The sequence below is a fragment of the Haplochromis burtoni genome, unplaced genomic scaffold (assembly GCF_018398535.1).
Source record: "Haplochromis burtoni strain Fernald_Lab_line unplaced genomic scaffold, NCSU_Asbu1 Contig_21, whole genome shotgun sequence".
Lineage (NCBI taxonomy): Eukaryota > Metazoa > Chordata > Actinopteri > Cichliformes > Cichlidae > Haplochromis > Haplochromis burtoni.
Genome location: NW_024582382.1, coordinates 261,410 through 331,769, shown reverse-complemented (window position 1 = coordinate 331,769; position 70,360 = coordinate 261,410). Strand labels below are relative to the sequence as shown.

The window sequence follows — 70,360 nt, the reverse complement described above, 5'->3', positions numbered from 1 at the left end:
AACAACATAAATTTAGTTTTTGCTGTGACCAACGAAGTGATACCAATTTACGATGTAAGGAAAATGGACTGCTTGTGTCACGTGATAAATTTACTATTGTAAAAAACTTTCACTATCTTACCACCATGTCTCTATTGCCAGGAATACAGTAAGCTTATTCCAGGCACAACCGTGGGAACTCTGTCTGGTGATTCTGGGAATGTTATTCAGCTTATTGAGCAGGCATATGCGGTAAGGAGTTTTTGAGGTTGGAAAGACAAGTAGAATTTGCAAAATAATGTTGTCTATTTGATCTGTAAAGGTACACTAGAACCAATATGTGATTTATACCTTTAATCTGAGCAGAAAATTCGGTCTAAAGTGGAGCTGGAGCTGTTGAATGTCCCAGAGGAGTTAAATCTTTCTTTCAACGCCACTTGTCTAAATGGAGAGGTCATCCCCGGAATTAAGTCCTGTACTGGCCTCAAGATTGGAGACACAGTAAGTAACGGTTCAGGAATCTTCAGTATGCATCCAGTATTTCTACACAGACTATCAAAGAGGCATTTCTTCCTCTTCAGGTGTCATTCAGTGTTGAGGCTCAGTTGCGGAGCTGTCCTAAGGAGAAGAGTCGCACCTTTACCATCAAACCTCTTGGCTTCAAAGATGCCCTTGAGGTTACGGTGGATTTTGCCTGTGGTTGTGAGTGTGAGGCAAAGGCACAAGCCAACAGCCCCCTCTGTAGCAACGGCAACGGGACCTTCAGGTGTGGTGTTTGTCAGTGTCACCCAGGTCGGCTGGGCCCGCATTGTGAGTGCTCACTTGAAGACTACAGTCCATCTGATAATGCCAACTGCATCCGGGAACCAGAGGGCCCAATCTGCAGTGGAAGAGGCGACTGTCTGTGTGGACAGTGCTCGTGTCATACAAGAGAGTTTGGTCAGGTGTGGGGAAAGTACTGTCAATGCGATGACTTCAATTGTCTGCGCTTTAAAGGAGCTCTGTGTTCTGGTGAGTAAATTGTTGTTGTTGGGGTTTTTTTATCGTCAAATCTTAAACCATCAGTTTAACATTTTGCAATAGCACAAAACCTGATGCACAAACTGTATATCAGTCTTCACTGACAGAACAAATTTCCTCCTGAGCAAAATCAAGACACATTGCTTCATCAAGGTGCAAAAAGCTTTTAGCTTCACATAAGAACCAAGAGGAACACACACGTGCCACACCCAATATATTTAGGTCAGACAACCACATTAAGTACAAAAAACAATTTTTTCTCATACACATGGCCTTTCACGGCCACATCCAGGTCATCGTGACACTCAATCCGTAGTCGATCAAAGTAAACCTGCAGTGGTATGTGCAAGTATATTATTCTAAAATCATGACATTTAAAAAGTCTGTAGTAAGGATCTAGAGAAATTCTAGAGACTTTGCAAAAATGTCCAGGTTATTAAAACATCAAGCATATTTTCTTAGTTCTTAGTTTTGCGGTTATGTTTCCATGCTGATTTGGGGATTTACACAAAATCCCCCTTCACTCAATCAGCTTTTGAAAATATCAAATCATGGGCATTGAACTACCTGCAGGGCACTAAAGATACACAAGATAATATTATATCATATTAAAAGCTGTTTTCTTCACTAAGAGCAGGAAAAATGAAGTTTCTCTTCCCTTTTCCTTCCTTGCTCTGAGGCTTTGTTGTATGCTTTCTTCCTTTCTCTCTTTGTATATAAACATATCTCAGTTGGTTTACATAGTTTTCCTATTACATAGGTAGATAAGCCAAAAAACTAGGCTACTTAAAGTGCCTGTGCCATCATTAAGACAGTCTTTTCTTGCTTATAACAGACATGCAAATCAGTACAAAATTATTAAACATAAGCAATCATACTTATCAAATGACCAACGCTTTGTCAGACCTGCAAATATTATGTCTGTGCTCTGTAGAAGGCCAGTCAGAGAACACACCCATTTACTGCTATGTTTTTGTGATATGCAATTGCTATCTCTATCATTCCCAAATGCAAGTTGGTGCAACTCACTACAGAGTTACTCAATTACAATAATAAAACTTTAGTAAGCTTTGTCCTTGAGTAATTTATTGTTGCAGCATTTTGGCTCTATGATTGGTAAGAAGGAGTATGACTAATAGTAGAACAGGAAACTGCTCTTTAAAAGAAATAAGGAAACTTTTCCTATTAGGGTTAGTACTCATTCTGTGTTTACTCAAACTTTGGAGTAAACATGTCAAGTACACGGACTTGTGTTACTGAGGTACCTCTTCTTTCTACGGTAATGAGGACACGAATACCATGAATCGCGTACTTACAAGCAAAGTTCATGGAGCTATAAGAAAGGGCATTCAGACACAATAAGTTAGCCTGAAAGATCCTGTCAGCTTTCATTACAGGACGTGTAAGAAATATCCATTTTAGAGATGCTAGTCAGTCACCCACATTTTTTAAAGTATATTATTGAAATTGGAGACAGTCCACTGTAATTTTCAGTAAAGTGCAGAAATATGACACGAAAGCCCCAAATTAGGCATGCATCCTCTGGAATCAAGTTTTACCTGAAATAAACATACATTGCCAAGCTGATATCCAAATGTGACATACTTGTGTCAACAAGGCAAATGCTCACACAGGTTCTTTCTTAAGGGAGATTAACTTTTGCAGACACAAAGCCAGTACTGGTGTAAGTCAGTCTATAGAGCATTAGTGCTAAACCGCAGTGTGTAGAAGTGGTATTTAAAGCATGAGTGTCTCTTGGCTGCATCTTAGTTGAAGCTACCACGACATAGGGCATAAAAAAAGTTAAATCTCTGTGACGTTCCCTGTGGGTGTGCAGATCTCCTACTGATATGAAGCTGTTTCAGGGCTCAAGAACAGGAGCCAGCAAGCACAGCCCCGGGGAGCACAAATAGGAGGGAGGAGACTACAGCAAAGTTTGCATTCCTCTGCTGATTTTTGTTTTTTTACCTTTCCTCATCAGTACACTTCACTTGATTCTGTTTCCGCTTCTTCTCCAACAATGTAAGGTTATGTTTTACTCTGTCTTTGTCCCTGTCCTTGTCCTGTTATCGTGGCCCCACTATTAACCTGTGCTGTGGGATTTGTTTAATTAACTGAATTACTGTGCTTGCTCACAAAGAAATGAGCATGATGTAAAACTAAAAACCCCTTTTCATGTTTGTGAATCATCTTTCAGTTAATGAAAGCAGCACAAATACTGACTCTTATTAAGTGTTGTGTAGAGAAAAACAAAAACTAACTTGTGACTCAAAGCATTTTTCTTGTTTCCAAAGCCTTTATACATATCTCAGCTCTTATGTTGTTGACAGAGTTACTGAGAAAGATTACACAACAACTCCACCGCCGGGCTTTATATGTGAAATTGTTAACCATTAACACGGACGGCCCTGCTTAAAACACATTTTAAAAAGAAAAGCCTCCGCTGATAGGGTGAGCACGGTGGAATTGTTTGTCGAAGCTTTGTTGATTTGTTTTGAGCTCTGGAATTAGTTACCCTTACACCTTCTGTGATCTTTCAGCACTAGTCACTCCCCCCTGTCTGATCCAGATGGACTGTGACTCACTCGCTTGGCTCATAATCATCCAATGCCAGTTTAGTTTCCTACCCTGTTGTCGCTGGAGCTCTGCAATAATATCCAAGGTGGTGTAATGTGCTGATGTGGGGTGTTGCACAGTAATGCAGGAAGAAAAGCTCACCAACTAATCTTCTCAGGAAATGGATGACAGCTTCCTAAAATGACTGGGTATTTCCATGCTTTCTGTGCTTCACAACATCTGAGGATGTTTGTGTCACTCTGTGTGTGCCTGCTTGCCCGATGGGATCAGGAATCATTAAACTGTACTTTCACAATAGAACATTTTCTGCCCTTCTCACAGTGGGGATGATTAAGGGAAATGCATGACGCCCATTGCTGAGTAATTCAGATGCAAAAACAGCTACTAAGTTATTGATTAACATAGCAGCATTTTCAAGGGAAGATTAGAATGATGTGGGAAGAATTCTGAAACAGATGATTGTTTTCAAACGCTGACTAGTCTTTTTTATTATTTAAACAAAACAGTTCAAGCAAAGGTCATGACAAAGGAGGCAAAGTTATCATTTTTTACAATGAATGACAATGAAGACCTAAATATAGACCTAAAACAATTAAGCAATAAAACCACATCACTTAAATCATAGTACATACACTCTTTACTTCTGGCGGCCCCTATGTGCGGCAGCCTGTTACAGCAGCTCTGCTCATTTCTGAGCTTCTTTCTTATTTCATCTTTATTTTCTCGTAATTTTTAACTGAAGTTTTAGCAGTTGGATTCTGCACGTACTACTGTTTCATGCTAGTTCTGGTCATTTTTCTAACAAATTTCCCACGAGTGGGTCTAATAAAGGTTTATCTCTCTCTCAAACACTCACTCTCTAATTCCACTTCCTTCAAAGAACATTACAGTGACCTTGCATTCATTTCACGAAGAATAACACTCATCCTATCTAAGCACACTAATTAGGTAAGTATGCACACAGACAAATGTGCACACAGATTCATTTATATTTATGCAAGTAGTATTTTGTAGGTTTGTGTCCCTCTTGTAGTTGTGCACTTAAACTGTATATTTTTGATTTCAAGTATTACAGAATAAATTTGAGCACTTTTATAGTCTTACCAAAAACTCACTTTATACCACAAATGACACTGTCTTTTTACAGAAACGTGCACACCTTACAGTCACACCTTGACCTAAATGAACCTACCCAGGTCTAGCCAGTCAGGCTGAAACCTATATTTAATCCCAGGATCTTTTTGCTGTGCCTCTACCACCATGTTAGACACTGCATTACCATGCTGCCACAAAGAATTAGCTTTTCATTCTTTTTCATTCTTTCAGGTCACGGGAAATGTGATTGTGGGGTGTGCAAGTGTGATGCAGGATGGAAAGGAGAAAACTGCAACTGCACCACACGCACAGACACCTGCATGTCCAGCAGTGGTTTCCTGTGCAGCAGCCGGGGTATCTGTGATTGTGGAGTTTGCCTTTGCACTCAGCCTGGTGCCTACGGAGCCACCTGTGAGAAATGCCCCACCTGCCCTGATGCCTGCACGCTAAAAAAGTGAGTTAATCAGAGATGAAAAAACAACAGAAAAATCATATGAGAACTTGTAATTTTCAACCAAATGTAGACACATTTTCCTTGGACAAATTGATTTACCCTAAAAACAATTTCACTGGATTAGTGAGATATCTTGTTTAATTTTAGGGTAAGTGATTGATCAACTTATTGAACAATTATCAAATCATCCCTATGTGTAGACAGCATACTTGGCTTCTACCTGTTGTTGGCAAAATGTTCTGCAAATAACTCAGTTTGCTTACGTTTTCCACATTCCATAACACAAACTACTCCTACACATTTTTTTAGTGCAGACGCTATCGTGTATAAGAGATGTAATGTGTGATGTCCGCTGAATGCATACGAAGTGAACCACTTACTGTTTTTGCAGGGAGTGTGTCGATTGTCTGCACTTCAAGAGAGGACAGTACATCAAAGACAACAGTTGTAATAGAATGTGCAGCGATGAAATTGAAGTAGTGGATAACCTGGGTGAGAACTCCACCATTTCTAGTCTCTTTATTGCTGCTATCCTGGCCTGTTGTGGTAATGTTGTATTTCTGCTTCAGATCATATGAGCATAATAAAATTAAAAGTATTTGGAGGTCTCATGAAAACATTGTGGTCAAAGAGTATTGTGGACTGCTCGATACTTTAGTCTCATAAACATACCTTAAAACAATGTATTACCTTGTTCTTCATCTTCACACGATCTCGTCCCACACAAGCGGAAAAACGCAATGGAGTAAACTGCTCGTACAAAGATGAGAACGACTGCGTGCAGCACTTCCAGTATTATGTAGATGTTGCCGGCAAATCCATTCTGAACGTCGTGAAAGAACCAGGTACTGTGAAAGTTTGTGTGCATTTATGGGATTCTTAAACTGCCAGAGAACTGAGCGTTATAATTTAGGCACATTATTAGGGGAGAATAGTGTGTGCTTGAGTTCCATTTCAGTCTGTTTTTCTGGACAGCCATAGCAACAGGGGAACAGTGTGTGCATCTTGTAATGTGTTATTATCTAAAGAACACATGATCAGCCAGTTACCCACATCCACACTCTCCCACACCACAGAAACTCAGACACATTGCATTGATGCTTCAAATAATTGTGAAATGTCTCTCACCAGATTGCATTGATTGCTTAACTTCTGATTGCACTACATTTCTTAGCAAACATGGTGCCAAAAACTGTGAATTAGCTCAGTTTCTCCCTCTCTCATGTCTGTCAGAGTGCCAGCCTGGTGCTGACATCTTGGTGGTGCTGCTGTCAGTGGCTGGAGCCATTCTGCTACTGGGCCTTGTTGGCCTGCTCATATGGAAGCTGCTGGTCACAATCAAAGATCGCAGAGAGTTTGCCAAGTTTGAGGAGGAGAGAGCCAAAGCCAAATGGGATACGGTGAGAAATAACTCCACTGAAACACCAGAGTACAACAAAAGCAATATCGTTTGGCTTTCTATAACCTCTAGTGCTTTTAACAAATCTTTTTTCAATTTTAAGACCCAAACATGAATATGTATAGGGTTTTTTTTCTTTTTCTTTATTCTTTTGAATTTTAAATTGTTTCCATGATATTCATTTTTTACTTGCTTTTATTATTGTTCAGCACTTACTTTGTTTGTAACTTTGTTTTGAAAAGTGATTTTCTAAATACAAGTAAAGTAATGCCAATACACTGTAATAACAGAATATATCTGCCCTCTAGTCTAGCCTGCATATGGCAATGTTACATATCACTATGGAGCTGAAGTAAACACCACTGTTTTATTTTCATAGGCTAACAATCCTTTGTACAAAGGAGCCACCTCCACCTTTACCAATGTAACATATCGGGGAAACTAACGACTAATGGCCAAGAGGAAAATCTCAGGGGTCAACGACAAAGAGGGAATGTAGCAGCACAGAAATGGATTGCAAATGAACATACTGTACACTGTCATGTGACCAGCTACTGTAGCTGAAAAAGCAGTTAATGTGGTCAAGAACTTGATGTAATGATTGTACATAATATAAAAGGAAAAAACAAAACAAAATGTTTTGTTATAAAGAACAGATGGCTGTGTTCTTAGTCATTCTGTTTCTATACTGTTTCACTTCTGGTGTATTCTAAAATACTAAATGTGCATTTAAGAAAAGGAGATTGGTTGTTACTGTGGTTTCTCATTTTTGTGGTATTGTGTTCACCACTGCAATATTTTTTAAGATGAATATTTCTGTACACCCATTACCACTTCTCCTTTTTCCTAATAGTCAGGTATAACAGTAGCAGCAACGAAACTGCAAGAATGCAGCTACTGCAGATCTAGTTTATAGTGACGTCTGGGATGTACGCTGTGTTTAAACTTCCTAGGACCTGGCGTCCACATATGTGGACATCACATTTTGGGTTTTCTAGACCAAAATACTAAATTTTGCTCTACAAGGTCCTGATATCCACTTACGAGGACATTATAGTTCCACTGTTCTATCAAAATTTAAAGTGAATGTCCTCATATGTGGATCTCATTTTTCCCAGAAACAAAAATCAGGTAAAAAATAAAATCACATAATTCTTTGTTTTTACATTCATCAGGTCCCAATCAGCCCAAATAGCAAAGAGCAATTAAAAATGCATGCTATGAAAAAGTTTGGGTCTTAGAAGGTTAAATGCAAAAAAGAAATTGCCACTTCAATAATCTTATAACATAATTCTATAAAGATTTTCTTCTATTTTGGTGCTTTTGGGGATTTTTTATATATATATTTTTCTTTTGTAAAATATATAACTTATTCTGTGCTCTGTTGTACCTTTGCTTTTGTAAATGTAAGTCTGATTTGATTCAGTTCTCTACTGACCACCACTGTGCCACACCTTTTTAGCCTCTCTGAAATGTGACGTACATTTTGGTTTTACATTCGTGGTTCTCTCAGGATGTTTGCATTTTTTCACATCTTCTAAAGTTGTTAGCGGTTAAGTTGAAGACACAAATATTCAAGCAACTTTTGTGTGTCACTTGTGTGTTCCTTTGAAAAATGTATATATATTTTTTGCTTATTAAGATCTGACTTAAAACAGAAAATTGAAATTGCAATAAACATTCACTCATACACTCTTCAGCAAGGAGCTAATTGTTTTTGTTTGTTTTCTCCCAACTCTATTCATACGAAGAAAAATAATAAAATGATTTTGTTATGGAGGCATTGCAAGAAAATCAAATCCCTGCACAAAGAAATAGAAAATAAGCCTATAGTCACTTGATTTTATGCAATACTTTAATAATGAATTAGCTATGATCATGCACACAGTTTCACTGTGATGTGTGTTTTGGAAACTATATTCTGCAACAACTTATCTGCTATCAAGTTAGTCAACACTTCCTGTTTTGAAGCACACAGGATATTCTTTCACATATCTACAGTATGCAGTTCATGCAATATGATATACTTCTCTTCTATCTACATATTGCTGTCATCACTACAAGTATCCAAATTGTTACCCAGTACTGCTTTCAACTGCTTTGCATTCAGTATTTCAATATCCTGGCTTTGTTATGTCCCCAGGCTAGTCCAGGGGTTAGGGACTAACATAAAGTTAAAACAATGAAGGAGGAGTCAAAATGGTATTATTTAAAAAAAAAAACAAAAAAAACTCAAAGGTTTATGGTCTGCCAGTGTTAAAGTTCTGGTTCAGACTTAGGGTACAAGGGCAACATGACAAACAAAACATCCCTGATATGAAAATAAAAGAAACTTACCTAACTCCAAAGGAAACAAAATATACAACCTATAACCATAACACAATCACAAAACAAAAGGCAGCTCTCCCCTACAAGCAGTCTGAACATGGAAACACAAAATGCACACACACGTCAAAAGGTAAGCCTGACAAATATGTCAACCACTACATTACAAAATTACAACCCTTACATAAACAATATATTGTTTGAATTTACTGTGTTTTCATATATTAGGAAAACGGGTTAGATACTTTATCCCACTTGTAATTTAATTGTTCACAGCCACATGCAGGTGCAGGTTTATATCTTAACTTCTGGCTTATTTCAAAATTGGTAAACTTTACAAATGGCCTAACATTATATGCAGTTTTAGCTGTTACAAAATGTTGAATGTTTATTATTTGCTTCTATTGTATTATATTTACCTGAATGTAGGATTAGTGAAGCTGTGATGTCACACAGGCGGTAGGATTAATAGTGAGTTAAAAATGATTCAGTGTTTGCCACAGTAATTACATGCTAATCAAAAGTAACAAGGAATGATTGCATTTGAATTTCAGTACTTGTGTTACATGTTGTTTTCAGAAATAGTGGAATTATGGTACTGTACAAAACTCTTGAGCCACCCCTCATTTCTTTAGATTTTGCTTCCAAGGATCCAGGTTAATTTTTTAAAGCAGTCTTGAGCAATAGTGCTACAAGCCTTCTAAAAGTGTTTCAAAAACTTTCTCAGTTTCTTCTTCAGTCCAATCCTTGTACCTGACCATTTCCATTTCTTTTATGAATCATTAAGCATAGAAATGTACCTAACTCACTCAGGGGATTCAAGATTAGGTTTATTTTGTCACACACAATTATGCAAGTGCAATGAGAAAACCAAATCCCTACACAAAGGGATATTAAAGTCTGACTGTGCATAAATAAGAGGAAAACACAAATAGAGACTGGAAAACAGTAAATGTTTTGGTTTGGGTTTTTTTTTTATAACTAGTAGGGCAACTATAGTCGAGTGTAGATGAATAGATGTGTAGAGGGTAGGTAGGTAGTGGTCGAGGTGGGCTAAAGTCACCGTCTCATTTAGCAGCCTAATGGCCAGAGGGTAAAAGCTCATTCTCATTCTTAGCCAGCACATGGTACTGTATCACTAATGGAAGCATATGAAATAGTCTTTTGCTGGGGTGGCGGGAATCTCTGGTTCTTTGTGAAATTTCACATTTATTATTTGCTTAGGTTGTATGGATTACCATCCTAAGGGCAAAATGGTGCTATCGGGTGCAGCTCCCCATCCGGGTGGTCATGCCCGCATTCAAACTGATCTCCATGCTGCAAGTGTTTCTGAGCACTCAGGAGTCTGTAATTGTCTGAGGTAATAGAGGGATTGATGGGCTATCTTTACCAGGGTGTTAATGTGCTAGGACCATGACAGGGCCTGAAAAATGTAAACACCGAGTTTCTGAAGTTATCCACCCTTTCTACATGGGCACATTTTATGCTTAGAGGGTGAAAGCTTTTCTGCTGTTTTCTAGTGTTGTCCACTACTGGCTCCTTGGTCTTACAGACATTCAGCTCAAGGTTATTCCCTTTATACCAGCTCACTAGGTGGTTGAGCTCATACTGGTAGACAGACTCATCATTATTTGAGATCAAACCTACTATCGCTGTGTTGTCAGTATGTTTGACTATGATGTTGGAACCTGAGGTGATCACACAGTCACAGTTGTACGGGTAGTAATTGAGCACCCACCTACATGAACATTGTTTTAACTTGATCAAGCAAGAGTGTTTAATTAGTGTCCCTTGCTTTTGAAGGATAGGTAAGTATTGTAGTTTAACACATAAGGGTCACTGTAGTGTCTAGCCTTGTTTCTACTATCAGATATATGAGTGTGTTATCAAAAATGTTTCTTTATTATTCTGTTTCCTTGCACCATTAGTGTATTGAATTGTTTGAATGGACCTTTTATTCTGGGATGAAAACGTAGCTCAGTTTCTGATAATATGACACCCCCTGTTGGTTAATTGTTAGATTTGTGATAAATTGTGTGCAGCAACATGAGTGACATTTCTTTTAGCTCTGGAAATCTGCCTATAATCTATACTAAGACCAAGTCCTTTGCACTACCTCCAAGCACTTTGTTCTCTAGTGATCCTTTTCTATTGTGTGCCTTTCTCTTGTTTTGTATACATTTCTCTTGGTTGTATATATGTCTCCTATTTTTTATTTTATTTATTCCTGCTGTCTTACTATTTATATTTTCCACAGTTGGCATGAAGCACCCATAATTTAACATATATAATTACAATAAAGGGCTGTTGTATTCTGTTCTTTTCAATTCTATTCGATTCTAAATGGATGTAAGAAAGTGTTCACACTTAAGGCACAAAGTAGTAGGCTGATTCTGAGATGAGATAGGTAAAGGCTAAACTGGCTAGCAAGGTAACTTCAGTACAAATCTCAACAACAAAGATGAAGATGTCTTTGACATATAGTGAAAAATGCCATGTTTTCCCATTGCCTTGATAATATTAGTCTTATAGAACCAGTTTAGTTGAAAATCAAACTTCATAAAGGGTGATGCTAAGGTAAGACTTTTATGTGAAGGCTGTCTGGTGCTTTTTTTAAGAGATGCAAACAAATGGAACCTTCCTTCTTTTCAGTGAGCCACAAAGGCCCGTCCTAAAGCATAATGTGCTTTATTCCTCTTTTTGAATCTAACTGGAATTATGATTTACAAAAAGAACATCATGTTATTACGTTATCATCATTTTTGCAACCAAAGGTGTTGTCTCCTGCTTAGATAACAGGTTTAAGGCACTTCTGTAATGCCTTACATCCACTTTTCAGACTCGGATGTAACATCCTTTTCATTATAACAGTCTATAAGTAGTTCTATTCAGAGCAGTTGAAAGTCAGACTGAACAGATGAGTGGGCATGATGCAGCTGAGCTTCAAGAAGTATTCTGCTGTATATAACTACTCAGCAGTTTAAAACTTCAGCTTTTGGCTCACACCTCAACTTTGGGCATGTGTAACTTTTGAACATTTGAACATTATATATATAAAAGAAAAAAAAAACATTTTAAACGAATATTCATATATGGGCCCAAACAATGCCATATAAAAGAATGACATACTACTGGTTTATTGGAAATTTTGATTTACATAGGAGTTGTTTAATGTAGATTATCTCAGGGAAAAAGGTGTCATACCTCACAGAACGCCCACAGTATGTGAGGACACAGGGCTGTGTCTCTGATACGCTGGTCTGCAGTACAGGGGCCCCACAGGGAACATTGCTGGCACCGTTCCTCTTCACCCTCTACACTGCAGACTTCTCCATCAACTCCCCACGCTGCCACCTACAGAAGTTCTCTGACAACTCTGCCATAGTCGGCCTCATCACAGGTGAGGACGACTCAGAGTACAGACAGTGGACTCTGGACTTTGTGGACTGGTGCCAGTAGAACCACCTGCTGATCAACACTGGGAGAACCAAGGAGTTGGTGGTGGACTTCCGGAGATGCAGACCCACCACATTGACACCGGTGAACATCCAGGGAGTGGACATTGAGATAGTGGACTCGTATAGGTACCTGGGTGTTCACCTGAATAATAAACTGGACTGGAGCCACAACACTGATGCTCTGTACAGGAAGGGTCAGAGCAGACTCTACCTGCTGAGGCGGCTGAGGTCATTTGGAGTCCAGGGAGCGCTTCTAAAGACCTTCTATGACTCTGTGGTGGCATCCGTTATTTTTTACAGTGTGGTATGTTGGAGCAACAGTTTATTGACAGCTGAGAGGAAGAGGCTGGATAAACTCATTAGGAAGGCCAGCTCTGTTCTGGGATGCACCCTGGACTCAGTGCAGGTGGTGGGAGACAGAAGGACTCTGGCCAAAATAACATCTCTGATGGACAGAGTCTCCCACCCCATGCATGTAAATGTTGCTGAACTGCAGAGCTCCTTCAGTGACAGACTGCTGCATCCTCGATGCATGAAGGAGCGTTTCCGCAGGTCCTTCCTCTCTGCAGCTGTCAGGCTGTACAATCAGAACTGCTCCCAACAAACATAGATGTCTACATCAGTGCTGCAACAACTTCTACTGTTATAACTGCACATTACTTTTTCTCAGCTTATATATACACTAACTTATTGTAAGTTACATGTCTACTTTTTAATGCACAGGTACAATACACAATCTGCACTTTTCTAATTATTCTAAATATTCTTAACTATTTAAACATCTTTCAGTATCCTGCTCTGTTTGCACACTATCTGTACGCTAATTTTAACAACTGTACTGTACTCTGCTCTGGTAACTATTGTCCATGATGTAAAAATGTAAAAATTTTCCTACACGATCAGACAAGAGTATTTTTAAAGACGGGTTTTAGTAAGTTTTTCTAAATTAACCTCCTGAAAATCTTCCTAACATATGTTTCCCTCTAGTGTATGAACACCTGTAAGTGCTACCAGAAAAATAACAAAGTGAAACGTGAAAAAATAGTGTAAAGAATTAAAACTAGCCTCTTTTCTTTTTAAAAAATACACCGTAAATCTCCCGATAGTTTTACTATCCGAGCTTGAAATATGTATCATTATTGTTATTTTATTTTATTTGTTAAATACAGCTGTTAGGGCTTTTCACATTAGTTGTAATATTTCCTCTCGCCTTTGAATGCATCATAATTAAACGTCCGCCCCTTCTTCTGCACGTCAGTTCCAACATGGCGGCGCCCCACGCTGTGGACGGGGTAGAGGGAGGCAGCGGCGAAACCGGGTTGACGCTGTCGGATTCATCTACCTGTGATGTGAAGAGACCTCAGTTCGGGACACGTTTCCTTACAGACCCACGACAGGTCTTCCAGCATAACGCATGGTCGGTATCTTTTAAAAGAACTCCCCCCAATGGAGCAGACATTATGTTCCTGTGCATCTCTGTCAAGGCTGCTCACTCGGACACTGTTCTGACTTGCCATAGATTGTGTGTAATTCTGCGAGCCGTTATTTTTTAACATTGACATTAATTTAATGTTAACATAACATTATGTTAACACTTAAAATAACATTAACTGAATATGGATTTCTCCTACAATGTAATCACGGGACATCGGTTGAACTGGTTGCTGAATAACATTCATAAAATTATTGCCAAGTATTTATCTGCACCTGATTGGTCAGCCTTTCATATCTAAATACGGAGTTATTTAAAACATCTTTAACATGTAGCAAAGATTTGTGTAAAAATGTTCAGGCTACATGTCAAAGTACTTTGCAGATTTTATTACACCTGCTTACAACCCATCACCAATCTGAGTGAAAGTGTCATATCTTTAAGTATTTCAGGACTGAGAGTGTTTTTGTGTGCCACGTTGCTTTGGGATAATTGGGGTTTCTCACCATCAGGGACAATGTGGAGTGGACCGATGAACAAGAAGCAACTGCTAAGAAGAAAGTCTTAGAAAACAGTCAGCCGCTACCTCCAGAGAAACAAGGTTGCATCATTGCAGTTATACACATAAACCGCACAGTGTGACTGACAGTAAAGACCAGTAAGAGATGTATAGCTTATTAATCAGGAGGACAGCCATCCCCAATGTTGCATCCACTTTCCTTTCATTTTTTGCTTCTTGTGAAAGCGACCAGATCTCTGTTGCTGCTGTTGGCACAAAAAGATTGTTGCTGACATTAATTTGTAACCACTTTTTTCACCTTCAGCTTAACTTTACAGGTTATGAGATATTATAGTTTGTTTTTGTTTTTTTATTTTGCTTTTAAATAGACTTACAAGAATTTCAGGCAAACTTTTATTCACCTTGTCATTATGAAGTATTATGTGTAGAATTTTGAGGCAAAAATTAAAGGCTGTAACACAACAAAATGTGAAACAGATGAAATGTTGTGAATACTTAGTGGATACACTGTATATATAGTCTTATTAAGTACTTTAAAGTGTTTTGTGGTGATTCGTAAGCAAGGCAACATAATGCTCCATTACTTAAACGCTTGCTTTACTTTGCTTTGCTTTACCTTTGCAGAGGAATACGACAGCCGGGCCAATGAGTACTGGAACGGCTTTTACACAATCCACGAGAATCGTTTCTTCAAAGACCGTCACTGGCTCTTCACAGAGTTCCCAGAGTTGGCCCCACAGTGCAGCCTGAACCATGAATCGCACCCTGGTGCCTCTGGTGCAGTAGAAAGTCAGCAGAACAGTCAGGATGGAGAGCAAAGCGGGGAACATGCACCTTTGTCTCACACTGATGGTGACTTTCCTGGCTCGTCTGCCACCTATCGCATACTGGAGGTGAGACAGCATAACAAAAGCAAGTTAGCTAAACTTAGCTAAATTTTCAGTTAAAGGTTTTAAGAGGATTTGTTGTCATGAAACAGTTTTACTGTTTTATTTATATAAAACTCTGTACAGGTTGGATGTGGTGTGGGAAATACAGTTTTTCCAATATTAAAGACCAACAAGTAAGTGCTGGCAAAACATTTCAATCTATGTTTAAAAAGCACACATCTTATTTATTCTCTTGCAGTATAATGTGCACCATAAAACAATAATTTGCCCTTTGCAGTGATCCAGGACTCTTTGTTTACTGCTGTGACTTCTCCAGCACTGCTGTGGAATTAGTCGAGGTGAGATAATGATGATGGGATCATGAAAGGATGATCATTTCTCAGGTTGTAATCTAGCTAATAAATTAAAACTGTCCTCTTGTCATCAGAGTAATCCAGAGTACGACCCAGGGCGTTGTTATGCCTTTGTTCATGACTTGAGCGATGTAGAAGCCAATTACCCCATCCCTGATGGAACCCTTGATGTTATAGTGCTAATCTTTGTTCTATCAGCTCTGCATCCCAAGAAGTATGAACTTCTTTTTTTTTCCCTCTTTCCTTTTGTCTTTCCTTTGGTTTCACTCGGTGGAAGTAATTAAATTGTCACTGCCTCTTATACTTTCACCCTAACTTCAGGATGCAAGCATCCATCAGTAGACTAGCACGCCTCCTGAAGCCCGGTGGAGTGATGCTGCTCAGGGACTATGGACGCTACGATATGGCACAGCTCCGCTTCAAGAAAGGTTAGGATAAAGTTCTGCAAGACACTGGGTTCAAAATTTTCCACAGTTTGGTCTTTAAAAAATTTTTTTTACCTGGTAATTCCAATTCTGTAAAACCCATGATAGTGAATTAGAAAAGTGGTTACGAAAATGAGTGAGAGATGGTCTTAAATATGTTTAAAATGCATTAAGAACTGCTTAAAATGCAAAAAGTAACAGTAAATCCAGCTGTGCAAGAAGTTCGAATTTGAGGTTTGAAAGGGCGATATATTAATGGATCCATGTATGTAATATTATTATGTAATATTACCATGTTCTGGCTTATTATTTACATGACAATGATATGTTATTTTCTACAAGTTGCTGGAAAATAATGTGCTTGTGGTTTGGGTTTTTTTTAGGAAGGTGTCTCTCCGAAAACTTTTATGTCCGAGGCGATGGAACGCAAGTATATTTTTTTACTCAAGGTACAAAAAAGGTCTTAATAAAGATTTATTGGGGTTTATTTTTGTAGAGTTGCTTTCTGATGGTGTATCCAAAAAATATTTCTGTGCTCATTTTAGATGAGCTCCATGAGCTGTTCACTCAGGCTAAGCTGGAGAAAGTGCAGAACCTTGTGGACAGAAGGCTACAGGTGAACAGAGGGAAGCAACTCACCATGTACAGAGTGTGGATTCAGTGCAAGTACCGCCAGGCTCCAGTTTAGCCACCTGGGTGTGAAAGTGGGGAGAACCCGCCTGACTTGACTGTCAACTACAGCCAGAATTTAGGAAGTGAAGAGAAGGTGGTGCTTGCTTTTTCCAGTGGGTGTATGGAGTGGACATGAAAAGCTTTGTGATGAAGGGAATGCAACAGAATATTTACATACTGTAAAGGTTTTACACTATCCCAGCTGCTAAACTGCAGATGGACACTTTTTTTATGCGTAAGTTTCCTGATGGTGCAGCAGTCCTAGCTGCAATAGTCATGTCTTGTCACTTTCTTATGGAAGCCTGTTTCAGCCACTGGAAAGAAAAAAAATTACCAGGCAGAGCTAAGTCTAAATTTCAAGTTATCTCGAAATTTTAAGTTGGGTTGCTGAAAATTTCAATTTACTAACTAGATCTCTTAAAATATCACCTTTAATAAGTCAAAAATTTCGAAGTACTAAATCAAAACTTTGACTTGAGAAAGACAAAAACATTTTTTTCAGTGATTGTTCAGTTCAGTTATTTAAGAAAGTGCTGGTTACCTGTATGTTTCTCTTCTGACATATTGTTCCTGATGTTTTGAAATAAACTGAATGATTTTTTTTAAGATTTTCCCTTTTGTACATGCAAAATAAAAATAAATTTTAAAAAATGAAGTTTATTTTTAATTTAGTATTTAAAATACCTTGAAAATTTCAAGGTTGTGCTTTTTTCCGATGCTACTTTGCTTTCCATCTCACGTTTAGTAGTTGACTGGCTGGTTAGGAAAAAAGACAACAAATCAGTTAGCAATTGGTTATATTAAGTCCGTAAAACATGTGGGTGTGAACATGATGGGAACTTTCTGATAAGTGATCCTTTTAGTAACTGTGGGTGGGCGCTGGTAAATTGTATTGTGTACAGAGGCATTTGCCATTGGTCCAGACAAGAGATTTGGAGCAGGCGTGGACTGGATGAAGGTGAAAATACTTGACCAATCTCACGAGAAAATATGAGATTTTACTGATTATTGTTTACATTGCAAAAAACATGAGAACCGAACCGAATCGATCCGGATTCAGCTGAAACGCCTGCAACAGCACAACTTCCGAAATAGATTGGTTTCTTCCCTGAAGCGAGGAAGGCGACTGGAGACGAACTTTGTTTTGGTCGAGCTGACACCCAGGACCCTAAATTCATCACATCACCGGGGGAGATAAAGATAGGGGGGTAACTAACGCTAGCTTAAAGACATCATTTATACCTGGTGAAAAACGCAGGACCTCGAGGGTCGCCATTGTGTGGAACGAGATAACCCGACCGATGCACGGTATGGTCCTCGGAGAGAGGGATGTGATGGGGATCCCCGCCTAACTGGCATAGAAAGGCGGGTTTGGGATACCCGGAGTTGTCGAGGCCTCCGAGGGAATCCTCCGTCGTCAACCCTGAGCTACGCAGCGCGCTCCCGTGTCTTGATCGTTGCAATAAGCACGCGAGGGACGCGGCTGTGGATGCGGCCTAGCCTGGGAGGGTCTGCCGAGAACAGGGGGAAACAACAGAGACAGTTTCGGGGTTAACAGGCCCTTCAGAGGACCGTGAAAATATTAAATTACAGTAAGTATTTCGGTTGGTTATCGAACAAAATGACATATCTGGGCATGCCTCTCGCTACCTGGAGACTTCGTGGCACGAGCACCTGGCAAAACAGAACAGAGAAGATGCTTCTTTTTTGAGTTAGCCCGTTGGATACCTAACGCTAGCCATGTAATATGTTCGCAAAACCCCTTACTGTTTCGGGGTTCAATTTACTATTTATTTGCTTAAGCAGCCATTTGATCGAGCAGGAATAATCAACGTTTGTCTGTTCTGGGAGCATTAATTGTTTGTCAAAATCCAATCTTTATGTTACTAGCTAACGTTAACTGTTAGCTGCTGTATTGCAATGCTACGCTAAGTGATGTCCAACATCGGTAGACTTGTAGCTCATTTAGCTCATTTTTCAGTCTTGGCTGATTACTTCGCGGGTTATTTACAGGGGATCTTTTAGATCAATATGTTGTCATTATAACGTTGAGCCAGCCAAACCTGTAATAAGTAGAATTAAGGGCTGTTTGACATGGATTGACATGGACACCACAGGTTGCACTTTTTATTTCAATCCATGCAATTCATAGATAACTGACTTAGAACACAGTATTGGGCGTGTAACGTTAACCTTTACACAAGCTAGCAAGCTGGACCCTTATTGTCTATTGTGGCCATTGCTGTGAGTGTACTTGGCAGCCCCTCCATTAGTGACCTTTCATAACTCCAGCGCCATGTAACTTAGGCCTATAATGCCAGGGCGTTATCACATGATGCTATAATTTCCAAGCAATCACTACACACATCTGGCCCACGTCTTTAATGCCTATTAAGTGTCTGTTATTAGCTATATGTTGGGCTAGATTTTGCAATATATTATTGAGTAACAAAGTTTTATGGCCGGTACTTGCTGAACACATGATGTATAACATTGTTGTCAAGCTTATTGATGACTCAGAACAGGAATTTTCCACATCCATATAGTTAAAAACAGCCATGAGTCATCACAAAAGATGGCTTTTGAAACAGTGAACCCTCACTCCCACTTGAATATTCCACACTCTTCAACACCTTCCTTAATCTGTGCTCTTGTCTCTGCAGCCATGATGGAAGAACTGCATAGCTTGGACCCCCGACGGCAGGAGCTGCTGGAGGCTCGCTTCACAGGGGTCGGTGTGGCAAAGGTTTGTGTTACAGCAGATGTCACAAAGGTGAAGCATCGGAAGTCTAGTCAGAGAGCTTATTAGAATTACAGATTTTCTTAATTAAACATTTTTGTGAATCTCTTCCCTTTCTTTGTCTAACTCAGCCTCAGTATCATTCTGCTGTTTGGCCTGGACAAGCTTGGCCCCACTCCTTTTCTTTGTCTGTCTCTGGAGAAGGTTGAGCTGTGTCTGTGTTTTTTGGCTGGTGTGATATGGCATCTCTCCCTGGCTCATGATGTAGCGGCTGTATATGCAAGTGGTGATGCCTGCCAAAAAGGCCACAGACGGGACAGGGGTGGTAGAGGGAGGAGGAGTGAAAGCAGAAGAGGAATGCAGAAATGGTTCTTGACCAGGTGTAAGTGAAGGCAGCATTTAGCCTCACACCCCTTTCTTGCTACATAGATGGAGCTGTCTTTGTGGAAGGTGATCTTGGAACAGTTAGGGAGTGAGAGTCAGCGCCAGGAGTGGGCCCTGTGCCAGCCATAGGCAGAGCAGAGCCCAGAGCATGGCATGGCTGCTGCCGCAGAGAAGATGGCGGATCTTGCTAAGGCATCATGCCACAACCACCCTGTATGACAAGACAAGCAATGTGTGTGTGCGTGGGGGTTTAGAAAGTGAGGGACAAGTAATTCTACAAATCGCTCTGAAGAAATATGGGTTGGTGGTCTAAAAGCCTTCAATCTTACATAGAAGTTTTGAGTTTTTTCTTTGACCTTGGAAAGCCTAGTGGCACTGCTACTGTATTTGTTATCACTGACTTGGCATGAAAATTGTTGTCCTTTGCAGACAAAGATGTAGAGCACCTTTTGATAATGGAGCATAGGGGGGTTAGAATCTGTTGAAAAGTGCCCCCTTTTTTTGTAAAACAACCAAGATATGAATTTGGAGGGGGTTAAAAAGAAACCATCATTCGTAAATGATGCGAGGCATCTTTTCAATGTCTTTCTCTGGAGAGGGGCACTAGTTAAGACTATAGTGAACAGGAGAAAAATAGATGACATTATCTAAAGGTGACGGAGAGACAGAGGAATACATCCCCAGCAGCATGCCTAATGTTCAGCCATTTTAGGAGGGTTCAGTGAGAGAGCTCTAGTGTGCTCTGAATGACTAAGTATCTCTCCCTGATTGGACAGTGCCTCCTGAATTTTGATGTGAATCACTTGATTGACAGGCATCACCTAGGGAACCAGCATTAGAACCGATGCAGGTCTGCATTCTGTGGGAAGTTAATGGTGATGGTATTTAGCCAAGCCTCCGCATCCTTTCCCTCAGTTTGTCACCCATTTTACTCTCTTTTCAAACTCGTTCTCTCTCGCTCTTGCTCTCTCTCTTTCTCTCACACACGGGCATGCATTTTGAGGATGAAATTTTATTTCTACATGTCTCTTGCACCTTTTAAGCATATGTGTGGTTATTTGCTCTCTGTAAATTCTCTCATGTATTTTTACCTGATTTTTAATAGGGCTCAGGTCAGAATCAAAATGAGTCATCCAATCAGAGTCTATGCAGTGTGGGCTCTCTCAGTGACAAAGAGCTAGAGGTTAGTCTCAACCCTTACAGCATTATTTTTTGTTGTTGTTTATGTTTTTGTTTTTTTAATGCCAACCCCATCTCTGGGTGTTACATTGTAATGCATTTGGCTGATGCATGCGACTTTCCTCACAGACTCCTGAGAAAAAGGCAAATGACCAGAGAGTGAGGAAACGCAAAGCAGACCACTTTGACAGCCAAGGTAGGATTGTCTCTGAGTTCTTTTTATCATGTATCCCACATTTCCTCAGCTTTTTCTGAACTCCTCGATTCTCTGTTCCAGCCAAAGCAGGAGCAAGAGGACACAAAATTAGTGATTATTTTGAGGTGAGTGGCAGAAAATGTTCTCCCTTTTTTTTGTGCTGGGAAAAGCTAAGCTCACATGCCCTGGAATGCTTCAGTGTGGGGGATGTAATATTTCACATATCTTCTAACACCTTCTTATAGCCACCTTGGTCTTTTCCATTGAACTGCTTTTTTCTTTTTCTTCTTCCATTCGTTCTTCCTTTACCTGTCTATCAGTTTGCGGGAGGTAGCGGTCCTGGTACCAGCCCTGCCAGGGGAATTCCACCAGTGGTCCGCTCTTCCCCACAGCACTCTCTGTCCAACCCCCCTGTCATGGTGAGCATGTTTGCTCTATGGTCTTTCTTGTGCTTTTCTTTACTCTTATTTATTTATTTATTTTTCAAATCTCAGCTCTTTCCATTGTCTCTTTCACTTGTCTTATTAAGAAGATGTGAAGAATCAAATGTGGTCTATAAATGCCCCTGTACAGAATCTGTGTTTGGTGCAGTTAGCAGTTAAAACCAAGGGGGAAAAAAAAGTATTGAATGAGAAATGGCTTATTTAGTACAGTTTGTCAAACATAAAGGCAGCTATTAATGTTATAATCAAAAAGAGTTTAGATAAACCTGTTGCACATTTGCTACTTTTGTAAACCAGAGGCCGTGCATCTCTCCAAGTAAAATGAATTGTTTAATACACCTGAGCTTCTTTTTGTCATCCAAAACTTTAGACTTGCCTATTTTATCTCATTTGCTTCTCGTTTACTCTCAGATTGCGGTTTCCATAAATGTTCTTGTTCCAGATTGCTACCATGTTTTATCACAACTATTGTGATGAAGGCGACTGATGAGTGTTTCTATCTTCCAGGTGCAGCAAGGAAGCCCGTCATCCGTCAGCTCCAACACAGAACACTCCTCTTGTTCACTGAAGCCTCCTTCTCTTCACGTGCTCCACAAAGCCACACAGGTACTGGACACGCTCTTCCAGCTGGTTGTTTGTCTGATTTAACTCTTATTTGAGTTGTAAGTTGGTAAATAGTCAGCATATGTACCAACAAGTCACAAGCAGTCGTTATAAGATGGAAGATATTGTTAGATGAAACTACTTGTTGCACTGCATTTCACTGTGATGTAGACTGAGCCAGCATTAACCGACACTTTTGTGCTCAATGTACCCTTTAGTCTGACCTTACTATAGAGAAACTAACAGCAATGGAGAACAACAAGAACTCTGACCTGGAGAAGAAGGAGGGCCGCATAGACGATTTGTTGCGGGTACTAATCTCATTACACTTCACCCCTGCTACTCTGCTTGCAATTTTCATTAGTTTTGAGAATATCATGTTTTCTGTTCTTGGTTTTTTTTCACTCAAGGCATGTTAGAGTTGACATTTCTGCTTTTATAAACAAGTATTATTTTTGTTCATTCTTCATATATGAACGTTTTTGTGCTTGATTATATGTTCTCTTCCAGGCCAACTGTGATCTGAGGAGGCAAATTGATGAACAACAGAGAATGCTAGAGCGATACAAGGAACGTTTAAATAAGTGTGTGACCATGTCCAAGAAGCTTCTGATTGAAAAGGTATGTTTATGCATTGATGTAATTTTAAACGATTAGTTTCCAAAGTGAATAAGTCATTAAATTAATGAGCTACTTGAACAAATCCTGAAATATGGCACTTCACAATAAATATTCCAGCTTTAATGCCTGCCTTTCTTCCCTCCCCTTATTCCAGTCTAAACAAGAGAAGATGGCATGTCGGGATAAAAGTATGCAGGATAGGCTTCGACTGGGTCATTTCACCACAGTGAGACACGGTGCATCTTTTACTGAGCAGTGGACAGATGGATATGCTTTCCAAAATCTTATCAAGTGAGGCTCTTCGTGTTTAATGCATTAAGTATTTGTGCTAGTTTAAATGTCAAAATCCAACTGGAAAAATTATTTTCTTTGTTTTTCCAGCATTTGTAGCAAGCAGAATCATAGTTTGAATGCTTTGTTGTGTCAAACACATTTGCTTTCCTAACAGGAGCACCTTATACTCTCTGTAGGCTCCCATTGTTAATCTTTTTGTATTATATATTTATTTTAGTTTATTTTATTATTCTCTGTGTGGGGATTATGCTGGAGCGGCTAGGGGATGAAGGCCAGGTTGGTGAACGATGGGAGAAGAAAGCAGAGGAATAGAAAAAGAAAAGGGACAGAAAGAAAGAGAGAACTCAAATGATACACAGCACATGAAAGACAAAACAATGGGAGGTGCACGGTCCATTTTTCCTGCTAATGTATTGTCTATTTCCAGACAACAGGAAAGAATCAACTCCCAGCGAGAGGAGATCGAAAGGCAGAGGAAGCTGCTAGCCAAACGCAAGCCACCCTCCATGGCTCAGACTCCACCACCAAGCCTTGAGCAAAACAAACGCAAAAGCAAGGCCAATGGAGCAGAAAGTGAAGCGTATGATGCTTTTGTTAATTTCTTTTCTCTTTTATACCAGATATCATCCCTCTGTATATTTATTTGGAGCTGCCTTTTTTATTTTTTCTTCTTTTTTGGTCTTGCAGGTTATCACAGGCAGAGTACCATGAGCAGGAAGAAATCTTTAAGCTAAGATTAGGCCATCTGAAGAAGGTAATCCTCCATGTTTTTGATGCCAGTTGCTCATTATGGACCTTTTTGTTAGTAGTTTTGTTTTGTTGCACAGCTTCTGACATTTATATTTTGTTTTGAAGGAAGAGGCTGAGATCCAAGCAGAGCTAGAGAGATTGGAGCGAGTGCGAAATCTTCACATACGCGAGCTGAAAAGGATCCATAATGAAGATAATTCCCAGTAAGATTTCTTAGTCCCATTTCAGACATGGAGTACAGTCAAGCTCTGAAATTTTCTCGGGATATGTTCCTAGAGTACCTGTGAATTTAATAAAAATAAAAGGCCTAGAAGTACCTATTTTTATTGTCGTTCAAAGGGCCATAAAGATTTGTGGAGGATATTTGCCATTTCTGCAAAATTGCAGAATGTCTACGAACGCTTATTAGTTAGGTTCTAAGGAAAAATTCACGAATGACTGAGGCCATGAACTCTGAACTGTGACTTTGCAGGGGTACAATGTACATAGCATTGCTGTTAAAGTAACACCTTAGTCATTCTTAGATAAGGTGACTTTAATTTTAATGTGTTCATACATTCCAAATCCATTTGATTAATTCCTGAACTTCACCTGTGATAATATATGCAGTTTTTTTCCCCCCTTTGTTCTCTTACTAAAAATGAATAGAGCAAAATTTGTTTATTGTGCATACAGACACAGTGAGTGAAGTAAGGAATCCTTGTTTTGGAGAACCAAGCTGTATAAAAATAAAATGTTTTATGATGACCAAAATTGTAAATCTAATCTGATTATACATTGGTATTGACAGCACGGTAAGATGGACTGTTATAACTTAAAATAAGTAATGATAGTTAGATGGTTTAAAATGCTGTGTCCAAATAATTGATTAGGGTTGTACCCATTTTAGACTTCACTTCCTGAATTTCGTTTTTGGAAATTTCAGTGTTGGAAAGTTCTTTTGTTTTCTTCATCTCTCTCCTCCACCAAAATAATCTGAGGTGTCCTTCTGCTCCTAATACTTTTTTTTTTTTTTTTTTTTTTTAAACTCCGTTCTGTGCAGATTCAAAGATCACCCTACGCTAAATGACCGATACCTGCTACTCCATTTACTTGGACGGGGAGGTTTCAGTGAAGTTTACAAGGTGAGTGAGTAATGAGGAAAGAGACTGATCAGTCTTTCTTTCTTTTCTTGCATTTTCATATTTTTTTTTTTGTCTGTGTTTTGCTGCCTTTACAGCATTTTCAAGTAAACGATTATGCCTGAATGTTTAAAAAAAAATAAATTAATAAACAGGACTTAAATCTGAAGTTCGCTTTACCTAATGAAGCTTACTGATTCACTTTTTTCCAGGCCTTTGACCTAACAGAGCAAAGGTACGTTGCGGTCAAAATTCACCAGTTAAACAAGAACTGGAGGGATGAGAAGAAGGAAAATTATCACAAGTGAGTGCTTTGCCATTTTGAGGCAATACTTTGGTATATTTAACACAGCTTTGACTGATCTTCTGTGGCATTTTAAAGTCACTTCATTTTAACTTCATTGCATAAATCCTTTATTTTCAGACATGCTTGCAGAGAATATAGAATCCATAAAGAGCTGGACCACCCACGAATAGTTAAACTCTATGACTACTTTTCACTTGACACTGACTCGTAAGTCATTGCTTTTAAAACAAATACTTGAAACTTGCACCACATTCTGCCAAGGTGCTTAAACACTTCTTCTTTGTTTTGAAACAGGTTCTGCACAGTCCTGGAATACTGTGAGGGTAATGACTTGGACTTCTACCTGAAGCAGCACAAGTTAATGTCAGAGAAAGAGGGCCGCTCCATCATCATGCAGATCGTTAATGCCCTCAAGTACCTCAATGAGATCAGACCGCCCATTATCCACTACGACCTTAAACCCGGTAAGTCTTCACTTTTGCTCTTGCATTGTTAGAGCTTGGCACATTTCTTCTTTATGTTCAATAAATAATAATACCATCAGTAAAATTAACTACTTGCCTTCCTGCTGCAGCAGTTTTTAAACTGCCTAATAGAGTGCACCGCACTGGTTATTAACAAGGAGCAAACCCTCATTCATTCATAACCAAGTAACTTTCTTTTTCTTTTCTTTTTTTTAAATACCTTAATCAGTAAAAAAAAAAAAAAAAAAAAAACCTCTAAGATTAGCAATGTGTTTTACAAGAGTGTTGTGGGTTGACTTGGGTGTCATTAACCTGGCATGTTTTTGATGTTGGAAGAAACTGGAGGTTCTAGAGAGAGCCTGTGCAAGCACAAGGAGAAACATGAAAACTCCAGAGAAAGACCCTGCCTGGGTTTGAACTTTTTGTGGAATAGAAGTGCTAAACATAGATCCACTGTGCTAGCTGCCATCTTATTTTATATTGGATATTTTCTCTCGTGCCTGTGAATCTTTTCCCCTCTCTTTTCAGGTAACATTCTGTTAGTGAACGGCACTGCTTGCGGGGAGATCAAGATCACAGACTTTGGCCTGTCAAAGATCATGGATGATGACAGCTACAACTCGGTGGATGGGATGGAGCTGACTTCACAGGGAGCAGGGACGTACTGGTAAGATTTGCGCTGAAAGATAACGGTGTTTAGAAAAGTCAGAAACGAATGTACATGAGTGGGAAACAAGTCTTATCGAGCCTGCTGTTAATTGTTAAAGCTTGTATAAAAATTAGCCAATGAATTTCTGCAGATAAGTAGGAGAGAAATTTTCACACAACAGCTATCCGGTCTTTAAATGATGACGTGATGAATCCTGCTTCCGGGCCCAAAGTAGTCTGCATTTACTAAGGCTGCTTTTTAATGTGTTTTAGTGCTCTGTATCTTGTTCTATTTAATTTCAACAAGCCCCTAAAAACAGTCAGTGATCACTGTCGGCTTCTCTCGCTTTTTATTACTGCTAATCATTTTAAAGCTACGTTTTTAAACCCTTACGATGTAACTACAGCTCAGCCCATGCAGCAGTATATTGACTAACCTCGTATTGTGGATGGATTATCTCAGTTGTTCTCCTGACTGAAATTTGGCCCATTTACAGCATCCTGCCATCCGAGTGCATTTGCCACTAACCATTGGGAACCCTCACATTAACGTTTATCGAGTGGAAAAAAGTCCTTGTTCGTTAGCGTTCGCCCTCCAGCCTCACTGTTTATATTATGCTAACATAGCTGTGTCGCTAGCGATCACGTAGCACATCATTATATACCAGCTAGCCCAACTTCAGTAACCCTACAAATGTCACTGCTGTTTACTTTCCTGTCTTCATTTATGTTGGAGGTGATAGCAGAGCTGTATGTGTTATTTTTTTCAGAAATCTCTCAGTCAGAACATGGTATATTATATTTAGATGGAAGCTAGCGAGCTAACTTCCTGCTAACTTCTAACTCTGTTAAATTTCATAAATTCTGTTTTCATGGATGCCTGGATGTTAAACTTAACTGTTACACCCGGTAAAGCAGCAACGCTGATCATTTTATTACAGATGAAAGAATTTAGACACTTTTTCAACTCTTAGTAATGCTGCAGTGATCATTTGACTTGGTGACCTGCAGCGGAGTTTGGGCCCAGACATGGTTAATGACGTCAGACTTAAAGACTGGATTGGTAAAGAGAAACCATAGAGTGTTTCTGGTAGGTGGGACGTTGCTAACATATGACACAGATGCACAATGAAAGCTGAGCAGGCTTATAGTCAATGGAGACGGGAATTTTGTCAGATTGTCCAGCACACTGTCTGGATTGTCTGAAGGGAATGAAATTGCAAAGGAGTGAAATTAAGGGGCACTTGCAGTCACTTATGTTGAATAACTGCATTTCTTCTTAATATTGGCAGGGTAGAAATATTCAGTGTTTGTGTCATTGTAGTTGAACGGTCGAGGAATAATACCATAACAATGGAGAAAAATGGAGAGAAAACATAATCAGGATAATGCATGTAAAACAAAAAACTGAAGTGAGGTTGTGGCTAAAAAGCATTTAAAGCAGTCCTCTACTGGTAGTAGTTGTAATGTTTTTGTGGTTTTTGTTAATGGCTGTTTCTGCAGTTCTGGTTTGTGTATAAGTGCATATGTAAAGGTCATCTTGCAATTTAACTCTGATTGCCTGGTTTTTATTTAGAGTGCAATGTTTATTTAAATAATTGCTATGCTATTGAATGCACCTTGAAAGTCCAGACAGTATAATTGGGCTTGCTGAAATTCATGAATATTAACATGGCTCCCGTCTTCTTTTTTAGGTACCTTCCCCCAGAGTGCTTCGTTGTTGGCAAGGAACCACCCAAAATCTCCAATAAAGTTGATGTGTGGTCTGTGGGAGTCATTTTCTACCAGTGTTTGTATGGCCGCAAGGTAGGAAACTCGCGCTGAATAAACATTTTAATAAGACAGCTGAGCTGCAATTGGCATAATTTTAGATAATTTTTTTCACATTTATTTTTAGAGAAAAGAAACTTAGTGTAACTTCACTGTATAACAGTGCATGTGCATTATTTATATTCAGTTTTTGTAGATCAACTTGGTATTGTTGGTTTGGGGGTTTTTTTTGGTTTGTTTGCATCATCCATTTAATATCCCAGAAATATTGGTGTTATTCCCTTCTATGTTTATATTTATGCCTCTTTGTTTATCTATTTGTATCTCTAGTTCTACACTTCATTTTATTTGCTTTGTTGTCTGTTGTATGTGTGCTGCTATGACAACTCAATTTCCCTCTGGGATTAATAAAGTTTAGCTGATTCTTATCACATTTAACACATTCTAAATGGCACGTAGAGACTGACCTGGCTCAGGCAGAAGCAGTGTTTGTGCATGCCTACATTTTATTTCATTAAAGCTAACATACTGTCCAACAACAACACAAAAAATATTAGCACAAACATTTACACTTGTAACTTTCAAATATATCTGTAGGCCATTCTTTTTAAAAGGTAAACTGCACATTTGGTAGTTTCTCATCCTTATTCCTCAAATTAACCCCTTAGAAATATATTGCAAATGCCTCCCAAATTGTTTTCACTCTCCTGTGTCAAAAAAAGCCTTTTGTTTTGTTTTGTTTTAACTGCTTTTTGCTTTTGCAGCCTTTTGGCCACAATCAGTCCCAGCAGGACATTTTACAGGAAAACACCATCCTGAAGGCGACAGAAGTTCAGTTTCCCCCTAAACCTGTAGTCACACCTGAAGCTAAGGTATTGCACTCATGATTTTTGGCTTTGCATTTTCAAATACTTCAACTGTAATGCCTTTTTTTTTTTTTTTCTTCTCTCCTTAAAATCTCTGCAGTCAAGTGCACGTACTGTCCTTACACCCTGTTTTTTGTTCACTTTCCAGGCCTTTATAAGGCGCTGTCTAGTCTACCGTAAGGAGGACCGCATTGATGTGCACCAGCTGGCCAGTGACCCCTTCCTTATGCCCCACATCCGCAAGTCAGTGGCCTCGTCGGGCACCTCAGGCATGGCAATGGCTTCCACATCCAGCTCCTCCAACAGCAGCGCCTCAAACTGAGCCCACGCCCCTTAACTGACTAGTGAACTGAATTCATTTAAAAGGGTGGGGTGGGGCGGGAGCGACGCTATACTGTGTCACCCCCCTCCTAACAGCATCCCACCTTGCCATGAAATGCCCAAGGGGAAACTGGTCAGATGGCAGCAAGGGGTGGGTGAGAATTCATGGATGGTTTAGGGAGACAACATGTCACCCTTCATCCTTCTCATATCCATCTACCCCAGCCCACCTGTCCTGCTTTCTCAAAAGGGTGACATGACATCGTTCTAGGGGTCAAAGCCCTGGATGACTCACATAGCAAGGGGCGAGTTTTTGCAGCGTGTTGGTGAAAAATGGGGTTCAATGTTCCGGAGCTTTCTTTTCTGCTTTAGGGGGGAAAAAAAGAGAAAATAAAATGAAGTATAGAACTGCTTCAGCTTGGCCAGATGGAAAGGACTGTGGAAGACCTCATACCTATACACACTCACAGATACATCCATGCATGAGCCATTCTGGTCCAAGGTAGTCTGAATTCCGCTAGCTCAAATATTTTTGTTTTCATTTCCCTGAACTTAACTGAGGGAACCAGTCGGGGGGCTGTTATTGTATTGAACCCTAAATATCTGTGGCACTATGTCATTCAACCTGCTGTTCTGGGAACCCTTGCCTCGAATAAATTCCAGACCTGAATAGTTTGTGACGAGGAGGGACAGAGTTGACAGTCTCATGTACCCCCTCCCTCGCATATCCTCGTCAAACTCCTGTGACCAAAGCGTATAACTTCCAGATGGTGGCAGTGTTTCACCTCTGTTTTTATAATGAATGGTTTTAGAGTTGTGCTACTTGATATGGGGTGGAAGCTGTTGAGAAGAGATCCCTTTTAACATTATTATTATTTTTTTTTTTACTTCTCAATTTAAACCAGTTTAATGGGGAAAACTGTTGTTTTTCAAGTTGCCTTTAATTAGAACTGTTAATGTTTTGTTTGCCCCCTTCCCCACTCCCCCACCATAAACACACATATTTATTTAGGTATGTTTGAATTTATTTTTGGCCAATAAAATGCAAGGGACTGGTTTACTTTATAGTACTGTTGGGGGAGATTGGGCCTTAGCAGAAAGTTGCATAAAACATTAAATACTATTGGTTAAAATGTGTCTGTTGTTCTTGTTTTCTGTGTGATGGGGTTACCATCGCATCTTTCTTTCTATCTTCATTTTAAATGCAGGTGTATTCGTGAGCATATGTATCTTTTTAATTATTTGTCCCTTCGATGTTCCTTTAGAATCGATTTAATTGACTATGAATGAAATTTGCATTCAGCCCCATTTGGCTGCAGATGGGTTGAGTCACTATTTCCAGTCATTATGCAAATACTGTTTATAAAGTTAGGGAAACCTGCAGTCATAAAGTATTTTTTCCCACTGAAAATGCTACGTCCAGATGAACAGAATCAACTTTTTGGGACTTATAATTTATTCTTCAATAATTGAGCAAATGAAAATTGTGGTAAGGAAACAAAGAATGGACACAAACAGTCTGAAGAAAGTTTACTTAATAGGGAAGCTCAATGCAACATTTGTAAATCTGATTACAATTACAGATTTTTCTGACTTCTGCTTTTCTACAGTTGCATGAAGGTTAGCATTTATACAGCTATTTTTAAAGCCCACACTCAAGTGTGTTCTCATTTGTGTGTCTGCGGTGGCAAGCTGAGTAATAGTTGATGTATTTTGTATTTGAAGACAACTGGAGAACTCAGTCGTAACAGACCTAGTTAAATTTTGTAATATCAGATTTTTTTTTTTTCCCCCTGTACACAGAGTTGGCAACTCACTCCTTCTAATTGAGACTTTATCCTATCGTTATTAAAAAGCTTTATAAATTAGTTGTTTTAAGTGGTACTTGGTGTGAAACCCTTGTAATGTAAAATCTTTAATGCTGCATTACAGGTTATTTGGCATGTTCATATCCTTCAACTCAAGGCTCTCTACTATAGCAGGTCTCACGAGTAAGCCATGATAACTTTTCTGACGAGTTCAGCTCTGACAAAGGAGCTTAATAAGCTGATTGGGTTGGTTTATTTTAACAGGGTTTTCAAAACATAAAATTGAAAGCTCAGATTATTATTTATACATTTTTATTAGGACTACTTTGCGGTCAAAAACACTATGTGTATAATTTATTAAAAATGTAGATATCGGCCTTGTTACTTTTTAAAAAATTATTGTTTTTAGATTACAAAGACAGCACATTGTCCAATAACTGAGTTCCGTCATGTGCAGTGTTGGGGAAACCTGTAGTCAGCTGAGAATGAAGAAGTAACTTGGGTAAGTGACGAAACGTTTCTCCCATTGGAAACGCTACGTCCAGATGAACAGAATCAACCTTTTGGGATTTACTTACCTGGATGATTAAGCAAACATTAAGACATTACATTATAGAAGTACAACTCGACGTCCTGTATGACACGCTCGGACCTCATTTTGGGAACCATATCAACACCGTCACACACTCAGTGTTGACTCTGCTCCATTCATTTCACTCTCTGACTGAAAGGCAGACGGAGCTCTAGCGGTCAGACTCGCCACCACCAGCTCTGCATCCTCCGTCCTCGGAGTCAAACAGTCGGGCCGTGGGTTGCTCCGACGTTACTTTGTTTCTCCACATTTGGGTGTTTTTGCAGCTTGTGCTGGCGTGTGCGGCTTCGAGCATGCAAAGCAAGCGCAGTTACCGAAACAAGGAATCGGGGGCAACATGGACAAATCGGCAACTTATACTTTACAAATGCACTTTATATTTATTCATCTTTAGTCTGGAACTGAAGAAGAGCGTAACGGGTGAGCATAAAACAGCTCTTGCTTGATTTCATTCACGTAAAGTCGAGAAAAAGCAGGAAGGCAGTAACCATATTGTGCATGCATTTGTTTTGGTAAAGACTTCCACGCGGAAAATACATTAAAAGCTTCGCATTGTGGCTTTAGTGCTTTGGTATGCCACGAACCAAAAAGGCCAAGCAGTGAGTGGAACCAGATGTGGAGAAAAACTGGGGGAGGAGGAAAGAGGCTACAGGCTTAGTGTCTGTATAGTGATTCTTATTTGTGCGTAAAGTTCATCAGAAAGCACAAAGAAAGGCACCTTTTTGAGAGGCCTGTTTGATCTATTTTGGTAACGGATGGGAATCTTTAGACTGCTTTGTAAAATCGACTTGGAGAGACGCTTCATTTGGCACCCTGCGGGCAGATGTGACCTTTGCATCCTGTTACAGGCTGTAATTAACACATTCAGTCCGGCCCTACATAACTGTTAGGTCTGCACATCACCTAAAAACCCACATATTCTCCAAAGATTAGAAAAGAGGTAGATAACATCATTGTTTGCTTTTAAACGCCTGGCTTTAAATCAGATTTGCTTAATTTCTCTCAATTTCATGCTTGTCATCTAAAAGTTTGTCAGACTTACTAGGCTTAACCTGTCAGTGACTATTTTGCTTCATTTTGTATGAATGATTAAATACTGTGTACAAGCAGCTACCACAAAGAAATTCAATAAGTTAGGCAATGCATTCTGACCAATCTTCATTTAATATTTTCCATGTGATTAAATTGCTTCTTATGCTGTTTAACACTTTGAAGTTTGAGGATGTCAGTCTGCACACCAATCCATGACAAAATGTGAAATAGGCCTGAAAAAGCCTTTTGTGTGTGCGTTTGTGTTTTTCTTTTCCCTTTGAATTTGTGATCAATATAGTTCAATATGCAGTATATTTTGTGTTGAGGAACACAAAAGAACTTCAGAACATGAGTCAGTATATTGAAGGTCGTGGTTAGTTCATGAACTGGATTATGCCATATAAATATCCTTTTTTGTTAGTTTTGAACTGACTTGCACCTCTCTGCCATTGTCAAGGTTTTTTAGACCAAATGGATGAGATGTGAAAAGATTATGATAGTTTACTGATTTTAAAAGATGACATGCTGCCTCCTGATGTCCTGCTTTGTGGGTGATTTTGCAATTCATAGCCACCGGATTTACCCCCAAAATATCTTTGGTCTAAAATAGGCCAGCATTTTGTAATTGTTTTAAATCTTTCATTGGATGTTGTTTAATTTTTAGTAGATGCTCATGGAAAACAAATGATGGGTTTAAAAGGGATTAAGATATGTTTGGGGGTTTTTTTTGTGTGTTTTTGTTCTTTTTATATAAGTGGCAGAAAATAGCATGGCATGCCATTTCAGAATAAGTTTCACATCCATTTTCAGTATTGATGTAGCATCCTCCAGCGCTAAGCTCTCACGCCAAGCTTCCATTAAATTTATTTTAAAAATGTTTTATACAAGTATCACAGTTAACAGCAGAAATAGAGCCGGCTTGTTTCTCACTTGATTTAACAGCTAAACCTACACTGTGATAAACTGTTATCACCATTACAAGTGTGGGAGTGATGGAAAGTTTCAATGGGGTGCACTTATTCTCACTCTGGGTTCTAAATTTGATCTGCACTTTCCCAGAGGTTCCAGTTCGCTCTGTTTCAGAGTGTGGCTGCAAAATGCAAATAGACTCTTTTCTCCAAACCCCTTCTCCTCAGATGAGGTAAAAGCCCATCCACAGTCAGGGTTGCTTCAGACGCCAGACCACCATAAAACGCCAATGAAGTAAAAGCAGCCAGCTGGAATTTCCTGTCTGTTTGTTGGTTGCCGTTTTATCACACTGACCAGTTAAAGATCTGCTTTTTTGTTTTATCTCGTACATGTGTCAAAATAAGGTTATTTGGGGAAAAGACTTTGACTCATACAGTGATTTAGATCTTCGAGATAACTTTAAAAATACAAATGACGGGGAAATGAACAATCCACCTGGTTTTAATTGTCAGGCAGAAACAATCATTCACATTCAAAATAGTGTAATGTTGAGAAATTTGTTGAACAATGTTATGAGCCAAGACTTGCTACTGACTTGTTGCCCGTATCTCTAAGTATTATTCTCCAGTCTGTTCCAACAGATGACTGCATTCAAGAATCTGAGGTTCTGGGAATATCTGGCTTTCCTGGCATTTGTTGCTAGTTGTTCTTGGCCATGTGTTTCAGCCTGTGTCTTCGGTAGGAAACCATTTTCGGCTTTGAAAAAGGGGGTGACAGGGCAAAGAAAAGGATGAGATCACAGCAGGAGAGTTGTTGTGGCTTAGCTTTCACAGGGCTCAATGGCTTAAAGTTAATCTGGAATTCTGCACTCTCTCTGATTGCCCGGGAGTTTTTCTCACATCAAACATTCAGTCGTGTCGCCTCCAGGCTGGAATTAAAACTGCGAGTCTGCTTCTTGATGTCTGGAACTTCAGCTTCAGGTTGTCTAATGGTTCAAAAGCTTATGAGAGGAGAGTCTCATCCTGTCACTGTATTAATGTTAAGCATATATTCACACACTGAAATTCATTCAGTGCAGTGTAATCCAGATGTTGACTGGCACGGTACTGTGTGTAACTCTTCCCACGGGCACTCTTCTGCTTAAAGCACTTCATTATTATCATTATTATTATTATTATTATTATTATTATTATTATTATTATTATTATTATTATTATTATTATTATTATTATTATTATTATTATTATATATCTCCTATTGTTAAAGGCTCAGAATAGCATCAAAGTGATTTACTTCAGTTTATCCCTCAGCCTGTTAACAAGTCAGCACTGTGTAACTTGAGCTACTCAAGTGTTCACACAACTTTTTATTTACAGTGAGACATGTAACTAAATCCTGAAAAAGACTGGAGCATAACCTCTTTGAGGCACACATCACTCTGTAATTGCAAAGCAGGAATGATTTACCGTTTAGAGCTGAGAACAAGTCAATGATAGAACATTTTATATGAGCTGGAAAGAATTCTTAGTGAGTCATTTTTAAGCAAAAATCCCTGCATTTTACTGGTTTTACTCCAGAAATGTCTCTGTTTGGTAGATTTCTAACTTCTAGGCAAAGCAGCACAGTTAAAAAAACAGAATCAGAAGATTAAATAAGTTAGAAGCTGCTAATTATAAAATTAAATGCTTTGGTTTGTGGCTGAAGGAAATACCGAAGAGACAGAAGACACTGGTCACAGAAAAGTCAGAAGTATATTTACGTTTGCCAGGCAGTGCAATAATAGAGTGAGTAGAAATACAGACACATGGAAAGATAGTTTTGCCTCAGAAGCATTCAGAATGTTGTTTTTTTTTTAACTTGGACGATGAAGTATAAGCTCCCACTTGCTTTTACCCTGAAAAGAAGTAAAAGCAAATTGCTTTTGTGCCCCATTCAGGCAAATTACTCCCTCTGATCTAATTCTTCTCATGATTAGAAAAGTGAGCTCGTAGTAAATAAGCCTATTGTCTCGCTGTTGCTGTATGAGTGGTTGCTATAACTTAAGAGCAGGTTGGCCTCATATCTGATGACATTGTACTTCAAACTGAACTGCTCTGCCACTGAGCTTTGGCCATTTTTTTTGCAATCAGAGCGTATATTGCTTTTGAGAAACACAGCCACAGAGGCTGAGAGCCTGTAGAAGGGCATGTTGACTCCTTCAGATTATAGGGATGTGTTTTTTATGGCACTCATTATGAGTCTTCATTGTTTCGCCATCCATAAAATCAGAACGGGAGGTTTGTAGTGTTTTAGTTGAGCAATGGTTTGTCTAAGGTATCTATATAGAAAGAAAAATCTGAACCCTTGACCCCTTGACAGTGAATTAGTGATGACTTTTGACTTGAACTATTCTGAGTTGTCCCAATAAGGATTATTTTTCAGATAGTCCCTGTAATTGATTTGAGTTCCGTAAACTCTGAGAATCAATAGATGAATGGATTCATTATTAGTGGTAGGACATGGTGGCTCGACACCTTTCTTTGACACTTCATGTTGCCATTACCACAGTGCCCAGGGATTTTTCCATTTCTTACCCTTCTTCCTGGTCTCTTTCAGGAGCCTGCGGAGTAGGAATGCTGAGGGTCTCGCTTTTGTCCCTCAATCGCTAAACCCAGAACCACAGAGAACATATTTCTGTTTATTTTGGAAATATTTGTTCTGAAATACTTTTAATTTTAGGTCAGTTTTATGCTTCTGACTTGCCTGTTTTTATCTGTTTTTTGCCTTCACCACGACACACAGCAGTGCCTTGACTGTCCTGATTTCTTGGTTTGTTCTAAAAAAGAAAAGAAAAGAACAGAAAAGGCAGACTTAAAATAAACCGCAAACATTTTCTGAAACAGGGTGCTGGGTTTTGTTACAGAAAATCTTTGTCATTGAAGCTTGCATCCAACCACACAGGATGTGTTCTTTTTTAAATAGCTTTAGTTTTATGGTAATGTTTTATTTTACTTGGGGTAATGGTAATATGTGAATACTGTAAGGCTCTGTGCAGCAACACCAGGCTGCAGGCATCCGCAGCTTCTCAGAGAATCATTATAAAAGGGCCATAATACCAATATAGACATCAGACTGCAGAGCTGAGAAATCTGCAGAGCAAAAACAGCTACCCTTTTCACACCTGAGGAAAATGAATTTGGTTAAAGTAATCAAAACTTGTTATCACTCACTTGAGCCAAGTCACTTTACAGTTATCTAATGATAAAGATATTCATCTAACCCCAAACTCCTGTTCCCTTTGCAAAATAGATACCCCACCTTTAGTGAACAATATGAGAACTCCATGTTAATCGCTGGGAATGGCGTAAATTCTTGAAACCTGAAGGATGGAGAAATGATTCAACCTCTATCACTAGCCTTGAATTAAAGACATTCACAGCCATTTTTTAACAGTTTATTGCAGGTCATTTTTGCAATTCCCCCCTGCCTAAGACTCTAATATAACTTTTATGAAGGATTTTAGGGTCACTTTAGGATTATTAGCAAATTAATTCCACTGCAGTGTGTCACACTGGGACATCAGAGTCCACAACTTCCACTAGTTCTACACTAGATATTGATCCTGCCTCTGACCTCTGCTGCTCCAGCAGTTGCTAACAAGATATTGTTTTTATCAAAAGCTAGATTGAGTGCTAATGTTGTTTCTATATCTCTCTTTGCGCAGCGCCTGCCAAGTCTGATGATTTTGCTTTCTACCTTGAGGGCCAGGGCAAGTGCCTGGGGGTGCAGGATCGCTCCCTTGCTCTGTCAGCCGCTTGTGAGGAACCCAACCAGCGCTGGAAATGGGTGACTCGGAGGCGGCTGTTCAATTTGGGCTCCTCCTTGTGCCTGGGTGTGATCGCTAATAACAGCAGCTTGAAGTTGGATAAATTTCCTTTAGGAGTATACACCTGTGATCGCGAACCCCCCAAAGTACGCTGGAGCTGGAACTGTGGCCAAGTGCTGGACAACTTCAACAGCTATCCTCTATCAGATGTACCCTGGAATCTGACAGTAGGCCATTCCAAATGGACTCTACATGGTGGGCTGCAAGATCTGTGCTCCAAAACAAATCAGGGTAGGTGTAATTGTTATCAGTTCAAATTTGCAGTATTTATCTAATTGGTAGATAGTCTTTATCTGTGTTTGTGCCAATACATCTGTCACTCTGAAATAACTTTGTTTTTAAAACTAGCATTCCGATAAGCAAAAATTTAAATAGAATTAATGAAAGATTAAAAAACAATTGAAAACACACACGAGCCAGTTCTTTTGAATTAATTAGTCATATAATGTTTTCTGATTTTTATAAAAGCCACAAATAGTTAATTAATTTAACACGCATATACTAATTAATTTCTAGTTGGTTGAGCCTCTTTTGCCTAAATGACCTAAAGCAAATGATTCCAGTAGCTCAGTTCTGTGAAATAATCAGGAGGAATTCTAAATCATTCATCCTTCAGCTCAACTTAAGAATGCCTGGTGGGAACTGTTCTCCTCGGGTTATTCTACTGTATTTTTGTACTGGATTATGTGCTGAGGAGCTCCTCCAAAAGACAGTTTCTTTGTGTTTTTATGAGTATTTTTTGTTGTTATTCTGATTTTTAGGGTATTTATCCTCCTGCATTACACAACTTCTCCTGAGTTTCGGCAGTCTCCAGAAATGTTGTTAAAATGCTATGAAAATAATGAAACCCTTGGTGAAAATCAAAAATTCTTAATTGTAAGTCTTCTTATATCTGATATGTTCATTTCAGAGTGTTTTTAAAGTAGCTCTAATATTCATGTTATAAGCCAATGCATGCCATATATTTACTCCAAACTGCAGTAAGCTGTTAACGTTCAAATAATTTATTCCTTTTGCACAATAACAATAAAATGGTTTATTATCTAATAAGATTGTTCAAAGGCAGCTTAGATCAAGATTTAGTTTGGGGGTTCACAAATGTTGAAGACTGAGTGATGTTTTAGGAATCCAGCATGATTAAGAGACACACTGAGAAAAACATATTCACACTAAAGAGTGTGTTTATGATGTGTCTGTGCCAAGAATGCTGTATTATGTTGGTATTCTGTGTTAGTATTAGTCTACTTTGATTGCTGGAAATGAAGAGTATAAATTGAAGAGGAATGCACAGTTGGCACCCTTCTGCACGGCTACGTCATAGCATGACATAAGCTGTGGATGAATTAAATGTTGCAAAGGCGCATTCTTTCCTACGGCCTTTGCAAAATCCCATAAAATGTTACAAAGGGCTGCAACTGCAACAGGCAGCACTTTGAGAAACCCTTAAAATCACAAGTTCGCTTCTTCTTGCTTTTGCATAGAGATGAATATATATTTCAAAATCATGTAAGCTTCACAAAAATACAATATGAAATCAGAGATATTATCCTGTAAAAATGTAGATTGGATTGAATGTTTGTAATTATAGACTCACCTGTATGACTACATAACATCATATGAGGTCAGTGTATGATCACACTGAGTGAGGTCATCATTCTCTGCGTGTTTTCTGCGTCTGTGTGGCAGATAGACTTACTGCTGTGGATGCCACAGCTGTATCCGATCAAATGGATTTTAAAACATGTTGCTTTTAGGGAATGCTAGAGGACTGGCTGCCAGCCGGAAATCCAAGGAAAAACATTGTGTGTTGTGTGTGTAAACTCCGGTAAACACACACAAGTTGTTCTTGACCTAAAGTATATTTGTATTTCGTATATTTAGTTTTCTATCTAGATTAAATCTGACCATTGTGGTTGGTACCCAAGCCCCATTTCCACTTTAAGTTCCATTCTTACCATTATCAAATGTCACAGTTGTTCTTTGACAAAAATTTACAGCTAGAGTCGGTCAGCCATATAAATCTGTAGTTAACATGCTGTGCTCAGCTGCAGTTAACACAAAAAAGAAAAGTCGCCCTTTTATATTTTTCTCCCCTTTTCTTGTTTTGTGGCATGCAAACTGGGAGGATTGACATTTTTAACTTTCAAGTGGCAATCTTTACAACTTCCTTTATGAAGTCTGCTTGCGCATGGAGAGGAATGCCTCTGATATTAGTCAGCCGAGCATCGGCTCCTCTGCAGCCAAAGAGCCGGTCACTGCTAAAGGCAGAGAAGAAAGTCAGGGAGGGAGCTTCAGAAATCTTTCCTCTCTCATTTAACATGTCTGCCTCACTTTCCATTGGCGTGACTTGTTTTGGTAGCACTGCAGATCCAGCCTCTCCCTCTCACACTCCCTCGCTTTCACCCTGTTTTTCACACTGTACTATACTTGTGGAATGTGGAGACTAAAATGGCGAGTTTAGGATGAAAAAAAAAGTAGAAATCAGACATAATTTCTTGTTAATGTATAATTTACGATTTTGCTTTGGAATATAATTAGTTGGGGCTAATCGTTTCTAATATCATAGGAATTTCTGAACTCTTTTTGCTTGATGTTCATGATAAAAGACACTTGGCTTTCTGGAAACCCCGCCTGTTTACTCTTCCTTCCGCTGACCACTATTTGACTTTACTGTCTTGACTGTAAGCTCATCCTCTGTTTTTTACCCTGAGTTTGATTATAAAAGCTGCTGAGAAAACATATAAAGTATTTGAGTTCAGAAAAGTTCACAAGCACAGCTCCAGAAGAAAACAAACACAGACTTTCTCTGCTGCTCCGTGCAGGATTTTAAAGTCTCTCTTGTGTTTACTCTGCAGAGATCTATACAATTCAGGGGAACTCTAATGGTCGCCCCTGCTACCTGCCCTTCCTTTATGATGGCCAGTGGTTCCACACTTGTACCAGCACTGGCCGTGAAGATGGCCATCTTTGGTGTGCCACCACCTATGACTATGGCAAAGACGAGCTTTGGGGATTCTGTCCTGTCAAGAGTAAGTTATAGTCTTATATGTTGATGTCACAAGATACTGTAGTCTTACATTTATATTTCTCACTCTCTTTCACTCTCCTCTAATTTTTTTGTTAATTTCTTTGCCCTGTCAGCTAATGGCTGTGAAACTTTCTGGGATACTGACCCGGTCACAGACAGCTGTTACCAGTTTAACTTCCAGGCAACCCTATCATGGAGCGAGGCTCGGATCAGTTGCCGGCAGCAGGGGGCAGACCTGCTAAGCATCACCAAGCTGCATGAGCAGACCTACATTAATGGTAATGTGCAGAGGTTCACTGCTCTTTGAAATATGCTTTATTCTCGGTTCTTTAACGCAATTATATAAAGTGAAACCCTATCTTTACAGTTGTATGCCATTACATTTTTATGCTGTGATTCACAACATAACAATTGATCACAGTGGAAAAGTAAAATCTATTAGAATTTGGGTTTTCTGGGAGATTCTGGGTGTTCCTTGCACTTCTGTTAGATGTGCTTTCACCTTCTCAACTCCACAATCAGTGACTATAAAACCTTACAGTTCTGGTGACATAATATTTTAGCAAAATGTCTACTACGTTGGCAGGTATTTATATTTCTGACTGTGGACAGATATTATTAACAGTATATTGTCACATTCATTCAAAATGGTCACAAATTTTATTTATATATTTACAACAAAAACTCACAAATGTGCAAATTTGGATGTTCTCCTCATTTGTGCGTGTATTCTCTCTGGGTACGCCTGCATCCTCCCATAGCTCAAAGAAGTGCACATCAGGGTAACCAGTGACCTTAAATGTGTCATACTGTAGCTGTGAATGTGAATGGTTGTTTATCTTTCGATGTTAGCCCTGTGATAGATTGGCCACTTGTCCAGGGTGTACCCCATTTTTCGCCCAGGGACAGCTAGGATTGGTTCCAACCCAACTGAGACCTTTTACTGGATATGTTGATGGATGGATGGATGGATGGATGGATGGAAGGATGGATGGATGGATGGAAGGATGGATGGACAAAAACAGGCTTTGCTTTGTGTAGTGACCATAAAAATAAAAGCAATATGCAGATGTGCCTGGTGTGATCCCACTGGACTCAGTACCTCAGGCTGTGTAACATATTGGCAAACAGAATATTTGGTTTGCAGATTCACTCTGCCAACAGGAATATTGAATTTTGGGGGTGATGTGACTGTCCTGCCAATATTAGGCTACACTTAGACTGTTGTTACATAACTATTGTGTAATCTGCCTGGTGCAGTGGTGATTGTTGAAGTCACAGCTAATCTGACAGAGTTGAGTAACTTTTTACTTTCACATAGCAAAACCATTTTTATTTATCTTTTTACTTATTTTAAGAAGATGTTGTTGCTGTTTTAGGTTTACTCACTGGTTACAGTGCTGCTTTGTGGATTGGCCTCAATGACTTGGACATCAGTGGAGGCTGGCAGTGGGCCGACTCCTCACCACTCAAGTATCTCAACTGGGAGCAAGGTTGGCCTGTAAAAACAGTTCAAGCTTTTCTGTCTTTTTAAAGCTTGAAGTGTCTGTGATCTTTCTTTTTTTGAATGTTTATTTCCTGCAGATGGCTGAGAAAAAATGCATGCTTGTTTTTAGTTCAGTTCTCAGTTCAAACACCTGCTTGGCAGCTCTCTGGTGCAACCACAGTATTTGAGCCTGAGAGTATTTTGGGATTGACACCCTGGAAATCAGTGATTTTCTGAAGAGTTTGTCTCTCTTACTCAACCTCAGAACAGCCAAATCACGCTGAAGAGAAGAACTGTGCTGTAATAAGAACTGAGTCATCAGGTCGTTGGCAAAACCGCGATTGTTCAGTTGCTCTTCCGTATGTCTGCAAGAAAAGACCCAATGCCACCCTTGACCCCTTCACCACTGGTTAGTTTTTTTATGTTTCTTAATGCAACAGTAATACCACACTGAAAAAGTCCAACTTTGATGGGTTTTATCTCTCTGGTTACACAGATTCGTGGGCAGATGATGAGAAATATGAGTGTGATGTGGGCTGGCAGGCCTTCCAGGCTGGTTGCTATAAGCTTACTTCAGAGAAAACTGACTGGAATACAGCTCAGAAAACGTGCCAGAAAATGGAGGCCAACCTGGTTAGCATCCACACTCTACCTGAGCTGGAGTTCATCATACGTGACCTGAAGAAAGGTGTGTTTGTTAGTGGGGGTTTTTTTTGTTGTTGTTGTTGTTTATAGTACTGTACTATTTCCTCTCAAAGTCAGAAATGAATCAAAGTTAATGTTTTTCTTGATGTTACCACACTTTTGTTCATCAAATGTTTCTCAAATAGGTTTCAGCTTTAACTGGACATCTATGTAATGCAGATTCCTAGTGCCTCTGCAGCAGACTTCCTACAAATAACCAAGTTGAGGGAATAAAACCTTTGTTTTCAGGCATAATATAGACACAGGATTTTTGCCCAATAAGAAGAGTTTACATAACTGATGTTAAAGCCCAGTAGATTCACAAAAAAATCCTCAAAATTTAACAGAAATGTCTGAAATTTTATGTTTTGTTTTAAACACAGGGGAGAGAACATGCTGGTATTTTAGCAGTGATTATGGTGTGAATTTTAAAAGAGAATTTCATTTTAAAAGCTTGATTATTTACTCTAATATACAATGTTAAAAATAAAGTAAATAGATAGAAAACAAATACTGTTTTACAATTTCCCTGCTGTGAATCCAGTGAATCTTTAAAATGTCTTATATGATGAAAAACTTTAAAATTCTGCTTATAATGCAGTTATATATTAATATCATTGGATATAATAATTTAATCAGCAAAATTGATCAGTTTTAGACAAATTTAGAGAGGCAAGGCTGAGATGGTTTGGACATGTGCAGAGTCGATATGTTGAGCAGAGGATGCTGAATAATGCTGCACACAGGAGGAAAACACGAAGACAGCAGAGAAGGTTCATGAGTGCAGTGAAGGTGGACATCCAGAGGGTTGGTGTAACAGAACAGAGTGCTAGGAATAGTGTGAGTTGGAGGCAGATCCCTGTGGTGACCCCTAATGGGAGCAGCGAAAAGAAGATCAAGTTAGTGTTTTTTGTTTTACTGCCATGTGCTGAAAACTTTTAAGTTTGGAGCTATTAAAAAGAAAGCAGTTGAAGCCTTTATGAAACAGTCATGTTGCTGCAGAACAGTAATCCTCTTTTAAGACATTCTGCACATCATAAATCTGCATCACAGTTTTGAACGTTAACAAATGTGGCAGTGGTGATACAGCATACACTTCTGAAACCAGTACTGTTAGATTTCATTGCTTGAAAAGTTCTAAAATTGTCCTTAACTTGATTTTAAAAAGATTGCAGCAACCCTCTATATGCCTCCAATCTTCATGATTAAATAAAGAGGAAACCAGACAGTTCTCTCCTTCCTTCTCACATTCTTTCCTGAGCTTGAAAACAGCACACATAGTGTGGAATCATATTTTTAGTCATGAAACCGCTCCAACGAATTACCAGACCTAATGGAAAATGTCACAGTTGGAACTTAAGCCTATTTCTTTTGTCCATAATCATCTTTTTAACCCAACAGTCTGTTTTTTGTTTTAGACACTGAGCAATTGTGGGTAGGGCTCCATGACACTGACATGCAAATGGACTTCCAATGGACTGATCACACTCCTGTTATCTTCACCTACTGGCATCCCTTTGAACCCAATAACTTCCGCAACACCCAGGAAGATTGCGTCTCCATGTGGGGACCTGTGAGTGATCCCTTCTGCACCCTCACATTAACCAGGGGGCCATAAGAATGCCACAGTAACAGACCCTGACTATCAGCCAGACTCCGTTTGTATATATTTACCAGCTGTTTTCTCTCTTTCTGTTTGTGTCTTGCCAATGATGTGCAGGAGGGCCGCTGGGATGACAGCCCTTGTAATCTGACCCTGCCCTCCATCTGCAAGAAACCAGGAACAAAGAGTGATGGGAAGCCACAGCACCAACAGTGTAAAAAGGTATAACTCCTTTCTTCTCTCTATACTTAATTTTCTCCTTGACATTTACTATTTATGCTTTAGATTACTGGTAATTGTTTCATTCCTACTGTAGACACAGACTTTTTTTCTTTCTATATTTCCCTCTCTTTTACCATAAATAATGTATTCAGAGCTATTCAGCATAGAATTCTAGCTGTTGACAGGATAATTATTATTCTGAATATTTCACCCATTCCTTCACCTTTGGCCTCTTTTCCATGTGCTCCGCTCAATCTCTCACTCTTCAACTCCACTCCACTGCCCCCAGACTGTAACTGGAATATAAATCATAATTTAACTTAGAAAGTAACAAGGTGCACCACAGAGACTGAGTCCTGCGCACATAAACTATTCTCTCGGACAAAAAAAACTCTAAATAAATTAAAATAATTGTGTTTCTTTGTTTCAACATGTGTGTACAGCACATGCAAAAAAAAAAAAAAAAAGATGTGGCATCTGTGCAACTGTCCCTGATTATACAGCTCATAATTCTCTCCACACAAGACTTTACACCACTTGTACCTGACCATCGCTGGAAGCATTCACTGTCCACGTACTACATTTACGGGCCTTTTGATTAATGTTTCACACAGCGGATCACTGTAGCGAGAAAAGAAATTACAGCTCATATCTGTGCGTCTTTATGCCCTTCAGCAGTGTTTTCAGCTATATATTTTTCCTAAGTACTGATTTATGATGTAAATGATCTCAAGTTGAGGGTCGTGTTGCTTCTCAGCTGTTACATTCAGCAAAGCTCTGCATATGGACGGACCATTTGTTTGGTGTAATGAATCCTTGCCTCCCTGTCCCTGGGGACCGAGGCATCATGGGTGGTAATGTGACAGGGGTCATTTGGCATGGCCTGTGCTGCAGGGTCTTGCAGCCGTGCGGTTTGTCTCGAGCAGATGAGTTCACTTCACGCAACATGTGAAACAACAATGACAGAAAGCCCACTGACTGCTTCAGCAATATTGTGCTGCTTGATCCTGAAGCCATTTACCCCATCTAGTGCTGGGTTCATTTTTCAGAAAATGTAATGGATACTGCTGTGCTGTCGTTTCACCTACTCACTGAAGCAGTAACTTTCTGTGATAGCTGTTGTTTTTCTGCTTTTTTGGCTTCTAGTTGTACTATTTTAATTATCTGGATAATTCACTTACTTCAAGACGGTGACTTTAATAACTTAAAGAAGTCCAGTCACCTTCCTTTCCACCTCCTACGACTACAATGACCTGTTTGACTGAGAACCCACACAGACACTTGCTTCATGTGTAAATAATCAGGGAGGAAATACATCAGATTTGATGCCACAGGCAGGATGGGCAATACAACTGGAACTGCTTATGGTCCTTCAACCAGGCTGTGTTGAAAGGAGGTCCTAAAATAATTGAAAACTGAACTTGGTGTTTCCCCACTTCTCCACATGTCCTTCCTGCACTCAAAAAATCTGTTGTTGGATGAACACAATTTAATCATGGCACCTTTTTCCATGTGATTTAACCAAGTACTATAACAGATTTCTGACCATGTCAAAGCAACACATTTGGGATTTGGTGGTTTAATGTAATCAGATTATGTTGGATCAACGTAGTATACTTGCATTGACTTGAAGTATGTAGAGTGAAATTTGTTTTAATTCATTCTACACAGGTTAAAAACTTTAGGAAAATGCAATGAAATCTTGTTGTTTGAACAACTACTATGTTAATCAAGGCAATTACTGCTAGTCATGCTTAATGAACCAATATGGGGGTTGATGATTTCATAGAGACAAACAACCATTTGCACATTCATTGGTAATTTAGAATCACCAATTAACCCAACTCTAATTACACACTGCAAACTAGCCAGATTGTGGATTTGAACCCAGGTCCTTCTTGCTGTGAGGCAACACCACTAACCATCATGCCACCAAGCTGTCAATCCAGGTTTACCAAAACTAGGAAAGCTATGATTACAAGGCTTGATGAAGAATTTTCTGTATGTTTTTGTCATTGACAGGTTAAACCACAATAAATAGCGATAGCATACACATGGTGTGGGTGTAGTTGTCTGCCTCTTAAAACTCCAGCGTTTTTCCTGCAGTTTGACTTCTAATGTGATCTTGTGAACTTCATGAGTCCAGGCAACTAACCACTCTTACTAGATTGTATCATGTCATCTCAACAAGAACAAATTAAGTTGCTGAATTTCATGCAGATGCTACATGATTTAATTACGTTCGCCATAGAAAAATGAAATTATTTAGTTCAAATTACAAGCTTGAATCTTGTACATGTAACAACCACCCAATTTCATTTTTTGAGTGTGTATGGAATTACAGCAAACTGCAAAATGAAAAGGTGTCTTTACAATGTGATCCCAGACACTTTTTCATGTCACATAGCTCCCTCAGGCCTGTGAGATGGACTTAAGAACCGACCTCTGATGGCCAAGTGTGTCTGAGCTCACATTTGATCTGGATTGTTTCAACTCAGTACATTCATAGTTAGCTAACTGCCTCAACAATAGTGCTTACTATTTCAGTCATCTGTGTCTTTCACCTTTAGAGAGCCACCGTTCCTCATACTAATATACTCAAACTAACAGATTTTCCTGCAAGCCATACATTAGCAAGCTAAAAATATTACCCCCCCCCCCCCCAAAAGCTTCCCTCAGCTGCTTTAAAAAAGCTTCGGCTTGTTTTTCAGCTGTCAAGCCCACATCATTATTGTTTTAACCTACTTTCACTGCTACCATAGTGCTTTTTTCTAGAAAGAAAAATGCTCGGAAAAGCAACTTCATGCTACCTTCTCAGTATAAAAGAGACACATTAAGGAACTTGTTAAAGAAATGAAGGGAAGGCAAGTTATAGTTGTTGTTGGGTTTTTTTTCTTAGCTATATATGTGCTTTGTTACAGCATCAAAGGGACTTATCCCAATGTGCTCCATTGTTTGTGTCCATGTTTTGTGTGAGTAAGTGTACTGGGAATAGTGTACTTCCATCTACAGAACATCAGCATACCATTTGTTGTCAAATGATGGATGGCATATGGGTGATTGTTTATGCTTCTATATAATTTACATATAAAAACACTGCAGACTAGCAGAAATAAATCATTTATGTAGCGTTCTGGAAATTTAACATCAGTCAGCACGGGTTGTTTAATGTTTTGAATGCAACACAAGCAAAGGGTGGTTAGCAAAGGGTTTTGGGGAGGTGTAAGTTTCAGGAAATAATGCTTCTCAAGCAGCTGAAACCTTTGGGGTTTCTGCCTAGATGGCAAATGTGGTTGTGCAAAAGGCCTAGGGTTGGGTTTATTCACACAGTGCTGTATATAACCTGTCTCTCTCTATCGTTCTCATGCAAAATCTCACCCCTTCTACATGTTGGCTGCACTCTGTGTCTGTACACGACCACAGCTACAGTACATGAGGTGGCAGGAGGGACTGAGTCCAGGAAAAGGTTTTTTTTCTTTCTGCAAATGGAAAATTATCAGCTTTCTGTTTTTACATACACTAATTTGTGTTTTGTGAAAAATATCATTCAAATGCTTTGCATGGAAACATACTATATGCTGTATTTTTCCTACAAAAAAGTACAGCGTGGTGGGTCTTGCATGATTTTACATAGTTCGTCTAACTCTTTCTGGTGAAACACAATGAATTTAAACTGCATAACTCAGTGGTCATGATTCTGAGAGAAAACATTTTCCAAAAATAAGTATGATTGTCTCCGTGTGTGTTTTGATGTACTTTGACGTTCACACTTTAAATTAGAAAATTTGAAGAGTTGCCCAACCTTTGTAGATGCTTGCTTTCTTTGACTGGTATATTTATTTTGTAAGGCTTTGGTTTTTTTGGTTTTATAAGTCTCCACATCCTGTTAAATTCCTCTCCTTTCTTCTTAGGGCTGGAAGTGGCACAGTCCTGCTTGTTACTGGGTGGGAGAAGAAATGCTCACCTTTGATGGAGCCAGAAAGTTCTGCGAGGACCAAGGAGCCACACTTATTACTATCACTAACAGGTAAATACTGCACTGACAGGGAAGCGATTTTACCCTGCACCGATTAAAAGTCAGTCCTAGTTCCCTAAAACACCTCGTCGCTTTTAAAGGTTTGAGCAAGCCTTCGCCAGCAGCCTGGTGTTCGGGCGCTCTGGAGATTCCTTTTGGATTGGTCTTCGTAACAAGGGAAATCACGGTGCTTTCCAGTGGATTACCAATGATGAAGTGTCCTACACCCACTGGAATCGAGACCAGCCAGGTGGGTCACACTTCAGATTTAAATTAGCAGAATGGCATGTACATGTACTATTGTTACAACAATTGCAGAGCAACTTTAAATCAGTTATTATTGATATACTGTAAACCACTGACGATTTTAAACAATCTTCAAAAAAAATCCTTTAGCACCATACATCCAGTGAACAAGTTTTTGCCAGTAAATAAGTGCTGAGTTTTTCTTCTCTGATAATATACAAGTAAATATAATATAATGGAACCCATCTGCTAGCTGGGGCTCTTTCTGCGGGGAGTTTCCATGGATTTTTTTGTATTTGCTTGGGTTATCTCCAAGTGCTCTGGCTTCCTCCAACAGTCCAAAGACATGCATGCAAGGTTAATTGGTTATTCTACAGTGACAGTACGTGTGACCGTTAGCATGAAAGGTTGTCTCTCTGTGATAGCATTGCTACAGACTGTCCAGGATGTGCTTGCCTTTGATAGTTGGGATAGGGCTGTATTATCACTAAACTACTTACCTTAGCCAATTAGTTTAAGGATTTAACTGATATATTTGCTATATTATTTTTAAATTATTATATTGGGGGGGTCTTGTTTTGTTATAATAATAAGAATAAAATACAGCTGTGTTCAGAAATTTACATACACTCCTCACAGTCATGAATGTTATGCCAATTTGGGCCTTTTTATGTTTTTTTTTGTTTTTGTTTTTTTACAATTCTTTTTCCAGGTGATTGAAAAAACAAGAATTGGTTGTACAGTTTGGTTTTATTTTTATTTGTGTCCAATTCTTGTTTTTTAAGGTAATTAAATACGTATGCTGTACAATCATTCCACCCTGGAGTTTTTGTATGGAGAATTACCTGTTTGATTGACTACAATTAACAGAAAAGAGAAAACAAAATGAAAAGAGGAACATGCAAAAGTTTCTTGTTTTCTTTTTTGTTGCTAGCTGCATTATGCTTACATAATAGCAGGTCATTTACAATAGCCCCTAAAATAAAAGTAGGTTAGTGAAGTCTCTTAATCAAAATGAATTCTGTTTCAGAGCCAATTTGTGATTTAACATGCAAAGAAGAAAACAGATTGGTCCCAGGTGTTTTATTCTTTTGCCAAAATACAGATTTAGAACAACATTTAGAGGCATTTACTTCTTAGGCAGTCTTGATTAACAGACAATCTGCGTGTCTTGGAAAATAATCAGCAGCAGTTGCAATTAGCCTGAAGGGTGCTTTTGTGCTACTTTTAATTTAATGTTTTAAAATTGGACTACTTCTTGGGAAACTTTTAACAACCATCAGAGCAGCAGAGAAGGAAATTCTGTCAGTAAAATATTGACCATTGTGGAGTTTAGATCTACAATGGAAACAATTTCTAAATCAAACAGATGCACACTTGTCACTAATGGATGTAAAGATGTAAACTGTCTGAACTTTACTCAGTTTAAAACAGATGCTTGTGCTCTTTGAAGCGTTCTCTGCACTTTTCCTTTGCACAGTGTATGCCTGCACCATAGTTCTGCCTGACATTTCTTCCTGATTAAAAGAGAGCTTGAAATTTCTATGTGCAGCATTCTATCACTTCCCATCAGCAAATATGTCATCCTTATGGATGAACCATAAGGGAGGTGAGTAATAGAGCAACAAGTTATTTTAATGCGTGTTGTCTGTACTGAGAAAGGTTAAATACAAGATTCAACAGCCATAATTGCCCAATGAGTAATGCATAATCACATTTTTCCCTTTAGATCATTTCCACACATTTCCACAGTGCAGCCTCTTTTCCTCTCCACTCACCTACGTATCGCCCCTGTATCTATTTCAGCCAACATTAGTAGCGGCTGTGTTTCTATGGCGACGGATACAGAAGCAGGTCTGTGGGATGTGAGGGAGTGTGCATCATCAAAGGCCAAATTCATCTGCCGTCAGAACCAGAACACGTCTGTGAGCCCCGAGCTCCCCGTCCCTCAGCCCACCCCGAGCCTCAGCGGGTCCTGTCCCAGCGACTGGAAGAGCAACAGCAACCTACGCTACTGTTACAAGGTTCAAAATTAAAGTGTTATTAGAAAAGAAAAGAAAAGAATTATACTTCTTTTATAACAAAGTGGTGTGGTGCTCAGACTTGTGCAGGTATGGAGTTAGTTATATCTTGGTGCCAGATGGCATCTATGGGTGGCATCTGCCAATGACTGGTGAATTTTTTGCAGCAGACCCTCCCATTGGTTCCAAATTGGGTTGCACAATTTTGTGTTGCCATGCTGGCACCAGGTTTTCTTTTCTTTTTCTTTTGCGTTTCAGTAGAAAGAAATGAATTTTTACTTATGGAAATTTTAATCTGCCACTTGTAACAGAAATGATTCTTTCAGCAATCAACAAGATTTGAAGAACAGAATTAATTAAACTGAATGACATCTTCATCATCTCTGTTCAGGTGTTTCATTTCTCCCAGCTGGAACAGAAGTTAACTTGGATGCGGGCTCATAATTTCTGCAGGAAACATGGAGCCAACCTGCTGAGTATCAGTGGCCCTGAGGAGGAGCAGTTTGTTTTGCAGATCCTACATGAGGCTTTTGGGTGTGTGTGGATTGTTGTTTAGATGATATGCCACATTGATGATGGCATGGATAGTGGTGGTGAGGCTGATGGCGATGATGTGTCCCCACAGGGAGTCAGAGGAACATGAGCAGCACTGGTTCTGGATTGGACTGAATCGCAGGAACCCCATGGACAATGGAAGCTGGAAGTGGAGTGATGGACTAGCTGTGAGTCATGATAACAAGCAGCCTACATGTCGAGCGATGAAAAATACTTCAAATGCAATCTATTTAATCCTTGCTTGTGTCTCAGTTAACATACCAGAACTTTGGTCGGTACTACTACAACATACGGCAGTGTGCTGCGGCAGACTTGGGTAGTATGACTTGGCTGGCCATGCACTGCGACTCTGAGTTAGACTGGATCTGCAAGATCCCTAGAGGTAAAACAGCTGTGGACTTTAAGCATAAATCGTGTGTTGGATCAATACATATTGTCAAAACATATACTTGTTGGTCGTCACAACTTTTTTCTTGTATTTTTAGGTAGTGTTGAGAAGGTACCAGAAATCACTGAAGGTCTGTCTTATTTTCATAGCTTTCTTTTTATCACCTTTGTTTTTATTTTAAAACCTTCCTTCTACATGTCAACGTTTGTTGATGTTTTTTAATTTCCTGGCTCCATTCAGGCACCAGTTCACCTGAATGGATTGGCTTCCGGGAGGCTGAGTATAAGTTTTTTGACCACCGTAGCACCTGGGACCAAGCCCAGAGGATTTGCTCCTGGTTTGATTCCTCATTGGCCTCGGTTCACTCAGCAGAGGAGCAGACATTCCTGGCCAACACTTTACGCAAGGCATGGTGCTCGTCATCATTTACAGGAACTAATTTAGTCCAAAAATTGAAATTAATTGCCATTGTCTTGGCAAGCAAGTAAAGTCCAGCTTCATCATTACAGAATCTAACCATTCCGCTATATATAACTACAGTTATTTATATAATTAGACATTTACAGTGATACTGTGGTATAAATCTGTAGTACTCTTTTTCTATAAACAGACCTCTTATGCCTAGACACACTTTTTCACAGTTTGTGTCCCACCTTCAGATGTCTAAGGTGGAAGGTGACCTCTGGTGGCTGGGACTTCACACCTATGAAAATGACGGCCGCTTCCGATGGTCTGATCACTCGGTGTTAAATTATGTGGCCTGGGCCCTTGGCAGGCCGCTCCCAATCAGCAGAGATCGGAAATGCATCTGCATGTCAGCCAACAAAGGTAAGAGCAGCTGGAAAGAGATATAGTGAGAAGCTCATTTAAATCCAGAGTATTTCCATTAGCGTGTCTTTCTCTCAAACCCAAACAGAGGACTGGGCTGATCAAAAGTGCCACTCTGACCTGCCTTACATCTGTAAGAGAGTGAATGTCACAGGGACCGCTCCTCCAACTCCACCATCCCCTCATCCACCATCAGGGTGTCGTGATGGATGGTCTTCCTTTCAGCATAAGGTAGAGCTAAAAGTGTAACAGCATAACGCATTATGGTCATTTGTATGAATGATGACTGTTACGCCCCACTTAAGAACAAAGTGTCGACTGGAGTGAGGGGTAACACAAAGTGAAAGGGAACACATGAACTACTGGAGAAATAGATGTCAGTATACAAGATTTATTGCCTAAAACTACTACAGTAAAACAAGCACAGGGAAGCTCTTTTCTTCAGGGTCTCCAAGGCCAAAACAATAAACAAAACACCCCCCTTTAGCTAGAAATCAAAACCAAGTACTCACTAACCAAAACAAAATACAATGGCTGAGCTCCCTGTCTAACCAAACCAGGAGAAAACAGTTGAAACAAAAATGGCAGAGAACCCCTACCTGCTTCCACAATGACAAACTAATTAACACAATAAGGGTACACCTTTGCTTACAATAAAAGAAAGAAAAACCAAAGTTCACAGAGGGTAAGTTCTCACACACATACACACTAAGGCCCGCTGCCCAAAACTCCACAGCTCACAGCTCTGGCAAAAATGGGGAAAATGGCAGGGGGTGTGGCAGTTTAGGATGGCAGACTATATGCCGTGGCTGACGAGCTGGAACACACCTCAGCTGCGGCTCATGAGGCAGACCTGCAACACAAGAAAAGGAGACAAACAACTCCTCTACAGAGGGAGAGCCACTAGAGGTCAGCGACCGTAACAATGACTCAAATGAATTTTGCATGCAGCCAGTAAAGTACAAGAACTACAATAACAACAGAGCACATGCTGTATTTCAGGCATCCTTATGCAACTTGACTACAGTAAAACAGCGATATTGTCTGCTTGTGTAGTGTTTCAGAGTATTTGATCAGTCAAACAGAGTCACATGGTCCGCAGCCAAGCTCAACTGTGAGAGTCAGGGAGGTGTCCTGGCAGTGATATCCAATCATTTGCAGCAAGGTAATTAAAGGAGAATACAAATGGCATACAGTCAAAACCTGGGGGTGGACGAGGTGTGTCATCAGACTGTCGTGCAACTTATTCTCTTCCTCACAGCTTTTGTCACCACTTTGCTGAAGAACGCCAGCGCTGAACTTTGGGTGGGTCTGACTTCAGACTCTAAAGCAAATTTCAAATGGGCCAAAGCTGGCCTGCTCAGCTACACAAATTGGGCACCTGGCGAGCCTCTCGACAACAGCGGACCACACCAGAACAAGACGCCGGTACTCGCATTACTTTTTATGTCATGGCTTTGTCATCAGTCTGTTCCTCTTCTAAATATTTCACTGTCACCCTTCAGGGAAACTGTGTGGTGATGTATCATGAAAACTTGCAGAAGAAAACAGGCATGTGGGCTTCTCGAGCATGTGAGATGGAAAGTCATGGCTTCATCTGTCAAAGACAACAAGGTCTGATAATCACTTATTACTATGACAGTGTAATTAAGAAGTGCTATAATAAGAATTACATATGTTAGTTAACTATCATATCTGACTTCAGAACAAGGTCTCCCTCCGGCTCCGGCCCTCATTCCTGCCTCCCTGTCTAAGCCCGTGGAGCTGGGGGGAGTGACGTATCGAGTAGTGAAAAAACGCCTGGATTGGACTGGTGCTCTGCACCTCTGTGAATCTTTGAATGGGACTCTTGCCAGGGTGAAGGATCCGTTCCAGCAAGGTTACCTCACACTGCTTATAAACAGCTTGCGCCAGCCAGCCTGGATTGGGCTTTACAACTATGGAGTAAGCCGATTATAATTAAAAATACAAATATCAGTTGAAAAGCTTTTTATCAGTGTGAGAGAAACTGCAGTGAAATAATTTTTTATTTTCTGGTTCAGGGAAGGAGCTTTACCTGGCTGAATAATGAAGATGTCACATATTCAAACTGGAATGATGGAGAGCCTAGTCTGATGGCTGGATGTGGTCACATGACCACCACAGGGCAATGGACTGTGACTCCCTGTGATTCGAGACTAGATGCTGCTATCTGTCAAATGAGTGGTATGTGTGTATCAACAACCAAATATAGGACTGCATTAAAAAAGAATGCTAATAACAATTTAGTAGGACTGAATATTCTCTGACAACATTTTGACTTACATTCAAATATTTTGTTTTTGCCAGATGAGCAAGTGATTCATCAGTGGATCTACCCTGGCATGTGCCCCCAGTCTCTGGGAGAGTGGGCTTGGGTCCCTTTCAGAAACCACTGTTACGCCTTCAATTTGCAGCTGCTTAGACTGCAGGATGATGCACATAGATCCTGCAAAAAAAGTATGGAAGCATCTTAGAAACCACACGTCTCCACTAACTTTATTGTACAGCTTGTACAGCTGTACAATAAAGTAACCCTAAATTGAAAACCAATTAAATACAAAAGCCCTGTCCTTGTCCACGGCAAACATGATTGACAAAATACATCAATAATACTAAATTTAGCAACGTTGTCATTCAGCCTGGGGCAGAACTGTTCTGTCTCCCTAGTAATCAATTCTGTTTGGTTCCATCTCTGTTTCTTTCTTTTTTGTCTCTTCTAGTCGGAGCAGAACTTCTCTCTATCATGGATGAGACGGAGAATGGATTTGTATGGGAGCACATCCAGAGTTATGCAGAACAAGCACATGGAGCTTGGCTGGGTGTCAGCGTGAAAGGTCCAACATTATTGTCTCAGCCTGTCTCTTCTATGTCACTCTATAGCAGCAGATTTAAAATCCATGCTGACAGACTTGAAACTACTTATGGAAGGGAAATGCTTGCAGTTTATCTTTTGTGATTCAGTTTATTTAGTATAATTATTAAATGCAAGCAAGTCTCCTTATTCCAGAAAAGTTCATTTACTATCTTATTATTAGTTAGAGTAATTTGATAATTTATATGAAGTGCTATAAAACATATTTGGTGAGATAGGGAGAAGATCGAATTTTTAAGCAGAGTGTGTGTTTTCTTTTATGCAAAACTAAAGACAAAGTCCTTGAAAACTGCACTCTGAATATGTTTATGCTCATGCTCCTACCACAGGTAGAGGTCTAGTGTGGTCTGAGGGCACAGACATGCTGTATACCAACTGGGAGGGACATGATGTCGTTTCTTCTGTGCTCTCCATCAACTCCTGCTTCTGGATCCAGAGCAACACTGGTCGGTGGAAGCCGGGCTCCTGTAGAAATCGCACGCACGGAGTCATCTGCAAACGGCCTCGCAGTAAGCACAAAGAAGTTAATTGAACTGTCATGTTAAGCAGCATTTGCCAGTCATTATTATGTTTCTTAGTAATTTGCTAAGGGAAATGCCTAAATTATGATGCAGATTCTTAGCACACTACTGACTGTTCAATATTCCATCCGCAGGTGCTGAAATCTTAACTTCAGACGGTAAGTTTTGTTCACAACTGCTAAGTTATTCAGCTCATTTGAAGCCAGAATTGTGTGCGCTTATCCAGATTTCCGTCTCTCCTTCTCAATCTCTACCCAGTAGATAGTCACCGCCTGCCCACGCTGATTGTTGTTATGGTAGCGGGCCTGGTGCTTGTGGTGCTGATTGTTGGCGTGATCTACTTCTACCGACACCGAACTGTTGGATCGCGGGGCTCTTATGAAGGGGCCCGCTACAGCCGCACCAACTCCAACAGTGCAGAACAGGCCGAGAAGAATATCTTGGTGTCTGACATGGAGTTGAATGAGCAGCCAGAGTAGCCCAAGCCACCCTGAACTGACGGACCAACCCGGGACTGAACCCGACCTGACACAGTAGAGGCTGATTTCAAAGTGCTGAATACACGTTGTGGCATGTATCTGTTTTTGCTGCCACTTTTGAAACCAAAAAAACCGAGAAAAAAACAAAACAATAAAAGATTTTTAAAGTGCTGAAAGGCTGTGTGGAGCGCAGCAGATGTTTATTTTTTAAATTGAAACCCTGTCTTCAAAATCCCGTTTTGCCAAAATCTAACAGTTTAAGTGATTTTTCCCTTCACAAATCAGATACCTCCATCTGCACAGCTCTTTCCTAAAAAGAATTCAAGAAGGCCATAATGGATCAGATGGGAATAATTTGTCCCAGCTGGAAATATTCACCATAAAACCAGTTTTATGCAAAAACTATTTGCTGCCTTCCCTGGTGCCAAAGTCAGGTTTTTTTTCACATTGTATATTTTCTTCCTATTTTGATTGACAAAAGAAAATTTCACAGCTACGGATCAGTTTCAACAACATTTTTCTGTCATCTGAATATCTGCAGTCTTGTTCGGGATCAAAGTCATTTTTCTGATTTGCTTTTTGTTTTTTTTCTTTCATTTTTTTGCCACGTCAGTATTAACCTGAACTTGAACTTGTTTTTTGTTGGTTCTTGTGTAAATGTGTCTTTCCCACTGACTTTTCAGTATCTGTGCAGCTGCAGAGAAGTGTAACTCATAATGCATGTGTGGTTTTGTGAGCCTGCCTCCCTCCTCTTTCCTGATGTGACACGTCGGCACCAGCTGTCAGGCGAGCAGAGGAGGAGGAAGAAGTCTAAATGTGAATGTGTGGAAGGTGAAAGGGACCAGTGACCTCAAACCGTCTGAGGGCATACACTATAATTGTGCACATAAGTAGAAGTTTGTATTGAAAGCTGGTCTTTAAATAGACTGCATTGTCTTTTTGTTGGTATAGCAGGTCTGAAGGTTGTCATCAAATGATCAGACTTTGAGCTTCTATGACTTTATGATCTACATTTCCGCACTTTCTTCCATTGTCTTGATCTGATTCGGTCTTACTTGTTGCCACTTGCCTTTAGTCATTCTCCTTAAGGCTCAGTAACTGCTCCCAACTTGTTTGTTTTGGCTTCTCACGCTGCCATCTGGAGCTGATTCAGCATTTTTAAGGGCAGTAGTTTCTTTGTATGCAAAGCAGTTGTAATTTGATATTTTCCTGATTAATCATTTTAATGACCCTTTATTCACTTTTCCCATTCTATGTTATATCTGTCTGTCTCTTTTCTTTTTGTCTTTTTAATGATGCTGGTTTGACTTACATAAAACCCTTAAAAGACATTTGGACGCATACCCCCCTTTTATGGAATGCTGGCCACTTAAACTTCGAATTCTCCTGCAACAGAAAACATTGCTCATGTGAATGACACAGTTGCAAATATGAGAGCCAAAAAAAAATGTCTAAAAACCAAATTCAGTCGTTTTAAGTTTTCACATTTGCCTCATCAAATATTTTCCTTGCCTTTTGAGTGCATTTCTGTCTTCCTGTTTAGAGGAATGCTTTGGAGCCATTTCAGTCTGAGGCTTTTGGTGTTTCACTGAAGCTGTTATGGAAAAAAAAAAAAAGAAAAAAATCACAGCCCTTTTTGCTCTGTGAGTCGGACTAAGATTGAGGGGGAAGGGAGAAGGATAGGGAGTAAGTAGAAGTGTGTGTGTTTTAGTGTGTGCGCAGTCTCCAGCTGTGGAATGTTGAGTCGGCAAGAAGAGCTCAGTGGCACGTCTGGAACCAATCAGCAAAGGAGGGCTTTGGGACATGAAGGTCAGAAAAAAACCAGAAAAAAAATAAGTAAAGAAAAGGGGGAAAGGAGGAGGAGTGTAAGGAGGAGCTAGAGATGAAGGTAGAGAAAAAGGAATGTTAAAGGTGCAGGGGTTTAGTCCGGGCGTGCTCTGTCCTCTGCTGGTGGATTGCTGTAAAGGTTTGCCTTTATGCGCAGTAGATGTGAACCTACTGAGGTGATGATGTAAAAGTGAGATAAGCATCGGTGTGATCCCCAGTGTGTGTGATGCAGGTTGGCTCATGTCCCTGTGAAGATACCTGAAGCACCTGATGATTTGTAAGTTTTTGTGTCATTTTTATATGAAATGAATAAAAGTCTATGTTCTGAAAACTTTTGTTTTCACGTGAATTATCATTCATTCCAAAACAAACTCTTTTGTGACTGTGGGAACCAGTTATCTGTCAAGGCCAAGTGCTGACTTAGTCCCACTCTTTTGCAGCGAGCAGGGAGGTGGATTCAACCATCAATGTGGAAAATGTGGGCTGCAGTGTTGATGTTTTTCACAAGAGGGCACACCTCACCTGCTGTATGAGACCTCTGCTGCTGAATGTTGTTATCTGACTCCCACACTTGTCTGTAACTGGTTATTGTGTGTTTCTGACATAACTACTTCTTACACTTTCCTCATTCTTTTAATAGATCAGCTGTTCTGTGCGACTTAGGTGTTTATGTCTGATATGCTGCTGCTGCTACTGCTGGGAATTACTACATTCAGTTTAATTGTGTCTAGTCCAATTAGAGATTGAAAATTATTCTGGAAAAACCAGACTTTATTAGGAACACCTGTTCAAAAAATTTTTTTTTAAGTCATTAGCCAATAGCACGATTCAGTTACTCAACTCAGTGCATTTAAGCACATAAGCATAATGAAGGCAATCTGCTGAAGTTCAGCATCAGATTGAAAAACAAAGGTGATTGATGTGAGTTTAATGATGCCAGAGGAAAATGGCCATACTATTTATAGCTGATAGGAAGGCAACAGTAACTCAAAATAACCTCGTTTACACCTAAACTATGCAGAAGAGCATCTCTGAATGCACAGTAAGTGGAACCTTGAAGCAGATGAGCAGCAACAGCAGAAGACTACAACCGGTTCCACTTCTGTCACAGGAAACTGAGGCTACATTTCACACAGGCTCACCAAAATTGGACAATAGAAGGTAGGTCAGAATTTGGCAATAATGTAAGCATACAGTGGTACAGTGAATGTTTTCTTGGCACACTTTATGGTCCGTAGTACGGTGGCCCTGAGAGGCCAAACGGACTGCAACTTCAGAAACAAATGAGAATCATTTAAATGCCACATCCTACCTGAGTACTGTTGCTGACCATCTCCATCCCTTTGTGGCCACAGTGTAGTGATGGCTGCATCCAGCAGGATAATGCAAGTGTCACAAAGCTTAAATCATCTTAAACTGATTTTCTAAACATGACAGTGGAGTCATTGTATTCACATCGTCCCCACAGTCACCAGATCTCAGTTCAGCAGAGCACCTTTGGGATGTCCAGCAAACAAATTTGAAGCAACTGTGTGATGTTATTTGTCAAAATAGACACAAATCTTTCCAACTTGTTAAATCTTTGCCACAAAGAACTAAGCATTACCAAGGTGTATCTTACTAGTCGATCAGTGTAAGTTTTGAATTGCAAAATAGTGTATAAGAAACCATGAAGACAGCAAAAAGCATATAAGGAAAGAAAATCCTGCAAACACACGCACCAAATTAATATAGTGCGACACGCTGCCGACTTTAATACCCTACAATGCAAGTCAATACTAATTTAGGAAAATTGACATAAATGTGACCATCTAATGATTTTGTTGTGCTATTTTGAACAACATGAACAAAAAAATGTTTAAAGATTCCTGCCTGAGTTGGGCAGCTTTTGCATCTCAAAAAGGTAATACATTTTTATAAGCCCAGGTACAACAGGTACTGCTCCAGCAGCGTGACCATTATTCGAACCGGTAGACCAACAAGTGTTTTAAATCCAACACCTGGTGTACTGGGAGTTTGTGGTCTCTTCCTGTGAGAGAGCTCCACCTCTGCAGCATAACATCTGAACCAGTGAATTGCTTGTTATTCAAATCAAACTGGCTCTGTGTAATCCATCTCACTTAGGATGGATGTCACAATGCATCCAACTGCATGCCGCAGGCACTTAGTTTAAAGCATCCAGGGGTTATGTACTCCAGCAGTTGTTTATAAGTTTTCCAGTCCTGACACCTGTCTTTTTTAATGCATCTCTGGTGTACGGAAACGATCCTCAAGAAACTTTTTGTTTACTGTTTAAACGTTACACGTTTCTTCTCGGTGAATTTCAGTCTCAGCTCTATCTGTCTTGAACAAAGAGCTGCGTCTTAAAAAGCTTTGTGCTTTGTATGTATCTTACATACACATCATACTTCAGTGTGTCTGTTCCAGAGTTATGAAAAGCTCTTCATCTCAATTAGTTTTGAGAATTTATTGCATGAGCTTGTCTCTGGCTTTTACTCATTAATAGTGCATCTAAAAAATAGAAATAGTTCTTTTTTAAAAGAATTTTGTCAAAAAGGCACATTTCCTTTTTTAATTATTACTCATAAGGGCAAGTCTTTTGTCATTTTAAGTTTGATAATTATGTCTTACACATCATGAAAATCAGAAATCCAGTATCTCAAATTATTAGATCAGTCAAAAATCATTTGCACTACAAAACTGTCCAACTTCACTTATATAGTCAATATCAAGATGGATGCAATCAAATTGTTGTATTGCTGAGGTGCTATTGTAACCCAAGGTTGCTTTAATAGCTCCTCTTCTGGATAGTAGTTTAATCGGGACAGGTCACCAATCTGTCATAGGGCTAACACGTGGAGACAGAACACCACTATCCAATTTACTCACATTAATACCTCTGTCTAATTTAGAATCTGCAATTAATCAACATCGATGCATTTGCTTGAACTGTAGGAAACTGATAACCTGAGTGCCCGGAGAGAACCCACAAAGGCATGGGGAGAACATGCAAACTCCACACAGGAAGATCCTATCAGCCTGGGCAATCAAACCCAGAAGAGCACGAACCACTGCACCACCATGCAGATAGTCAATCAAGCACAATAATAAAGTGGTCAGCTGGCATGTTCAGGAAGTAGTTTAGCACTTTTTAGCACAGGTGTTAAGTCCTGCTGTAAAAGAAAAGTAGTATATCCATGAAGCTTACCAGTAGATTGAAACATGAAGTCCTCTGAAGTCTCCTGGTGGACAGCCGTGATGTCTTTGGACTTGGTAAAACACAGTAGATCAACTACCTCTAACACCAGCAGATGACACAGCACCCCAAACCATCACAGACTGTTGAAACTTCACACTATTCTTAAAACACCTCAGATTCTGTGGCTATCCCACCAGACTCTAGGACCTTGATTTCCAAATGAAATCCAAATTTTATTTTCATCTGAAAGAACAACTTTGGACCACTGTGCAACAGTCCATTTATTTTCCTCCCTGCCCCAGGTAAGCCACTTTTCATGTCATCTCTGGTTCTGGAGTAGTTTGATCTTAGAAATGTAACAGTTGTAGACCCTATCCTGAAGACATCTGTGCATGACGACTCTTGATCCACTGACACCAGCCACACTCCATTCTTTGTGAAGCTCTTGCACGCTCTTAAGAATTTTCTCAAGGCACTATTCATTCCTTTTGCTTGAGCGTACCATACTTTTAATTCCAGTCATCTTTCCATTAATTCAGTTCCATACACTCTGTGAACAGCTAGCCTTTTCAACAATGATTGTGGCTTGCCCTTTTTTTGTGGAGCTTTTTGATGATTATCATATGGAGAACTTTCAAGTCAGCAATCTTTAACATGAATATGTTTGTATGTAGAGATACAGTCTACATATAGTATTTCAATTACAATTTACTTAAACTTGATATGATAAATTCAAATAACCTGAGATATTTTCATGCAATTTTACATTTCATGTAATATTTATATGTAATAAATATAGAATATACAAAAGTTTACCTTTTTGAATTCTGAAAAAAAACTTTTTGAGACAAACTCCTCATTTCTTGAATACAGGTTATGTGGAGAGTATAAAGCTGTCACTCTTAGGTGAGAAGGATGAAATCCTAATCATCACAGTGGCCAATCCGCATTTCTTAACTGCAGCCACTGGAAACACAGCAGCCATCTTGCCTAAGGGTTTTTGAATACACCTGTCTGGGAAATAGAAGTTCAAAGGTAGGTAGCAAAGGGAGAGGTCTCTCCTCTGGAACTATAGCACAACATTTTTACTCTTTACTGGCCCTCGCTTCCTCTGAGATGCTTGAGTAAAACACTCCTTGCTTTAATTAACTGACAAAAATGGGCAGAAAAGAGACTGAAATTCTTCAAATAGCTGAGCTCTTGCCTAATCAATATCCTCTTAATTTGAAGGTTTGGTGTTCAGATCTTGCTCTTGTGTTGTTTACAAACTGCTGTTTATTCCTCCTCCTCCCACTCCATGTTTTCTTCCTATTTGTCAGTTTTGGCAATGCAAATTCAGGGAGGGGAACAAGAGAGAAAGCGGCATTAACAAGTGAAATTAAAAACCCATTCACTCTCCTCAGTCATCCATTTGGAGCCCAGCCAAAGGAGAAGCAGCTGTTGGGCTGGCAGTAGAGGGGAGAAAGACACAGAGATACAGAAGAGAAAGACAAAAATACACAGCGAGTGAGAAAAGGTGGATTGGAAATTGTTAATTCAAAGAATATATATATATACATATATAAAAAGTTTTTTTTAACTATAACATCAAGAAGGTGCGCTTTGGGAGCTGCAACCTTCTTCCTTCACCCTCTCCGATCCCTGAGACTTTGACCCTGTACCCAAATCCTCTCCCCTGCTTTCAGTGTTTCATTGGGAAATCTGGAAAGACACAGAGACTCGACACTCAATGTGAAGTTATCAAAATGCTGTTTATTTCTATATAAAATATCAACAATTACATCATATAAACAATATTGCTCATTAACAGAGAATAAGTGCATGACAAAGCAAAAGGAAAGCTTGTCATTTACTGTGTTCTTGAATCAGATCTTACACTTAGCCATGGAGTTCATCGTGAATCATCACATCGCTGCTGTTTTAAAGTCCCCCAGCGGCAGATCCCCATGATGGTTTAATGTCTTTTTCACTAGTGTTCACCAAACTTCACCTCCAGACAGCAGCTTGCATATACATAACATGTATGACAAAGTGAATGAATTGAAAGAGATGGTCAGGTTTGCAAAAGAACATCTGGTCGGACTCAGCAATCTTAACAATCATTTCAATCTGGATTTCCACGATTCTGAACCCAAGTTGAAAAGCTGGCTTGGGTTAGGAACCTGTTCCTTGTAAATAAAAGAAGGAAATCGGTCTAAATTAAGATTGCACTTGATGAAAAATGACTGACAAATATTTGTGGGATGTTTAGAGTGGAACTTGGATACATACATACATGGAATGAACTTTTGCCTATTGGATCTACTTAAGTGTCTGTTATTTCTTTTCCATTTACCACACGTCTCCTATGTTTTCCCCCCTTATTTAATTGTAGTTCTTCAATTGTTTCTCCCTCTTTTGTGATTGTCTGCTCCATTAGTCATTAGTGTTTCCCATGCACTTTGTTCTCATCTATTTACAGTCCTCCCTTTTCCTTCTTGTTTGTCTTCTGTCCTGGCTTGTTCATCCACCAGTTTTCCTTACGCTTCTTATATTGTCTTTCTTTCTTGGACTTCTGTTTTATTTGAACCAGCCTTATGAGACTTGTGTTTTCTGGGTCTTTATGTAAGTTTAATGAGCTTTGCATGAAAGCTCGCATTTTGTTTAGGATTCCCGTCTTGTGTGTCTGCAATTGGGTCCTCTTTTGAACACACACATAACAGTTAAGTGACCTTCTCAGCTTTTGCTCCCTTTAAAACCAAACAGAGAAACAGGCTGCATGTGGAGAACAGCCTGCTAACAGCTGTTATCCCACTGTTTAAAGCTTATGGAAGACAAACAAGCCCATTAAAGCTCAGGTGAATTATGAAAAGGAGCTGAAATTACTACTGGATGAGTTTGAATACAATTTTTTCACAATAGGTGTAAAGTGCTTTGCATTAAAGTCATTCAGATTGTGTTAGGCTGAAAGTTGAATAGAACACAATGTTACCATTAGCTATTGTCAATTATAAAAACCTACTGGAAGCCACTGCCTTACGATACTGGAGTGTTGATGCTAAACTTTATCCAACTGGCCTGATAGGGACAGCAGAGGAGTATTTTAATTTTGGTGAAGAGGTGCTGATATTTCAGTACTGCATTTTTATACAAGAGGAGCATATAGTAGTAGTAGTAAAACTATCAGAAGAAAAACAGGATCCTACTGTCATGAGTCTTCCTACTTCTTTAGGAAGACTTATGAATCTTGGCTCATAACTGTCATTGTGATTATGAGATCACTCCATCCACCTGTTGTCACTGCTGCTGCCCCTGAGTCAATATAATAATCTCTTTGGCCAGTGGTTTGTCTGATAAGCACTCTGGAGGCACAGAGACACACCCAGAAAAGATGCACTTCACCCCCAGCAGTAAAAGCCCCATCTGGAATCGTCCATTGATTTTTAGTCAAAATGATTTTTTATGACCATGAAAACAACCCCAGTGTGCCACCTCTTAAGGAAGAGGGGATCAAATTCCCTAATCTTTGTCCAAATCAAAGGCTCCATGCTTCAAAGTGGCTGGATCAGCACAGATACCCACAGAGCGCCAACACCAGAGCAGAAGGGAGGAAAAAAAATGCTTTGCTCTCGCTTTGCACTCCAAGCTCATTTTAACTCCTGTCTTTCTTCTCCCTGCTCATCTTTTCAGTGAGTTTGTAGTGGCATTGTGCTTTAGCTTGAGTGGGTGTGTTTGTGTGTTTGATGGACAGTTGTAGAAGAGAAAACTTAAAGGGCCAAGAGGATGGATGGTGTATAGAGGCAGGTTGGTGACGGTGCGGGCTGGAGGCTGGGTGTGGTGCACTTATCTCCTCTCTGCAGATGAGAAGACTTCATTGCCTGCGGGATGCTGCTCTTTCTCAGGCCAAGGATAGTAGCAGTGTGGTTAAAGGGATTATGGGGGACACTGTTTTCAGGGGATGTTGGGATCTGAACTTGTTTATTGACCATTTTCAGGTATGTAATTAGCACACTTAATTGGCCTGTTTAGAGTCAACAAAGTATGTTCTAATTTCATAAGCAACCTCTTTTACACTCAGATGATAAATCAATACGAGTGCTGAGATTTAGCCAAGAAAAGTATCTCAGTGCCCTGAGACAGAATAATAACTCTTTTTTTTCTCTTCACAACATTTTAAGATTATTGATTTCTCTATTCTGTTCCCATTTTCTCCCCCTGAGACACAATTTCTTAGAATATTTTCAGGCTCTTGCTTCAACAGGAACTATCTTTTGTTAAAGCTGAAACCACAAAATAAAGCACAGTGAAATAGCAGTGACAGAATCACTTCAGAAGATGCCCACTCCTCCACCTGCCTGATGACGAGTCCTTACTGTAAACAACAAAAGGTGCTATTATCACCCCCAACCAGGGACAGGATTAGACGCGTACTCATTTGCATGGATTTCAACCCCCAAATAATAATAAGGCACAAATAAGGGAAAAATAGAGACAAAAGGTGAAGTTAATTTATGGAAAGCCATGGCTGCATCACTGCTTACCACTTTGATGCTTAATCCGTTATTAACCTCCACAGTATTACACATACACGCATGCACATGTATGTGTGGGGATACTCACTCATGCATGCACACCTTGAGCAGCTGAGTCAGGGCAACTGAGTACTGAGAGCAATATTACCCCTCAGGGAAATAAAGATAGGCTGTGGGTGCAAAAGGAGAGAGATGAGGCTACTCGGAGGACACGCTGCAGAATATCAGCCCAATCCTGCTTGTGTTTGCTCTTGCTGGTTTCCAGGGTAATGGCAGAAGGCTCTGCCTTCCTGTTGAGGCAAACGCACTTAGAGGAGAGATTTTTGGCCTTGAGAACATGTTGAGAGGAAAATGTTCCATTACTGGGAACCTTTTGTCTTTGTGTAGCTGATTTCCCAGCGTGGAGCTGTATAAATGTGTTTGTGTGCTTGAGAAAGTGTGTAGTGTGTGCTTTAATGTTTGCTGCAAACAACAAAAACAAGAAGAAATTTCACATTACAAGAAATGGTAAGCCTAAAGGATTTCCATTATGCCAATTTCAAACTAAATATTTGTGTTCTTCTTCTCTGCTACTAGAGCAACTTGTGCCTGAGATAACCATATTATGGTACCATACTCTCATTGGCATCATATGGAAGCAGTGTACAGCAAAAGAGTAGCTGAAATGGAGAGTTCAAAGCAGTCTGAAGCCCTTTACTTCTGGAAACTTTGGCCATGTTGGAAAAGCATAACAAATCTTCCATTTGTCCTTCTTCTTCTTTTTCTTCTTATTGCTAACAAAAAACCTGCCCTATGGGTGGGTTTTGTCTGCATCAGTTACAGCTGAGAATTGTGGAAACATATTTAACTTCCTAGGACCTGGCGTCCACATATGTGGGACATCACATTTTGGGTTATTTAGACCAAAATACTCAATTTTGCTCTACAAGGGCCTGATATCCACTTACGAGGACATTATACTGCTACTGTTCTATCAAAATTTTAAACAAATATCCTCATATGTGGCTCTATTTTTCTAAAAACAAAATAAGGAAAAAAAAAAATCTGGTAATTCTTTGTTTTTACATTCATCGGGCCCCAATATGCCCAAATATCAAAGAGAAATTAAAAATGCATGCCGTGGAAGAGTTCGGGTATTAGGAGGTTAATGACTAACAAGTTAAAAACATTAGAAATGCAATAAGAATTTATAACTAATGGCAACAGCCCCAGTGTAAGGCTCACGTTACAGTCAGCTGTCTATACTGATTGTTATATAGTATACATATATGTGTATACACATACTTTTGTGTTGATCGTGGTTGTTTGGATGTAGAATGGAAATATCCAGAAACATTCCCCTCAGCCATTTTTGTTGCCGATCTTTTACTCTCAGTTAATGGTGTTGAATGGTAAAGGCATAGCAGATAGGAAATAAAATCTTGCCCGTTCTTAAAACTGAAACCCCGTGGTGAGCATTAAAATGTTTAATGATCACTCAGTTTCTTTGTACAAATACACAAAAAAGCACCAATACTTTTATTTGAAGTCATTTTTATCAATCAATCGACCAATCAATCACCACATAGATGCCATAGATGTTACAAATCTTGTATCATTGAGATTGAAGCAGTCATTACAGTTTGATTATTATTATCATTATTATTATGTCACATTGTCTGGTCTTAGCTATCACAATAAAATTTCTACAGCTTGTTCTGATGGGTATATTTCTATTCCTGCTTAAAAATGAACTGAAAGTTAAATAACTCTGCCTTTCTGTGGAAATCTGTGCACGTATGTGTGCATCCCGTGTGTGTGTGTGTGTGTGTGTGTGTGTGTTTTCACCCAGTGGTTTGCTGCTGAGTGATTTTCTCCGTGAAGCACTCAGGATATGCAGAGATGAGCTCCATTGTTGGTATAAATTGCTTGGCCCATGCATGCTGCCTCTCCACCGGGCATCTCCCCCCTCGTACTGATCAATCTAATCCTTAGCTATAATGAGTTTTTCTGTCTGACTGTGAGGAGTGGGCCGGGCCATGAAGTGGATAGGAGAATGAGCAAGAGAAGAAATGTGGGATACTGGCAATGTTGGTGAAGACAGCTGTAGGCACAGAAAGTAGCCAAGGTGTTTATAGAGGTAAGAAGTGAAGATCTGGCAGAAGATATTATTTCATGAGGGGAACTGTTTTTGCATTGCTTAATGAAACACCTTGCCTTAGTATGTGAAACGTGAGACATAGATCAGTTTCTCACAATAATTTTTCATAACAGATTCACTCTCCTAGTACTTTTTAAATCACTGAACAGATCATTAAATATATATTAATTCAGAAGTGGCGAATACAATTACCCAAGGGCTGAAATAGTTGTCATAAATAGTATAAGCTTAGCAGGCAACTGAGTCATTTGTGTTTAATAATACAAATATCAAACTAATCAATCATTGTTTTAATATTATTAAACAGGAAATTATTATTTTCTTTAATACGCAGATTTCATTAAGTTAACCCTCCTCCACTAATGTTACCACATGTTACTCTTCACGAAAGTCTACCTGACTGTAGAAGTTGTTTATTTTGGTAATGAAATAACAGATCAGTTACTTTTTCTGGAATTTCTCTCAAGCTTTTTAGTGACTTTCAGTTTGTTGATTCTTAACGTCACTGTTTTGGATTATTCTTGCTTTTCAGGGACATAGCTCTGAAAACTCACTGTACACTACACTACGATGAGTAAAGCAATTAATCAATTTAAAATCACTGACAGAAGCTGCACGTTTCCGAAGCTCAAAAGATGGATCAGAATGATTTTGACTAAACTTGTATATACAGTGGTTGGTGCTTACAAAAACTGGTCTGAAATTCATTACCAGGACACACAATGAATTGCAGTGGAGCTGCAGACTAATCGTGGAGTACCCATGGTGATGCCTATACAAAAGCACTTAAAATGTGTGTGCGAGCATCAGACTTGGATCCAGAAGTGATGATGGTGATGTGTAATAGATCACACCGGGTATATGTGCTTGTGACTTACTTGGAGAATAGATAATGTGTACTCCTTTTCATTGCAATTGTATGCCTGGATCTGTTATTGTGCTTGAGCTTTAGTGGAAGAGAGGAAGCTTCACAATATTTTTTTTCAAGTTGGTGCTAATAGTATGTAAATATATTGTAAGAGGGGAATTTGTCAAAAAGTAATAAAGTTTTATGTTTTTTGGGACTCTAAATTGTGGTTTGTTATTAAGTGTTCTCTATTTTCTTTATAATCCCCGTGTTTTGAAATCTTTGGTTTATAGATTTCAGGGTTTTCTTAACTTTTATAATTATAATATGCCTCTGTGTTTAGTCTTAGCATTTATTTGGCGTAATCCATTTCTGTTTTTTTGTGATCAGTATAACCTGTGCGTCTAGCCTCCCCTGTGTCTCCTTGTATCTTCATCTTTGTGTTAGGGCTATCCCTGTTATTTTAATTCCTGTTTTATTTTGACACACTGTTCCCTGATCCCTCTTTTGTGACTGTCTACCTATGCGCCACTGGTTAATGTATATCATGTATTCTTTTTGTTCCCTTTTGGATTTTATGTTTCAGGCTGTTACAGCTGTTGCAGTTGTAACAAGGTTATCCTTCCTGCTGAGCTTAACAGTTCTGTTAAGCTATGCAAAACCATGCAACAATCCCAATGCAAAATAACAAATTTTTTCAATGTTCATTTAGCAAAAGATGATAAAACACGGCAGAAAACAAAGTGCATAAACATCCTTACCAAAGAAAGATGAATTTGTAGAAGCTTGACTGCATAAAACACAGAAAACAACCTCAAAAGCATTGCACATTCCCAGCTGCATCCAGCTACAGCAAGTGAGGTAACAATGAAAAGCAATGTTGCTTCTGTCTTGCAGAGACTAGAAGCACAGAAAAGATGAACCACAAAATGGAGAGAAGCTGAGACAGAACAGAGCGGACTGCCTGTAGTTCACAGACTGACTGTCCATCATCTCCCACAGCCTCACCACTCTGCACATCAAGGTAGAAGACTTGAGGATTTCTCACTATATAAAAATACTTTAGAGGAGCAATAAGTCAGACAGCTCCAACATGTCTGTGAATATGTATCAATCGTCTCTGAAACTTCATGCACAGATTCAAGTGGGACCCTATGCCTGGCCTTATTCTTCTCATCCTCTCTCTTCAGTGAATTTAGAAGAGGAACTTTCTCTTTTTTTAGTATTTTCCTTGTCTGAGCTTTCTTCTGAGAGTTATTTTAAGCATTTATGGTGTAAATTAATCTCTCAGAAATTAATATAAATTGCTTTCATGTAAGAAAATACAATTTGTCATGGCAATTCTTCAGAAAAGT

The 70,360-nt window shown here is 39.4% G+C and overlaps 4 protein-coding genes across 10 annotated transcripts in view; all 4 read left to right on the top strand.

Moving 5' to 3' along the window:
* Positions 1 to 8,223, top strand: part of itgb3a (integrin beta 3a) — an 11,729-nt gene extending 3,506 nt beyond the window's left edge. The window contains exons 7-15 of the mRNA XM_005920390.3: positions 1 to 54; positions 142 to 231; positions 346 to 480; positions 561 to 990; positions 4,903 to 5,125; positions 5,517 to 5,617; positions 5,854 to 5,970; positions 6,359 to 6,525; positions 6,904 to 8,223. The exon at positions 1 to 54 is cut by the window's left edge and continues 42 nt beyond it. Coding sequence (XP_005920452.1) covers positions 1 to 54; positions 142 to 231; positions 346 to 480; positions 561 to 990; positions 4,903 to 5,125; positions 5,517 to 5,617; positions 5,854 to 5,970; positions 6,359 to 6,525; positions 6,904 to 6,969 — 1,383 coding nt within the window. The 3' untranslated portion in view covers positions 6,970 to 8,223. The remainder of the gene's footprint in view (positions 55 to 141; positions 232 to 345; positions 481 to 560; positions 991 to 4,902; positions 5,126 to 5,516; positions 5,618 to 5,853; positions 5,971 to 6,358; positions 6,526 to 6,903) is intronic.
* A 5,320-nt stretch (positions 8,224 to 13,543) lies between these two features.
* On the top strand, positions 13,544 to 17,408 carry mettl2a (methyltransferase 2A, methylcytidine). The gene is made up of 9 exons (XM_005920394.3): positions 13,544 to 13,724; positions 14,252 to 14,340; positions 14,884 to 15,152; positions 15,273 to 15,322; positions 15,427 to 15,487; positions 15,577 to 15,716; positions 15,824 to 15,930; positions 16,311 to 16,376; positions 16,473 to 17,408. The coding sequence occupies exons 1-9, from the start codon at positions 13,573 to 13,575 to the stop codon at positions 16,613 to 16,615; spliced, it is 1,077 nt and encodes a 358-aa protein (XP_005920456.1). The 5' UTR covers positions 13,544 to 13,572; the 3' UTR covers positions 16,616 to 17,408.
* A 59-nt stretch (positions 17,409 to 17,467) lies between these two features.
* Positions 17,468 to 30,439, top strand: tlk2 (tousled-like kinase 2). 6 transcript variants are annotated; one of them, XM_042218584.1, is made up of 21 exons: positions 17,468 to 17,557; positions 19,263 to 19,345; positions 20,829 to 20,906; positions 21,032 to 21,098; positions 21,180 to 21,223; positions 21,419 to 21,517; positions 22,049 to 22,147; positions 22,363 to 22,455; positions 22,655 to 22,765; positions 22,920 to 23,056; positions 23,487 to 23,639; positions 23,747 to 23,813; positions 23,915 to 24,012; positions 24,852 to 24,933; positions 25,143 to 25,234; positions 25,355 to 25,444; positions 25,532 to 25,701; positions 26,230 to 26,368; positions 28,044 to 28,155; positions 28,884 to 28,991; positions 29,134 to 30,439. In XM_042218584.1, exons 2-21 carry the CDS (start codon positions 19,265 to 19,267, stop codon positions 29,305 to 29,307), a joined length of 2,094 nt encoding a protein of 697 aa, XP_042074518.1. In that variant the 5' UTR covers positions 17,468 to 17,557; positions 19,263 to 19,264; the 3' UTR covers positions 29,308 to 30,439. The 6 variants fall into 6 exon arrangements, with proteins under 6 accessions (XP_042074518.1, XP_014188528.1, XP_042074517.1 ...); XM_014333042.2 differs by having other exon boundaries at positions 17,541 to 17,557; positions 19,263 to 19,372; XM_042218583.1 differs by lacking the exon at positions 17,468 to 17,557 and adding an exon at positions 17,564 to 18,191.
* Positions 30,440 to 31,621: 1,182 nt separating this feature from the next.
* On the top strand, positions 31,622 to 58,639 carry mrc2 (mannose receptor, C type 2). Of its 2 annotated transcripts, none has more exons than XM_005920395.3 (29): positions 31,622 to 32,126; positions 37,351 to 37,743; positions 40,368 to 40,541; positions 40,654 to 40,818; positions 41,920 to 42,033; positions 42,292 to 42,435; positions 42,523 to 42,714; positions 44,129 to 44,283; positions 44,431 to 44,535; positions 48,447 to 48,562; positions 48,652 to 48,800; positions 50,603 to 50,820; positions 51,209 to 51,351; positions 51,443 to 51,539; positions 51,625 to 51,754; positions 51,858 to 51,890; positions 52,001 to 52,167; positions 52,420 to 52,588; positions 52,677 to 52,819; positions 53,645 to 53,753; positions 53,850 to 54,016; positions 54,094 to 54,202; positions 54,294 to 54,532; positions 54,631 to 54,793; positions 54,917 to 55,066; positions 55,330 to 55,443; positions 55,811 to 55,990; positions 56,137 to 56,160; positions 56,261 to 58,639. In XM_005920395.3, exons 1-29 carry the CDS (start codon positions 32,000 to 32,002, stop codon positions 56,479 to 56,481), a joined length of 4,410 nt encoding a protein of 1,469 aa, XP_005920457.1. In that variant the 5' UTR covers positions 31,622 to 31,999; the 3' UTR covers positions 56,482 to 58,639. The 2 variants fall into 2 exon arrangements, with proteins under 2 accessions (XP_005920457.1, XP_005920458.1); XM_005920396.2 differs by having other exon boundaries at positions 31,624 to 32,126; positions 56,264 to 58,639.
* The last annotated feature ends 11,721 nt before the right edge of the window (positions 58,640 to 70,360 follow it).

Bases quoted from the DNA above. Each gene is read 5' to 3' on its own strand.
- mrc2 (XM_005920395.3), top strand. From the start codon at position 32,000: ATGCAAAGCAAGCGCAGTTACCGAAACAAGGAATCGGGGGCAACATGG. The intron at 42,436-42,522 runs GTTAGTTTTTTT...CTGGTTACACAG, and splicing joins CCTTGACCCCTTCACCACTG to ATTCGTGGGCAGATGATGAG. The intron at 50,821-51,208 runs GTTCAAAATTAA...ATCTCTGTTCAG, and splicing joins ACCTACGCTACTGTTACAAG to GTGTTTCATTTCTCCCAGCT.
- tlk2 (XM_014333042.2), top strand. From the start codon at position 19,265: ATGATGGAAGAACTGCATAGCTTGGACCCCCGACGGCAGGAGCTGCTG. The intron at 22,766-22,919 runs GTATGTTTATGC...CCCTTATTCCAG, and splicing joins AGAAGCTTCTGATTGAAAAG to TCTAAACAAGAGAAGATGGC. The intron at 25,235-25,354 runs GTGAGTGCTTTG...CTTTATTTTCAG, and splicing joins AAGAAGGAAAATTATCACAA to ACATGCTTGCAGAGAATATA.
- mettl2a (XM_005920394.3), top strand. From the start codon at position 13,573: ATGGCGGCGCCCCACGCTGTGGACGGGGTAGAGGGAGGCAGCGGCGAA. The intron at 15,931-16,310 runs GTTAGGATAAAG...GGTTTTTTTTAG, and splicing joins ACAGCTCCGCTTCAAGAAAG to GAAGGTGTCTCTCCGAAAAC. The intron at 16,377-16,472 runs GTACAAAAAAGG...TGCTCATTTTAG, and splicing joins AGTATATTTTTTTACTCAAG to ATGAGCTCCATGAGCTGTTC.